The sequence below is a fragment of the Primulina eburnea genome, chromosome 14, assembly GCF_022965805.1.
Source record: "Primulina eburnea isolate SZY01 chromosome 14, ASM2296580v1, whole genome shotgun sequence".
Lineage (NCBI taxonomy): Eukaryota > Viridiplantae > Streptophyta > Magnoliopsida > Lamiales > Gesneriaceae > Primulina > Primulina eburnea.
The window spans coordinates 2,896,599-2,968,318 of NC_133114.1; the positions used below are offsets into that span (position 1 = coordinate 2,896,599).

Below are 71,720 nucleotides of genomic sequence, written 5' to 3' on the forward strand. Positions count from 1 at the left end.
CAGAAGCATGCTCTCACATGCAAAGCTGACTACGGAATTTTGGGGTAAGGCCGTGGTTGATGTTGTATATATATTGAATCGATCACCTTGTGTTCGTCTCAATTACGATGTCCCGAAGTAGGTGTGGCAAGGCAAAGAAGTTTCCTATAATCATTTGCGGGTATTTGGTTGTGTTGCTTATGTTCATATCTCTACTATTTTATTAAATGTGAGAGGCTTATAAAAACTACCCTGCGGACACCAATTTTTCTTCCCCTTTTGCCCTTTTGCTTCAACCCGGTAATATATATATCTCTCAAAATATTTCCAAATCTCCAGCAAAACCGTTCCATAAAATTACTCCGCACGATTCTCTCATCCTCAACGATTCTCTCTGCATCATCTTCATAAATTAACCTTCCCTCACACCGACTCTGCACAATTCTCTCAGATATTGTTGCTTCACCTTCGTAGAATCCGCTTTCGTCTGCACTATCTCCTTCAACAGATAAATTGTTTTCCTATCTGCCGGGTCAATATCAATTTTATGGACAAGAAAACATAGGTTCCCTCTGGTAAGTTCGCAAATATCTTCCTCCCTTCATCCTCTTCAGATTATAGGGCGTAAAATGTCTTTATCCTAGGTTGCGCTTTGTTGTCTTTGTTAGTTTTTACGTTATTATTTCTCTGATTTTGGTTTTTTTGTGAATTGTTATTTGGTTTTTGATATCTGTAATAAAATGCTCCTTTATTGTGTTGTATGAATCTCGGCTGTGAAACAGGCCTCGAGGCATAGGCACTACATTTGGGGATGAGGGTTGTCCTCATCTTTCATGTTTGTTGTTAATGTTTCGTCGATCACAAGGGTCTAAAATGTGCGTCTAAATTTTGTGTTTGGTGAGATTTATCTTTATCGGATCCAGTACTTGAACTTCAGTTGGCTTGAATCATGTTTTTTTAAATAATTACTTTGAATGAGGCTTGCGAATTATGGCATAGTTTCATCAGATGTTGTTTTATTACTGTTATTGAAAGTTTCACTTATGTTGTTGCTTCAAACTATCTTTGAATTATGTATGAGCCACCAAAAGTTATTTTTATCAAGACGTCCTGTGTGCCTCTTTAATTGATGGTTCTGTTGGATATTGTGAATTGAAGGCTCTGGATCATGGCTTTTAATGAATAATTTTGGGTTGATGAAACATGTATAGGAAAAGCGAGGCAAATATTGGTGTAGTTGCTTAATTAGTTAAAGCATTTGCATATAACTCTTTGAAATAATTCGTTGGAAATCTCTTAAAAGTTCTACGATTTTGTGAATCTTATTAGTATCGAGTACTGGCCACACCCACAGCTTGGAATCAAGGAGGCTTACAGAGTTCTTCGACTCGGTGAGACAGCTTGCATAATTGGTCCTGTGAATCCTACATTTTGGTTGTCTCGCTTCTTTGCAGATGTTTGGTTGCTTTTTCGAAAAGAGGAAGAATACATTGAGTTGTTCAAAAAATCAGGATTTAAGGATGTCCCACTGAAGAGGATTGGTCCAAAATGGTATCGTGGGGTTCGCAGACATGGGCTTATCATGGGATGTTATGTTGCATTCAACATTAAATTAAGGTTTGCCTTATTATTTCTTTATTCTATCCACCGAGTTACTCATCCGGAAGGCCAACAATCCAGGTAATAATCGGCTATACATGTTTGATTTTATTATCGTTTGCTTCTATGTGCGTGATATTCGGTTTCTTTGTTGTGCTCGAAACATTTAACGAAATACACTGGTTCGATATTCGGTTATTTTGCAATGGATTTAATTTTGGGTTTTCTCCATTTCAGACGTACTGTTCTTTCCATGTTTCAGAAACCATCTTCACAGCCTATTTTCAAATGAAACCTTTTCAAATTTCAATTGTATTCATTACCTACTATTCCATGGGTTATTTAGTCTGAGTATAATTGTCGTGTATCCTTTGCACTTTGCTTCTATGTGAGTCAAACACTTTATAGTTGTACAATATTTGTATTCTTTTGGTAATCAATTGTCTAATTTATGTTATGCTCCATCACATTCACAGTCGATGCCTTAACCTTGGCTCCCGGTACAAGCCCCGGCCAGTTTGTATTCTATGATGTCCGTGGAAAGCCACAACCAATAACTATTATTTTTGCATATGGGAGTTCTGAGGTATTTCTCATTTTATAACACATGTTTGAAATTTGTCTTTTTCATGCATCTGTTTAGTACCTTTATGTATGCATTCACTAAATTAATCATCATCATGTTGTGTTAGGAGCAGTCGCTACAATGAATATGGTCTATATTGAAAGCTGGAGGTTGGAAAAGGATTGATTTAATGTTGACTTTATATTTGGGCAGGCCTGAGGAGATCTATCATGTTACTGTTATGCCATGTTATGACAAAAAATTCGAGGCTTCTCGTGATGGTTTTGTGTTACAATTGGACTCCAATGGTGAAAGAATTGCGGAATTTGATTTCGTATTGGCTACCAGAAAAGTTTTATATTTAATTATGGTTTGCTTTTGGTTGTTGCATTATGATTTATTCATTCTATCTACTCTATATGTTCATTGAATAATTTATTGTGTCATTGTTGCAGTTGGGATCTATTAATTTAACATATTTATTTAAGCTTTGAAATTCATTGTCTTTCATGAATATATGCATGATAACTAAGAAATGATGAATGACAAAAGTTGGATGTCAAAACAAGAAATCTCGAAAAGCCTATAAGAAGTCCTACTAACTGACGGGGGAGAACTAGAGAGCTTCGAGGAAGTTATTACCAGTGAACACAAGGATAAGTAGATGGAGGCTATGCAAGAATAAATGTAATCATTTCATGAAAATGAGACATTTGAGTTGCCGAAATGCAAGAAAGCTTTGAAGAATAATGGGTATTCAGATTGAAGCACGAAGAACGCAGTAGTCAACCAAGATTCAAAGCTAAGATTGTCGTCAAAGATTTAGACATAATCATGAGGTCGAATTTGACGAAATATTTTCACATGTGGTGAAGATCATATCCATCCGGATTGTGTTAGGGTTAGAAGCAGAGCTTGATCTGGAGGTGGAACAAATGGATGTCAAGCACCAAGACAGGTACAAGAAGTTTGAATCGGTGATAACTCAACCGAGATTCAAGAAAACCACTACAGACCATTATATGTTTGTCGAAGATACATCTGATTATGATTTGATGGTGCTTCTGCTCTATGTAGATGAAATGTTGATTGTTGGCAAAGATGTTTCTGAAATCAAAAGCCAAGAAGCAACTAAGCAATATTTTTCTATGAAAAACTTGGGGTAAGCAAAAAAGAATTATTGGTATGAAAATCCATCGAGACAGGTATGCCAAGAACACCTGGTTGTCGCATGAGAAGTATATTGAGAAGGTACTTCAGAGCTACTTCAGAGCTTCAACATGGACCAAACCAAAGCGGTTGGATGTCCTTTTGCCAATCACTTCAAGTTGAACCCAAAGTAGAGTCCTATTACAGAGGATGAGGAAGAAGAAATGGAAAGTGTTCCATATGCTTCAGCTGTTGGAAGTCTGATGTATGCCATGGTATGTACTCGACCGGATTTAGCTCATTCTGTAGAAGTAGTGAGTAGATTCCTTTCAAAACCGAGAAATGAACATGGGGCTGCAGTAAAATGGATATTCAAATATCTACGGGAAACCTCTAAACATAGATTGAGTTTTGGAGGATCTAGACTTGAGCTTGTAGGCTACACAGATACAGATATGGCAGGAGATGTTGACTACCGAAAATCTACATCAGAATACCTGATTACATTTGTAAGGAGAGTTGTGTCATGGTAGTCAAAGTTGCAAAAGTGTGTAGCATTGTCAATCAATGAAGCAAAGTTCATTGCAGCAACTGAGGCCTGCAAGGAGTTGTTATGTATGAAAAAGTTTTTGGAGGAATTAAGTTTTGTGCAAGATTAATACAAGTTGTTCTATAATAGTTAGAGTGCAATTCATTTTGGAAAGAATCATTCAATGCATTCAAGATCAAAGCATATTGATATTCGCTATCATTTGATACGAGATGTATTGGAAAAGAAGTTGTTAAAGTTTGAGAAATTCACACAGATGAAAATGGATCTGATATGATAACCAAAACATTGCCGAAATGGAAGTTGGAATGTTGTAGAACTGTTGCAAGTCTGATTGAATTCACAAAATGTGCTTGAGGAGGATAATTGTTAAACAAATCAAGCAACCTAAATTTGAATTCAAAGAACACCATTTTTGAATAATTAACACATGGTTAGTAAAAAATGGATGGTTTGATTATGTAAACAATGATGTTTTATTTTTTTTCTTCCCTAATCATACCAAAACACAAAATCCTATCATCTATAAGCATAAGTGTAGAAGTGTGATAAATGATTTAGTGTGAGATTTCTTAAGGAAGTGTTTATCCTTGGAAGGATTAGAATTAGTGAAGAAAAAGTGAGTGTTAAAATCAGAATATTTTGAATGAAATACTTCGTATTCGCAATTTCTTTGTTATTAATAAAGAAGTGATCTCCTTGAGAGGTTTAGATAGGACGTAGCCGTAGTCTATTTTTGAGGTGAACTATTATAAATATTAGTGTTGATCTTATTCATTCTTGATATTACTTATGAATGTCTCACTGCGATGTTACCTCATTTATGTCCCTGATATCCCAACATTGAAAATGCCATAAGGATGATCTTGACAAGTAAAGAAGGCGAAGAGATGAGAATTAGAGTGAGAAAAATGAAACAAGAGATGGCAAGGAGGTTCTTTTAACAATTCGCCATGCGACTTGGCAGAGTTCATCAGTACACTACCAGGGAAAATATGACAAGGTCCCTATCTTGCAGATATTAAATTTTACAGCTTCTTGTAAGAAGCGCATTCTTGTCATAAGCGCATGTAAATACAAAAACACACTAAATTACTGATGATAATATACTAATTACCACGTACAAAGCCAAATGATATCTGAAACAATTCAATGGACACAACTTTGTACTCTATTTAGCAGATGCTGCAACAGGTTGATGACTAAAATAAACATTGAGAATGCCATAAGGATGATCTTGACAAGTAAAGAAGGCGAAGAGAAGAGAATTAGAGTGAGAAAAATGAAACAAGAGATGGCAGAGGAGGTTCTTTTAAAAAATCGCCATGCGACTTGGTAGAGTTCATCAGTACACTACCAGGGAAAATATGACAAGGTCCCTATCTTGCAGATATTAAAACACGGTCCAAATATCGCTGTACACAACACAAAATATGATGATTAAATATTATGTAGGAATGTATTTTATATTTTTAAGCCAAATGTAAGTATAAAATGAAACATTATGTTACAGTGTGATGTCTACCACAAGCATTCCTGTCAAACGCACACATAACAGGTTTTTTTTGCTGTTGTAATGATGTCAGATTGCAAATTGCCAGCACTATTCCACGTCAAGCAGGCAATGGTTCCTCCATGGCTGCATGATGAACATAGGTTCAACCATCATAATTCAACCAAATAAATCATGCAGGGACGTAACATGATCTAGTATTTGCATTTGCATTTGCATTTGCTAGTATTATAATATCAGTCGAATATTTCACATCTGGACTCATCTTGCACAAACGATTAACCAAATCAATATAAAAGTTCACTGTATAATTTGTGAGTCCATTCACACTTTTCCACGGTCTGATATGGGAACGGAGCATTATAGTTTCAGTTTGTGATAGTCATGTAAAATAACAAATGGGAAAATCCAAAACCATACATGAATGGGTGGACGACTGCCTATGCTCACGCATACCTTTTAATCGGGATTCTGATGAAGAATCTGTCACTCTTCCGGGGATACCTGGTGCTTTCATTGGCACATCAGGAAGATCGAGCTTCTCTTCTTGTTCTTCAACGGATGGTACTGCAGAAGGAACTTTTGGAAGATCTTGAAGCATAATCTGTAAAACAATAAAATAGGACCCATTGAATTTGATAATGACAGTTTCTTTGAAGTGCATACAGATTGATCAGACACTTGTTTACATGAAAGAATGAGAAGTTCAATAAATGGAAGCAGGGATCATTCACAAGATGAGCAGGTAAAACTAATCAATGTCATGAAAATGAAAGATTACTCGTTCAAAAGTAAATTCCAATCCAAAGTGTGGGTCAATTTCATGCAAATAAAAAAGAAAAAAAAAACCTGTGTCTCTAGATTTTTAAATTCTGCAAAAATTTCCTCTTCATCTTCAGCAGACAGCTTCTCTCCCAAGATCGCGTTCATTTCCTGTAAAAACGACGCAAAAAACACTTAATTGCACTGAGATCATGTTGATAGCATACCCAACGATTAAAAATGTCTCCAGTAGAAGAAAAAAACGTTGATGATAAGCAGTTACGTATACCATAAGACACCATGGAGCAAGCAATATTTTCAAAACCGCTCCAATAAAGAATTGGAGTAGCAAGAGGGAACTTACATCTTGATAAGCTTTTGCCTCAGCAGTATCATCCATCAGCTTTTGAACATCATCCAGGTTTATCTCACTTTGTATTGCTTTCACTGCAGTATTTCCGGCCTTCAGACTCTCAAACACAGCTTTCTGCTTGCTGGCTAGTTCAACGTCTGCCAACTGAAGAACACTTCACACTTACAAACCAGGAAGTTTTGTTTCAAAATCAGGGGGAAAAATCCAAAACAGCGTGAGAAGATAAAGATTTGAACAACATAAAAGCAAATAACTTCAAAAGAAATCTCTGGAAAATAAAAATACTTGCTGCTCAACATTGATCAGCCAAGCATCCACTTGCTTTAATAGCTCTTCTTGGACTTTCTTTTTCTTTAGTGTCAACAACGCTCTATCTTTCTTCTTTTCCCGAAGCAAGTCTTTTGCAGCTTGTTTTTCAGCTTCAATCACATTATCTAGCTGAAAGTATTGAGGATGGAAAAGATTTAAGTGAAAAATACCATGGAACATTGACAAGGTACTCTGTCATTAAAGTACAAGATAATGACAGTTTGTGCGCCTGTTTTGCAAGTCAGTAACAAGAACTTTTAATTATAATAATTATTGTGAGGTAATTCTGTTTCCCCTGTTTATTTTGGGGTGACCACTTGTTATAGAACCAAGTCGTGACCCAATTTATGCGGGCCCAGAAAAACAAGGTAGATAATGAGAAGCCCATAGTAGATGTGTATATTTCCAGGCTCCAGCAGTGGGAATTGGAAAACACGTGAGTTAGAGAATATAATATGAGAGAAGGGGGGGGGGGGGGGGGGGGGGTGTAGATGTGGGATTCATTCACCATCATTTTATCTTGTCCCTTGTAAAGGGAGTAGCTAGCATTCTACAAGGGTGAATATTGTACGGGGACCTTTGCTCTGGGATTTACGTATAAAGTGAATACAAATTATCATTTCTTCTTCTTATATTTTCTTTGGATTCATTTGCATTCATCTTAACTTTTGCGAGACATAACACTACCATCGAAATATCAACAGGGAAGGTGAAGTCGTGGCAGGACCAGATGAGAAATTTTATGAATTCAGGGGAAACATTTTCTTGCTAAATCTGATCAAAGTATGAAAATACAAAACAGGGACTTGACTTGTTCGACAAAAAAATCAAGTAAACAACGAACTGGGTGAGATAATAAACTGAGCATGTTCAATGATCATCAATAAATTCTAGTCTCTCTGAAGAACATTCAAATTTACAGAAAACCGAGGAACATTATTAGTTAAATGATACAAAAGAGTATCAGAGTGATTAAGAAGCTCAGCATAGTTAACTCTGGTTATTCAAATTGTTATGAATGCAATGTAAGGTCGATTGAAAATGTTTTCCTTTAAAATTTCATGCTATGATGATAATTACAATAATCTTGATATCAGTCATTTTAGTTCTAAAACAATTAGAATAACAATGTATACATAAAATCTATAATAAAAAGCCATTTGCAGCAATTTGAATTCCAATCCAACCCATAACCATATCGTAAAACTGTTGCATGATCAATCTCAACTAAATTATCCCTAATTAAGATATCACAGCCCATCATAAGAAAACAGAAAAATATCAGCATTGACTTCAATAATGCCACATACCCAACCCTTTATTCATTTTTTCCAACTGATTGACTGATTTTATATCGTGCTAAACAATAGGAAATTCAATCTGAACAAACAAAATTTACGAATCAAAAATTGGATCAAATCATATCAAAAACAACAAAAATTATGACGAAATAATGATTAAGAAAACAAAGGAGCTAGAAGGGTACCTGTTGCTGGTATAGAGCAAGCTTACGCCTTTGAGTTTTCAGAGAAAGAATGGCTCTATCCACTTCTGTGATCTTAGGTTTCTTCACAAATACGTTTCCCATTTCCCAAAAATCCTCTATTTACCAAAATTCCAAACAAATTATACGACCATATTGTTCAAATTAAATTCAAGCCTCCGAAAGGGAGAAAGGAAGAGGATTTTCTATGGTTTTGGGCAGAAGGGGGAAAAACGATGAACGCTTTGAGAATATTTCGGGTCGGGCCGGTCCCGATGTGGTAAATGAACAAATTATGACGTCATCAACGAGTTTACAATAATAAAATACATCCAGAAGTTAATAAACGCCACATCATCAATGAGTTCCAAAACCGATTCCACCTCCACGTGGGTTTGTTTCAACCTACCTTGCGCAATGAACGGTCCGGATCATTCTATATGAGTGATCCGAGTCCACTTCAATGTAAAAAAAAAAATGCCTCAAAAAAATCCGAGCCGTTTGATCGATCCTTGCAAGCAGTGCCCGCAAGAGTTGGGTCGACTTAACCCTCGACGTGAACGACTCCTCGTAAAATCTAATGAAATATTTTAACATCATGGACCAGGCATGCGAACCGCACCGGAACCGACCCATTAAACCCGGAACTGGAACCGGAACCGGAACCGATTCGACTGTACCAGTTCCAAAACCGCCCCGAACCTATTATTAAATGGATAAAAGTGATTGGAACATGATCGGTTTGAATTAAAAAAATAAAATAACTTTTGGGCCGGTAATCTCTAAGGCCTTCTTTTTTTTCCTTCCAAAATCGGGGGCTAGATTGCAAGTTTTTTCCCCAGTCTCTCTAAATTCAAGTGTAAATATGTAGTTATTTTTTAATATTTTCCACCAACAATTTCATTTTATAATTATAGAGTTCTCTTCACTCAATCTTCTGTTTGCTATTATTTTTTAAAATATTTGCTATTTGTTATTATTTACTAAACATTCACTAAATTTTATTTCAATGACATCTTCTTCAAATTTTAATGTTGATGGTGGTGACAGACGTGCGCGGTGTAGTGTGTCTTTATTGGAATTTGGTGAAGATTTTGGCTACATTCTCGACGTCGACGAAGTTGAACCGGAGCATGAGGGGAAGATACTTTGAAACTTTTCCAACAGAGATGGGCGGGAATTTTCGAACATCGTCGTCCGTCGGAGCAAACAACATGGTAAAGATCACGAAGACGGACCAAACAAAGTGAAACAAAGTTTGGTATCACTTCGAAATTGAAAAACAAAAAACCAGGTACGAATTACTCTTCTGCAAAAATAGATACTCTTACAAAACTGATTGTGATGCCGATAGTATCGGAATTTCGGAAAAAAACGGTCAAGGTACAAAAATTTGACCATGATACTTTATAGTCACTCGAAAAAGAACAAACTCAACAACACATTAATCATTTAAATGTTAAAAGTTTTACATTTAAAGTAGACATTTCTTGAAAAACCATTATTAAATTTGTTACGAAATATTGCCAACATTTTTTAAATAGTTGAACAATAAAGTTTTGTGAATTTACTAGTACCATTCAGCCTGAATTTCACAACATTTCTAGGCACACAATTAAGAAATACTGTTTTAATATGTATAAAGAAAACAAAATGTCATTAATTTCTCATCTTTCAAGTATTACTTGTAGAGTTAGTTTGACACGACTGATATTTGGACTAATATAAAATTGGAATACTATCTTATTGTTACATATCATTGGATTGATTAAACTTGAACTAAAATAATAATAATTTTCTCTTTAGATAAATTGGAATCGTCATACATCGGACATACTATAGCTAGATATGCTTTAAATGTTGCTAACATTTATGACTTACAAAAGAAAAAAATGTCGATAACATTAGATAATGCGAGTGCAATAATATTACAATTAAATATCTTAAAGATTCATTAAGACTAAATTTAGAAGGTAAATTATCTTCAAGTTAGATATGAATATTATTATCAACTTATGTGTTACATATGCATTTGATGAAATCATGACTACTACTATAGTTCGAACTATATTGGAAATTATTACGTGAAAACATATTTCGTTATTGGAAAGCTTAGTCATTGCTAGTGGAATTAGATATAAGAAATTTCCTCTTCATGTCGAAACTCAATTGAATTTTTTTGTATAAATTATTTTGTATTTTTTACGTTTTAAAAATTTATTTACACCAGATTACAACATTGTTGCGGCATAATATTTAATATGGAATTACTCTAATTTAGATATTTTGTATAAATGTGTTTCTTTGTTGAAATTTTTTAAAGAAGCAATAGAAAATTTCATGGCGTTAACAACCTTACTGCAAACATGTTTCTATATCAACTTTTCAATATATTTTAAAAATTTGTTGAATATCATACAAATATTGTTATGAGTGATTTTATTTTAAGTATGAACGATAAATTTTTAAAACATTGGGAGATTATCTCAATTGTGTATGACTTAGAAATCTTGCTTGACCATAATCAAAGTCAAGGAAGACGACATAAAAATATTTTTTGAATATTATGATACATTTCTCAAGAAGAATTTGATGATTACAAGAAGTCGATCATACATTCTCTTCAAAATTGTTCAATATGTACGCTAACGAACAAGGTGGAGCGAATAACAAGCCACTGGAAGATCCGAAAGAAAAAAAAAAACAAAACAGAAGCAATCAAATTCTTTAAAGTTTGAAATGTAAAAAGTAGAAAAAAAAATAGGTTACAACAATAAAGTCCAATGATATACAAATCTATCTAAGCAAGTATTTTTAAACTCAATTTCAATGTTTTAGAATGGTGGAGACTAAATTCACAAATTTATTCAGTCGTTTGGGCAATTGCAAAAGATGTCTTAGCAGCTCAATGTTCAAGCGTTGCTTCCGAATCAACATTTTCAACATGTGGCAAAATCATTGGAGAACAAAGAACTAATTTAAACTCATAAACGCTTAACATACTAACATGTCTACAAGATTGGTTTGTAGCATAAATTTGCAAACTCAACTTCCGAGATAGATTCGGAGTATTCTCAATACATTAGGGCATCCGCATTCGTTACCGTTATAACACCCACCACCTCAGCAAAAATCGTAGTGTCCACATGCCACATACATATTATATTAACACATCTATTCTACCACATTCATTTTAACATTAACATTCATTATTTATAGTTTTCGCTGTCCAGTCATTCATCTTATTCTTATTTTACATTACATAAATTCAATTTCAAATTATTTACAAAATTTAAATTATTATTATTTTATATAAATAATAATATGTTTTTATGATAATATGTTTTTATTAATATTTTTAAAATTACATAATCTTTATTTAATTATTAAAATACATTATTAAATTAAATAATATACATATATATAAAATATTAATACATGTAATTAATGTTTGGCCCACCCCATTCACTCTCTTTAAAAAAGTAATAAAAAATAATATATATAAAGAAGAAGTAACGTGGGCGTTCAAACATTTGAACGTTCACATTACATGGCACAAATGGAACACCCACCCACACTAGTATTAACATTACATTGGGGTTCAAACCCATTGGCTTGAACATCAATGTGGATGCCCATATAGCAATTCGTGAAGATTTTTAAATGTTTGAGGTAGACTTTAATATTTTATTTATATTTATCTTTTTGTATGATGTATTTTTTTCAATTCAAAGTACTTAATAAAAATAATATTTTTCTACCATTTGAAAAAAAATTCCATATTAGACCAGCTCTGATCTCCATTTTTTTGTTCTGTCTCTCGCTGGGATAGCCGAAAAGTATTGTCCTAGTGCGAGATGCTCTTCTTTCATGCTTCAACTTTCACCAATGCATGTTGGGGCTATTGAAAAGCTAGCACGCCTCGTTATGCTCCAACTCTCCAGCATCAATCCGGAACTGGTCAATTCACTATCGGTGTAAGTAGTGGATCGGATTGGTTCCAAGGAAAATACCTTGGAATCGAAACTGCTTCAGAACCGGTTTTGGACCGGTTCTTACTGATTCCGACATTGTTAGATTCGTAACATGTCAGATCTAGACCAGGAACCATAAAAACCTTGGAATCGTTAAGCAAACCTAAACATGAACAGAAAACTAGAACGTTAGTTGATGTCATCGGTTTGGTTATCTGAACCAATGCCTGAAAAGTTGATTATGAAATTTGTACGTACCCGTTATTTAGGATTTATTTTCTTTAATTTACAAATTTTCTGTTTGTACCCAATTCTTGTTTTGATCCTATATCTCAGTCAATAATCATTCAAAGCTTATTTCAGTACCAAGTTTTATATGCAGACGTTGATGAGAAAAGAGTTCATTTAGCTTTGCATTTTCCAGACTGTCCTTGCTTTCAAGAAAAACCACTTTCTTGATTCAAAATACATGGGACGAGTTGTAAAATTTGCCAGCTTGATGGACTACATCTCATCTTCTATGTGCAAGACCTGAATCGTGCAGTAGATAAAGTTTAAGGGGCAAAGCTCTCGAGTTTTTTTATGCACAGCTGAAACAGGGCATCAATTTGGAACTCGACTGCTCACAAACCCTCCCAAGCTTGACTCCCAAGTTCGGTTTGAGCTACCCACAGCCGGAAGTCAGGGTTTCCGGCGACGAAAATGATCGGAAATGGCGCAAATCGGACGAGAAAAGAAGGCCTACGGATTGACCTTGGGGTCGTGATTTTCTTCACAACAATGGTGTCAATAGATAGCTTAGGTCGAGAGTTATCCCATTATATGGTCAACTTAAAATTTCTGGCGACTATGCGACGGTGGTGGCGACTAGAACCAGCCGTGGTCAACGGGTCGGTTAATCCGGTCAAAAGTTTGTCCCAGAAGACAGTTCCGATCACGGTTTACAAAAAATTGTACAAAACTCTTCGAACCGTCAAATCCGATCAAGTGGTCCTTGGACAATTTTTGTTTCTCCAAAAATTAAATGAATTGCTATGATCAATCGATCTATGGTCACTATTAGGTATCTGTATGTTGAATCGACGGATCAACTCGCCAGGTTGACCGTTTTATATTTTTTATATTTATTATTCGATCGGTATTTCACCCTACATCCGATACTGATCATTCTAAAAAAGGCGGCGCTTCTTACCTGTGATATGCAACTCAAATACAGATATTATTCGAAAACTTACAAATTTCAACAAAGAAAGTGGTTATAAAACTTTAATGGGGGCCACGTGGAAAAAATTGTAAAAATTGATATTGATTATTCTCAAGCGCAAAGTCTGACATTCTTTTCTCAATCAGATAAAAATTCTCAACTTTTTAAATTTGACGAAGCTAAATTTAGAGAAAAAAAAAATTAAATTTTGTATGATTGAACAACTTTCTTTTAATTTTAGTAATAACTTATTTTTTGAAAATTGACTTTCTAAAGTGCAAATCTTTCTATTAGATGCATCCCACAAAAATTCTCAAACACAATTAAAAAATTAGCCATTGATAAAAAAGAAAAGAACTAATTAAAGAATTTGTTATTTTAAATAATAAAATATCTTTGTGTTCCAGTATTTGAAATGATCATTGGCAAAATTGTTCATATATGAGTATTATATGTGATTGGATTGATAATTCTTAGAACATTAAAAAAAGATTTCTTTTACATACATGTTTTAGCGAAACACGCTCGACACAAAATATTTCTCAACTTATATTTGTTATTTTAAAAGAATATGGTTTAACTTCTCAAGTTTTTTCAATTTATTTTGATAATGTTCGTACAAATACTTCTAATACTAAGCTTATTGAAATATGTAAATCATCATTAGGTGTTAATTTTTTTCCTATCAAGTGCACATGTCAGATTTTAAATTTGTGTGTTCAATATAGAATAAAAAATTTGGCATCACATATTCCTATTTAGGAACGAAATTCATTATTTATGGACAAATCCTCAAGTTATGAAACAACGGGGAAATTTTGCAAAATAAATTGTATGAGACCTAAATAGTTTGCACGAGATGTTCAATCTCCTTAGAATTCAACATATAAATTGTTATTATTGTATATTCAATATAAAAATTTATTATGCATATTTTTTTAGCAACATTTTCAAGCTCATGATATTATTTATTTTCGAATTAATGTAACATATGCACTAGTATTTGTGAAAATTTTAAAGTTTATAATGATACTAATGACCAATTATCCGCGGTGTATTATTTCACTTCTTATTTGGTTTTAGCACATTGTTGTAACATTGCATGTATTTTTAGTGAATATATTACATCTAATGACGATGCTTTAATTCAATGTATTTATGTTAGAAAAAAATGGAAATAATATTTATTACAAATTCCTGAAATATTTTTATGTGCTTTTTTTAAACCCTAGATTTAAATTAAATGGTTTACAAGAAATGTTAAAATTTTATTATTAATTTTTAGACCCTATTACGGAAACGGTTTCTAATATCTCATCGATAATGTTTAATATTAAAACTCATTTATATGATATTTATAATGAATGTAAAGTCAAATATGGTTGACAAATTATTCTAATGAAACAAAATTCACTATCACTGGTAATATTATTTCTAAACTTACTAAAACACAATTTTTATTAAGGGAACTGACGAAACATTCATAAGAATTCTCAAGTTTTCGGTCAGGAAATTGAGAATTATTTTATCACTACTTTTAATTTAATGACGCGGATGGGAAGGAAACTCCATCGGCAACTTTCATTTTCTGACAGATTAAATGGGCTTTAGTGTTCCTTGAATTTTCAATTTTTTTTCATCCAACTCATCCCAATAAAAAGGTGATGGACACCTTCTTCACCCTCTACCACACATAGATTCGCATTGCTTTTCATGAACTTTCAATTGCATTTCTTGAACTTTCAATTGCATTTCACATAACTCATCCCAACAATGAGGTGATTGACACATTCTACCATACGGAGTTCCGAAAGATATCACACCAATAATCACTTGAAAACTGTTATTATACGAAAATTTCACTAACGGTAATGCTTCATGCCAACTTCTTTGAAATCTATAAGTATAGTTTGAAGCAAATACTCAAGTGTCTGAATAACAGTACTTATAGCAAGTCGTGTACTCATTTTTTTTTGGAAACTCGTCCAAAATTTCAAGGTGAATCGAGGATCGCGATCTGGTACTATTGTCGTGGGAATTCCATGTAGTCTCACCACATTCTCAATGTATACAAACATGTCATTTTCTTATACGGATAAATTCCTTTCATAAGGGATAAAGTAAGCCAATTTATCAACTACTACCCAAGTGACTTCGAATGTCAAGAGATTCAAGACTATGCATTAAGCCTCATGTTCTCATTCTTTCTGCATTGACTTGCTGATAGATAATGCAACGATATACATACTAGGTGACATCTCTTTTCATATTCTTCTACCAAAACTTACGTCTTAAAATATGTTACATCTTTCTGTCACCTGAGCGGGGATATTGTAATGAGTGCATTCAGCCTCATTAGTATGGCTACACACAAATTAGGAATATCTGGAATGACTAATCTCACCTTCAAATGAAGGAGTCACAAGAATGAAACAAGAATCAAAATTGATATTATCGAGCCACTATATTATAAGACTTTTGTTTATGAGAATTAGCGTCTACAGCACTCCGAATCAACTTTGGTTCAACAACAATATGTGACACATTGACAATATCACCATGAATATGAAACTCCAAACCAGAGACGTAATTTTGAAATATAGATAGAGGATAACGTAACATCTATAACTTTACGACTCAGAACATCAACAGTCACATTCATCTTTTCCGGTTGGTACTAGATCTCACAGTCATAATCCTCTAATAGATTCATCCAACATCTCTGCCTACTGACCGAAAGAATAAATATTTCAGATTTTAATGATATAAATATATCACCAATTGTTCATGTCTCATAAGCTGATAATATTATCATTCTTAAAATATAATTACAAGATTATTTTAAAGTGGAAGATATTAGTTTTGATATTGTCGTTTAGTCATCATACAAACGGGTAAATTTTTATACAAAACTTTTTCAATTGATTGTTTTGGACAGGATTTTTCTAGTGTGTGTGTGTGTGTGTGTTTTTCCCCCCTTTTGGTGCGTGTGCATGTGATCAATTTTATTCATTCAGATAATTAAGTTCATGTTCTACAAAGCATCACTTCCTTGAAAAAGATGTGTACTCGCACAAGATTTTAACTAAATATGCAACTAATATTTGCATACACTCGCAATCTTTCATATTCGATCCTCGTCAATAGAAACTTAGAAACAGGACACAAGGGGAACAACGTTGTTCAATAGGGAGATTGGCCAATGACATTGCCTGGAGGATCATAGTTGCAAGAAACAAACCAACCCTCATTCTCACATTGAACCCGAGCACAACCGAGCCGAGCCGATTCATTCCAGACCACTTGCGTATAGTGTCCGCACATTCCTCCGGTGCAAGCGTTGGACGAGTAGTCGTAGTTGGACTTCTCCCCGACCCACAAACTCACCGCATCTGTGCCGGTTAACTCACCGCTCCCCTCAGCAAGATTCTCCCCGTATGGACCCGAGGAGTGCACGAGTTCGCAATCACCACTGTGTTGATTCGCGTAGTCTCGTGCATAAGCCGCAACATTTTCGTCCCATGTCATAGGCTGAACACCGACCTCGGCACGCGCCGTATTGTGAGCGTTTAAGTAATCTTGTGGGGTGTTTTGTGCTTCACCGGAGTAAAGCAACATGGTTAGGATAATGAAAAGACCTGACCGGCTGGCAGTGTTGTTTTTGCTGGACTTCCCATTATGGTTTTGGAGGTAATTAATGTTTGGTGCGAAATGATGCACATGAAGTTGGGCTTTATATAGAGGGAAAAAAGCGAACAGCGCCCCACTTGTATTATGAAAGACAAAGGAATCGTAATTCGATGTTGAAACTCGTTTGTAAACACGGTATGATTTAAATTCGTTATACATGATTCTAAAAGACAATGAGTCGTGGTTGATTTCGTCGCAAACATCTAAATAGAGGTAAATATCAAGAAATAATTAAAGTATAAAAGGCGATTAAAAATGTATACATTTTGTTAAAAATCCGTAAATATTCCAAAAATAGATTTATATGTTAGCCAGAAGCCACATGTCCATCCATATTCAGGTACACAAGTCATGCTTTTGGCTTTTGTTATACGTTGCAAACTCGTGTCTCTCCGAGTGCCCACAGTACTACGTGCTGACAAATTACAGTTAGATGTGTCACAAATTCTTTCTTTTTAAAAATTCAAGATCGCCCTTGTTATAGTTACTTTCGATCATTTGTTTTTCGAACTCGACAAAGCACTATATATCCCAACATTCTGCTGTATATATATCCACGTATACGTATATATGTCATCACTGAATGTAATGGTTATCCAAACTGTCCATGTATGAACATCAATCAGCAAAAAGGCAGCACACTCAGAGAATGGAGGGGTACATGGTTGCCTTTGGTCTGAAAATATCTCACATTTTGTCGTCCCAAGTGTTTTCCTTGTAACCTCGTACATAAATTTTCTCTTGTTCACACCATTTAGCTCGAATCTCCAGGAAAGAAAAGAAATAAGTCGAGAAATTTCATGACCCGTGATTCATGCGTTACATTGGATTTGGTGCCGGAATCAGTTGAATTTCTCGACATATAATGGAAAAGAAAGAATTTATGTGAAAGAAGATACCTCATTCAGCGCCGGGTTATCAAATATTTTATAAAGAGACTATCTTTTCATTACTCTGGAATTAGATAATTTTGGTTCGCAACTATTTTCACTAGGGGTGTCACTGTTGTTGCAGCGTAATGGATGACAATTTCTTCCGAATCCTACCAATTGGATTCGATACCTGACTCGAATGGGGAGGATATAGATGAGATTTTTTATCCAGTTAAATAAATGGACGATCGGGTATGTGGATTTTCATGTCATATTAATTAAAATGGACAGAATATAAAAGCCACATTTGACACACAAAAAAAAGACATAATTGAAGATCTTAAGGAAAAAGATGTTAAATTTAATGCAGCAATTATGCCGCTAAACAAGGGAATTAAGGAATAGCCGTAATTAAGTCCAACACCGTGAATCTGCCTCATCACTTGTAATATAATACACAAGTCCAATCAGGAAACATATATAAATGAAGTGAGATGATTTTAAGCAATTTATATAGGGATCAAAAGATATACATACAGGATAAAAGGAAGCAATTTCTTAGATTTGAGACGAAAATCACATAAATATTTAAAAAAATTTGTTGCCCCTACTGGGTTACTCTGCAGCTCCAAGTTAGTCAGTAAATTTGGAGTACGTGAAGAGAATATTGGAAAAGTGGATTTCATATTTAAAAATCTTGAATTGCACTGTTACCACGAACTACTGATATGATATTTCCTCGTAACTCATAGAATATCGTTCGAAACATAAAAGTTGGAGTGTTTTCTATAGGGTACTTCACTGCAAAGATCTAAGAACTAATACAACATACTTTTTCCTTCCCAGCTGCGAAATTCATTCGTTAAACAGAGCAAACAACACAAGGTCACGACACCGAATGGAACGGCTTGTAGGTCGCGAGGGACTTGAACAGTCCATTGATGGATCCAGCTGCAGCGAGCAGCGATATAATCAGGCAAATAAAACTGAGAAACTGCATACAAACCCAAGCGAAAGAGCCTCGCCTTATCTTCGCTCTCGAGATGTACATCTCTATTGGTAAATAAACAGTCAAAGGCCAAAATGTAATGGCTCCAACAAGCCCCACAAAGTCATTGAAGAATGGAAACAGCATGGCCACAACTGTGGTGGTTATCACATATGTGGTTCTCCAAACCAGCCTGAATAAGTTTAAGCTGAAGGTGTCACATATTGGGAATTCTTTTGTGATGAATTTGCTATTTCCCCACTTGGTTCTGGCCCAGGTCTCCACAAAACCAAAGAGTGGTTGGCTGTATACCTATATATATGTTGAAATCAATCCATTTCAATTGTTTTTAACCACGGAATGATCGAAACTCGAATCAAACGATGACGAAAACGTACCTGATAAGCTCCAATGAGGTGAATGACAATGCATAAGTTAGCTATGTCAATGAGCCAAAAAGGTTCATAGAAGCCAAATCCAGTCAGAAAATTTCCAGGTGCATTGTTGCCAAATGCAGCATATCCCAATATCCCACACAACATGTAGAAAATGGTGGAGATTGAGATTCCAATTAGAGTCGCCTTTTTCATGACAACGTTTTCAGGGCCTCCGGATTTTATGGTATCCTACAAACATGCAGATATGCACTTAACTTCACGAAAACAAATACATATAAACGAAATTTAAGTCGAATAAACCACCTGAATCTCGACAAGAACTTGAGGGAAAGCATAAGCAAATGCAATGTTTCCAAGAGCAGAAAAGGTGTTCCACATCTTCCCCATGCTTGTCATGTTATCTCCAATTGGTATTCCAGTTAGACTAGTCTTAGGATGCCCTCCCTCTACATTACAAACAACATGTAAATGGCCATATTTAACCATGTACTCAAATCAAAATACTGGGAAATTGCTTTATAAAATGGTGATCACCTGCGATTTTCGCCATGGAAAGAGAGAGGCCGATGGAGGAATAGGCGAAAGACATGACAGCAGCCACGATCGAAAGCAGCGAGAGCTTGTGAAAATTCGGTATTTGGCTCAGAAATATTTGTATGAGTCCATTTGTCATAATGTAGACATTGTTTGCTACATGACAACCGGATTTATGCCCTTCTTTGTGGAAGCAATTCGACCTCTTCACCGCCCTAACGTACGACAAAAAACGTTTAGATTAGGCACCATACATTGATTTGGCTTCATGTATGCAATCCAAATTAATGTTCATTTGGACCAATCAAATGTATAATTTTCAGCCTGCGGCGTCGGCGTCGTGTACTTACACCATGCTGATAGAGGTGGTGATGGAGTATCCGATGGATACGCCCACTATAGCGCCATATTGAGCTATCACACAGAGCAAGATCTTGAATCCTCCTGCATATATACATGACCATGCATGGTAAAATCTTGAAAGTCTACAATTTTTTAACTTCGAAAACATTGATGACTAAAAGTGGTTACACATTTTCTTTGAAAAAAAAGAATTAATGGTTTATCCTCATGAATATAAAGTTCTAGCACCAAAAGTCTCGAGTTTGAGACGTGGTTTCGGGTCCGAGATCCGTCACATGACATAATTTTACCTAAATAAGACTTGACAGCAGCCCGATAGGTAGGATTTCTCTTGCCATCAAATGATCGATAGCAATCTGCCATTAAAGTTGATGTAAACCAGGTAATTACAGAAAAGGCCAACAGAGCAATGGGCCCAGCGATCCAGCCCAATTGAGCGATGGTCCAGGCCAGAGATAATACACCCGATCCAATTACAGCGGTTATTATGTGAGCGGTGCAAGTCAGCGTTGTTCCTGCATCATTAGATAAAATATAATATATTAAAAGCCGTCATTCTCTTCGTCAATGATCGTGATTTCAATTATTTCCAATATTTTTTCTGATGAGTCTGTCATTTAGATTTTGTTTAATATTTTTTACCTGATTAACATAGTTTTCAAGATACATTAGAAGTTTACCAAGTGCGCTTCAAAAAGTATCGATTCCTGGGTTCATAATATTGATAGAATTTATTTTATATTGTGTTAGTACATAGAATGTTAAGTTTAACATCATTTTATATTAGACAGTGTGTATGATCGAGCGCTTTCCGCTTTGTCAAAAGCTATAGCTGGTGGTAATGATGCAACTCAAATCTTTAAACCGCGCAGCAAATCAAGCACCACTGTTCGATCGATCTACCAAGCAAGGACAATTATTGCACACAACAATCTCTCTCTCAATAATTGCACTACTTACCATCAATGAAAATCGAACTCGTGACCTTGGCTCTGATACCAATTATAGGACCGAGCGCTTGCCGCTTTACCAAAAGTTATAGTTGGTGGTAATGGTACACAATGCAACTCAAATATTTTAAACCGCACAACAACTCCTGTATCATGGTTCGATCGTTCTACCAAGCAGGGACAATTATTGCACCCAACACATTGCAAATTTATATCATCAATATTATTATATCTATTAGTACTATTAATTAAAATATATTAGAGTATCTAATCTCAGTGTAATAGTGAGTCTTTTTTGGCTTTGTCTAAAAAGCTAGTTTAGTTTTTAAACTTCATCTCGTAAAGATTAATAATTATTTTAAAATAACTAAAAATGAACCAATATATTTTTATTTATTATTTTTTAAAAAAAACTTACTTTATATTAGACAAAAACTAAAATATTTATGTAATTTATATTGTATCCACTATTTTACACAAGCTATGAAAAAATATTTATTAAATATGAAATTATTTTATCCAGTGGTTCCATCAGAAGCGGATATTGAAAATTGTGAGTGAATGTAGAATTTTGTTAATAGTTTCGGGAAAAAAATCATAATTCGTCGACAAGAAAATAAAATTTAAAGAATGTAGAATCTCAGAACTTCAATTTCTAATTAATTATATATATATATATTAGAGAATTGATTTAAAACTTAAACTGAACGTAAGAAAATCCAAAAAAAAAATTTGCATTAAAATTTCTCAGAAGGCGAGAATGATAAAAAAAAAATGGATACATATCATAAAAAGTAATTAAAAAAAAAAAAAACTATATTTGTTCTAAAGATGGGCAGTCGCTCACCGCTCCTATTTTTAGAAGTCGCCTCACATAACGTATAGAATTTTTTATCTTTGATTTTTTTTAAAAAAAATAGTTTGAAATATTTTCAATCAATTTATATCATATAAAGAGGAAAACTATGTCATTTTACGTTTGAATTCGATAAATTCTTAGAGAAATACTAAAATAAACAAAAGCAATTATATATATATATATATATATATATATATGATCGAAAGAAAAAAAATACCTGTTCTTTTGATGCGACCATCGTCATCGAACTTAGAAAAATCATCTCCCACTTCAGTGCTGAAACTTGCCTCCTTCGTCATATTTGCTCAATCGGACTGAAATCTTTTATACGGAATCGGACGAATATGCGACGATTTTTTTCCAAGAAATTGTGCACCACAAAGGAGAACTAATAAAGTTGTACCCTAAATTTTTCTACACATCCCTCCAGCTAATGCATTGAAAAAATTCAAGAAATGTAGTCATGGCGTGTGTATATGTGTGTGTGTGTCGATATATGTATACACACGAGTGTGTGTATGTATATACGCATATATTAAGAAGACCAAAGGCATTGAATACTTTGGCTATATTTACATAACAATGCAAAAAATATGCATGATATATTATATACATATATATATATATGTATGTATATATATATATATATGTGTGTGTGTATATATATATATGTGTATGTATGTAATAAAAAGACCAACGAAATTGAATGTTAGGCTATATTTAGGTAACGTTACGTTAATTTTTAGGCAAAAACTTGTGTGGAACGGTCTCACAAATCGTATTTTGTGGTACGGATCTCTTATTTGGCTCATCTATAAAAAATTATTATTTTTTATGCTAAAAATATTACTTTTTATTGTGAATATCGGTAGGATTGACTCGTCTCACAGATAAAAAATCTCACAAGAGACCTACTCTAATTTCTATTTGAAATTAGAATTTTATTTGTATTTTACGAATAGTTTCTAATAAAGTCCCACGACGATTACTATAAGATCGAGGGTTGGGAGTCGCAACAGATTCGGAAGAATCCAAAAGGTTTCCAATATAATGGATAAATTGGATCATTGATTATATATGGATTTTATCAAAATCAATAACATGGATTTTATCCATAAATGAATATTGATTTAATGGGGTTTTCGAAGATTTCAACAATAGTAAATTTTTTTTTGAGTATGTTTTTTGTGAGACGGTTTTACGAATCTTTATCTATGAGATGAGTCAACTATACCGATATTCACAATAAAAAGTATTATTCTTAACATAAAAAGTAACAATTTTTCATGAATGACCTAAATAATCTGTCTCACAAAATACGATATGTGAGACCGTCTCACACAAGTTTTGCTCTTTTTTTAAGCTATTTTGAGATTGATTCTTTGTTTCACAAATTTGGTCAGTCAAATCGGATTTTTGTATGTGTGGTAAAATTTTAGCTCTTGAATCATCAATGCATGACATCAACTTCCACTAAATGTTGGCAAATACTTGTGTGAGACGGTCTCACGGGTCGTATTTGTGAGACGGATATCATATTTGGGTCATCCATGAAAAAATATTATTTTTTATACTACAAATACTACTTTTTATTGTGAATATGGGTAGGGTTGACCTGTCCCATAGATTAAGATCCGTGAGACGGTCTCACATGAGACCCACTCTTAAACGTTAGTGACTCATATGATCTAATGTTGTTGAGATATGAGAAAAATCCTTTCGATAGAGGATATAGTAACTCTGTCGAATTCAGTTGAATGCTTGCTATTTCGATTTTAAATGGTATAACTTTTTTAGAATATAGAATTGAATACAGTAGAAACTTGTGTCACTTGATTTTTTACTACACAAATATAATTTTTGAAACAACTTTTTTTAAATTATTTTATATGTATATTAAAATTTTCATGTACTGAATCATTTTTGAATAATGGATATTTTCCTATCATAAATGATGAGATGTGGCTTTCAACGTACCTGGATTAATCCCAAGGATTTATCCATTTATTCACATGATAGTCACATTTTTTCCAAAACATTAAATAAAAGAGTAGGTCTTTTGTGAGGTCGGGCTCACATATTTGTTTCTGTTAGATCAGTCAATCATATTTATATTTACAATAAAAAGTGACATTTTTTATATAATAAAATAATATTTTTAAATGGTGATCCAAATAGAATATTATTTTAACAAACCTAATGGGTGATGTCATTTCAAAGGAGTTTTTACGTAAATTCAATTACAACTTTGAATTGAATAGAAATATGAATGAAATGATAGTTATATTTTATTCAAATGATTGATATTAGAAAAATAATAGAATGGAATTATTTTTAATTAAAAATTCAAAAAATATCTTGCTCTAAAATTATTATTATTATTAAAATAAGAAATAATTATTAACACTATTAATTTATTTTAAAATTAACGTTATTATATAATTATATTATTATTTTACTTGATAAAATACTATCATTATATAAAATATTACTAAATAAATATTTATTTTATATTATTTTGTATATGTTTATATATTAATATTATTATCATCATTACTGACTTATTATTTTATTTATTTTAATTATTAACATAAGTATTATTATTAAATTATAATCATTTTATTTTTTATTATTAATATAAGTATATATTGTTTTATTATTCTCATATTCTCATTAGAAAGAACATTCTCATTCTAATGCCTTACTAGATATGAGTATAAGAAATGAGATGAAAATGTTCATTCTATTCTTACCTAATTCCTTCTACCAAACATGACCTTGACGTAATGATCTAAAAATAACATCTCATTAACTAAAAATTAGTTATATGTCCAAATTACATAAGACAACTGAAAGTGGTACTCATTAGTGCCTTTGCCTGACAAGAAGGTCCGTAGGGACACCTTGTTATTTTCTTCGTCTTTAAGCTCTATGTTTTTGTTTAATTTTGGTTTTAATTGAATCAGATACGGGACTAGCCTTTGCATATAATAAATATTCTTGAAATTTTGTTAACATCTCTTAGTCACATTCTCCGGTGTACCGAGCATTGAAAACTGCTGTTATTGCCAGGTTCCAAGAGAAGACAAAACTGCTGTTACTTTGCTTACATAGTTACATTACGAATCAAGACAAGTACAAAGATTTGTGGTTTTGACTTCTACTAATCTTTATGGACCAGCAAGCTTGATGAGGGTGAGATCTGAGTCGACGACGAACCAGAAACTTTGCATACAGTCTTACAATGGAACTGTAGACTATGTTTATCTTTGTCTCAGGTGTCCACTTAAGCATGAGTCTTGTGAATTTTTCTTCTTGGTGCAAATGATCAATTCAAATGGCAGGTTGGGTGCCAGTCCAAGCTTCAGGTTCATCATCCTCTGCTCTATAACTACGGCTTTCTTGGAAGTAGGAAATCCCAGTCCATATTCCACGAACCAACAGAATACTTGTAAAGACGACACTGCCAAGGGTGCATATTACCTAAAATGATACACAAAGGAGAAGGGAATGTTGGAAGTTTGGAACCGAAACAATCCGGTGTAACATTGATCTTCAAATTGGAGATCCCAAGTATCAAAATTAGCATGATTTATAGATTATCATACTCGAACAAAAAAACTGAAGGAGAACATACACATTCTGTTCGCATGGATACACGATAAGGAAACAATAAATCTGAAGCAGATAACGAGGTTCAATGCATTATAATGAATTGATTTTTATAGACTCTTTAATGTTTCGCAACGAGAGGTTGCTGAATCCCTTTTGTAACCTGCATGACAGAAGCTTGATATACTATGAACCCATATTTATTATCTAATAATTAACAGGAAAACCACCTGCAACTCAATTTTTTCCATCCAGCTATTTTAAGCCTCAGGAAAGTCCACAAAACTATTTTGTATATAGTTGACAGCAAAGACAACTCAAATATTTTAAATAGTAGTGGATCAAGACACTAGGGGCAATGGTTGATAAAAAATATAAATCAACCTCTGGTTTAAGTTTAACGCAGCAGTTGCACCTGTGCACCTGTCAACGAGAGGGTTATAGAAAAAAGATTCCCCAGATGCTCCGATGAGTGTGAGAAATTCCAACTTTGTTATGGCCAACAAAAGCATAACTCCCATGTTGAACATCCTTGCTACTACCCAACATTTGAATATATTAAGGTTGCACTTGGATTGAAGGATTTTTAATTGGTACGAGAGATTTGATTTGAGGAGAGATTTAAAGAACGAATTTGAAATCACACCCAAAAATGGTGGATTTGAAATTCATCCACCATAAATTCATCCAAGCAATCGAATGGATTTGAAATCCGTCCGAGCGAACCATAAAAGCATTTGTTTCAAACTATCTTTGATATTGACATCCTCAATCAATCAAAAATAGGTCTACAAAGGTAACAAAAGGTTTCAAAAATTAAGCCAAAAGGCCATAGAAAGCTTTGCTCTAACAGGTACCACAAAACCCCCAGAAGCAAGGAACGAACATACATGCTGTTAAATGATCAAAGCTAATGACGAATAACAGAAAAGTTTTGTTTCCTGCTAAGGATTGGTAGATGTAGAGGACGATAAAACCAACAGATAGAACGCGTAACATTCCCTTTGTATAAAACAAATTTGAAAGTAAGAGAAGAATTCATTACCTCCAAGAATGCCTTCAGAACCCACAAAAAGGTTAGAATTATGATCCCATTGACAGCAAATCCCACCTACATCCCAAAAGAAATAAAAACCACTTTCAAGAACAAAAACAATCTCTTCAAAGAAAACTTGAAAGCTGCTGTTTTAAACAAATAAAACAAACCATATAGTAAGTTTCACAGCTCTATACAACCTTGATCAATACCTGCTGTTTCCTTTTTCCATCAGGTTTTGGTTTCTTTGCAAACAACCTATTGTATAAGTTCATATGACTTGCTTAAAACAGCTCTCTAAACGAACAATTGGACAAATAACCATCTCACGATGTCATGAATCTAAAAAAAAAACCTTCCAGCCATAATGGAAACTAGTTTGTTGGGAAGTCGCATCAAGCTTGACAAAACATATTCATTGACTAAGCTCCAAACGTGTAAAAAGAGATTAAGATTTGGATGTCAGCTTCTTGATTCAATTTCTATGCTTTTTTTTAAAGGCTTGATTCAATTTCTTGGATACAGTACTCGCAGTCTAAATGCTTGATGGCGTGTTCAAACATCAAGATTGAGACAAAAAAAAGCACCAATATCATGCATCTCTAACAATCGAAAAATCATCAAAATTCTGTTCAAAAATCAATTATGCACTCTCTTAGATGGCTCTCAGAATAACAAATACCAAAAAAAGTCGAATTTACTCTCAATCATTCAAGTCAGGATAAATCAAATCTGAAATGGGAATTCAGCACCTTTATGGCAAATATAACAACTCCTTAACTAAGCCACCTTTCTGAGGGATGAGAACTAGATTAAACAGACCTAAAAAAGAAATTACTAGATAAATTACTCCTACCAATTTGGTGGAGATAGGAACGGGAAGAACAGATTTAACTGCCTTGCGTGCTTTCCTCGACACCTTTTTGAACACATTCTCCACAAACCTGACCAGAAGATCCAAGCTCCTGTCTTCCTCTTCATCTTCATCATCATCCTCGTCATCTTCGTCAAAATCACCTCCATAGTCACCCATCACCATACCGCTTCGCGAGTTCACTCCCCAAAAGCCAGTATCGCGAATTGGATTCCGACCTTTCTGTTCATTTCGAGAAATTCAGGTACTAATAGAATTGAATTATAATATGTTAAGTTGTTATTGCACACTTCGAGCAAGGGTGTAACCTGGAGGAGAAGAAGAGTAGAGGCGGGGCGGCAGCTCTGTAATGGCAGGAAGGTGGTGATTGGAAGATGGGAGTCGGTGGAGAAAGAGTGCGATGGTGATTGAAATTTAGCGGACCAAGGCCGAGGTTGGACAGAGACGGTGGCCGCCGACATGAGACCGCCGACTGGAACTTTCTCTACGGCTCTTCAATGCAATGAAACCTGGAAGGAACTAATTTGGTTGTGTTTATGTGAGGGCTTATCTGAACGTTTGTGGAAAGTTGGAGGACCAATCGCTAATTATTCAGATTTTATTTCCGCTTACTCTTTTCCATATAAGAAGTTTAATAGGTTGGATCGTTAGACTCGTGTTATTTTCTAGCAACAACACGATAGAAGTAGGCAATCACTATAGATCTATAAAAAAAATATATTTATATTATATTTTGTGAACATATTTGTTCACAATACGACGACAATACTTGAATTAATATTTTACAATTTCTTTGTTTTTTTAAATTTTATGCAAGTGTGATTTATTTTTGTATGTTGTACTCTTTCATTTAAAATTTAAAAATGAATATTCTACTTATTTGATGGGTTGGTTAAGAAGATATTTATGGTTAAACTCTTCATCTCACACGGCTCTTAAGTGATAAAAGAAAGAAATATTAATAAAAAATAAAAATATAATTCTGTTTCGATATGATTCGTTCAAAAAGAATCATATCCTTTGGTTATTAGTGGCATCTCGAAAACATCTAGGCCCGTATTTCTTATAAAGAATCTCCCAATTCTTCCATAGACGATATTGATCGTGACCTTGATACGGAGCTGGAACTGCTAATTTTATTCTTAGATCTTGTTTGTGATATTGAGCAAAAGAAATTTCGAATTGTTTGTTGACAAGGACAAAATCAAGGAAAAACTTCAGAAAAGAAAAATTAATAATTCATATTTTAAATACACGACACTCATAAAATAATATAAAATAATTTTACATACTAAATAAATAAATATATATATATATATATATTATCTATATAAAATAATAATAATTTAAATCGTGTACATAATTTTATCAAGAATTTTATAAAATATATCTTTGGTCACATTGTCAAGATTGACGTCTTTTTTATTTTTAGCGGTCCACTTGGACCGGTGCTTCTCCATCATTTGTGGATCACCTCTAGAAGCTGCAACGACTGTGTTTGCCTTTGCGATCTTCGTATGGCCATCAATGATGACATACCACATGTCATCGTCATGTGCATATAATGTGAGCGCATAAGAATTTTCCAGTCGTCATAATCTTCTTCAGAATATATTGGGATCTTGTTGAAAGATGTCATTTGAGTATATGTATATAAGAAGTCTAAGAAAAACCCGTTCTGATAGCACTTGTTAGAATGCTGTTATATTTTAAAGATGATGAATAAAATATTTTTAAAAATTTCTCTATAATACTATTAAATAGTGCGACCATTAGTATTATTTATACAAGATCTGATTTTCTCGACACTTGTCGGACCACAGATTGTGTAGAAACGATCTGATGATTCTTAAGATGATTATATACTCTAGAAAGTAAACGATATATGTAAATGCAATAAAGAAAATAACAAAATGATTTTATAGATGTTCGGAAACTTGAGCCCTTGTGTCACATCTTCTTTCACTTGAGAATGATTTCATTACAAGACTTTTGTTTTACTATTCTATTTAACAACTCACTTCAACCTTAAGACTTATCCAATGCCTAAGTCGAAACTCCTAGTTAAATCAAACGGTTGAGACACTCAGTCTAACAACCAATACAACACCAATAAAATAAAAAGATGAACCCTCATATTCAAACTGTCAAACAACTCTTCGATCTGACAGAAGCAGTTGATGATTTTGAAAGATCTAATGAATGTTCTTGATGCGAGGACTATTGAGAAGTGAAGATTGTATGAAGATTAAGAGTTCTTAGAATATTCTTAGAGAATGCAAGCTTGAATGTGTGTTCTCGTTAATTTTTTGTTTCTTCAACTCTTCTTGACATACTCTATTTATGTATTTTTTGAAATTGTTCGTTAACTATAACTTGTACTCTTTTGCGGATAACATGGACATGTCACCATCAGTTGCTGCAACTATCAATTAATGTTCATTAATATCCTTTCTGTTTTTGTCACTTTAAGTCCATAATTTATCAAAAAGCCACCATTCTACAGATTTTCTGTAATTCGAGAGTAGGTAGGAACTTTTCGCAATCTTTCTATTTTAAGTTTTTTGCTTGTAATGTTACTTTGCAACATCCATATGGAAAATTTAAAATTAGACCGTTTTTAGTGCGGTTGGGAATCAAAAATTGGAACTTTACAACTGATTTGAATGCTTTTGACCGATCAATTGGAATAATCAATAAATCTAACGATTGGATGACTTTGTGGTATGAGGACGATTGAATGAGGCCTTGAGACCGGTTGAAAGAGTATCTTCTGAATATTTGTCATCAGTTTCATGCTTCCTCCTAGCCTGCCACTTCCTTATATTTCACGTATATTGATAAAAGAAATTGAAATTTTAACATGATGCTAAAAACTGAATAATTTTCCAAACTTGAACTCTTGTAGGAAAGTAAACAAGAAAAGAAGAGCCGCAAATTAAACTAACTAAAGATATTACAAAAATTTAATGTGAGTTGGACCGTGTTATGTGTCAATTTTGTGAGATATATGTCAATATTCGACTAAACTCATTAAATAATATTAATTTTTATGATAAAATATTATTTTTTAATATAAATATGAACAAACATTGATCTGCCATACTATCAAAATAAAAACATATTAATGTTATTATTGTATGAAAAGAAAATAAGAAGTACTTTTTTGAATCGTGGAAGAAAAGGGGAAGAAAACCCACAAAAGCTACACCCAAAACCGCGAGAAGGGAATGTCCCGTTTGTCAGGGCGTATATAAATAAGAAGACCGCGTTCAGTTTCATACCACCAAACCTACTGACCCGTGTTTTTTTTTTGGATTCAAAATTTTGCGCAAAACAACTCAGAAATTATTCAGAATCACCCTTTTGCTTTTGTTTTAACCCAATCCTACTCATCTTTCCATTAATTATTCATTCTCCCCCTGCCGTGATATATTTGACGCTGGGCGACCTGGTGCATTCACAAAACGGAGTCTCTTCTCTTCAATTCCAATGTAATTTCATCGCCTAGTAAGCCCACCCATGATTTGTCCTTGCAATGGGTTCTTGGTTTTGAAGTTGGGTTATGGGGCTTTTGCATTGTTGATTGATTTTTGGTACCTTTTTCCGCAGAGGATTTCTTGTTCTTCTTTGCAAAAAAAGAGAAAAAAAAAGATCTTTTTTTATTGGGCTAGAAACTACTTGAAAAGCAACCTTTTTCTGGTAGTTTATATCGTGTATTGGTTGTTTCTTTAGGGTTTACCTTAAAAACAGGTGTGTTTGTGTATGTTTTTTAGAATTCAGTTCTCCTGTGGCTGCTGAGTGATGAACTGTGGCAGCATCAGTCATGATTAACTTGATTGAATTCTTGTTTTACGAAGACAAATTCTTGACTTCTTTAGGTACTTATGGTTAAAAGCGTGTGGTTTTGTATGAAAACGAAGATTTTTGAATTAAAAAAATGACAAAAAGAAGAGGTGAAATGAAAAAGAAAAAAGGTGGAGAATTTCATGAAGATCTTATTTCCATTATAAGATGTATGTTTCTTGTAGGGTAAAGATAACCTTTTTTTTAGTTTGATCCTCTGATCTGTAGGGTGGATCTGAATTTCTGTACTTTATGTTAGATCAATTTGCACTTCTGTAAAATAAAATCCTTATTGTATATCTCAGTCATTGATTTTCCTTTTACAAATTATGAAAATATAAAGTTTTAGATGAAAATAATCTCCCCATGCTGATAATACCTGATGATATTAGTAGAGGAATTGAGAAAATGCTATTGCTCTGAAATCTTTTATTATCTCTTGGTTGATCAATCACAAGATTCAGAATCTTTTTGTTGTCGGTCTGAATCATGTGTGGAGTGGACATGATTTTCTATTTATATGTTTTTCGGTGTTGGCCACGAGGAAAATTAGCAATGATTGTTATCGCAACTAAATTAACGGTTATGTCCAGAATTAGTTACTATTAATTTTTTCGAGCGTGGTCCACTAACTGTGTCACTTTATGGATCATCTTCCTTATATTCTTTCTCCTTTCACATTTTATTCTGTGATACTAGGTTTTTATGGTCGTTATCCATTTCATTTATTGATAAAATTTTATTTTCATATGGCCGTGAGCTTGTTCAAATATATAAACTGACATTTGGTGCGTTTGCATTATTGTTTCAGAAATTGGCCATTATCTTAAAATGGCCAACAATCCTCAGTTCACTGGCATGCAGGTATGGATTTTAGATGGTCTCATAAACATTTCAATTTTAGATTTTTTTTATAATTATCGAAGAAATTTGAATATTCTGTTTGTGGCTTTGTGCATGTAGGCCCTTGTGCTTTTATATTATTTTCTATGTAGTATGTTAGTCTTATGTTGGCTATTTAGCTTACGGTATTAAACATCTCATAATCCTAAAGCAGAAAGGAATCTCCAGGCAAGTAACTCAAACAACTAAAAGAGAAACATGTATCTATCCTACTAATTATAATTTCTTGAGAAGTCTGCCGTTAATTTCTTGAGAAGCTTCTACACTTTCAGTCTGTCACGTTATCATGCGCCGAAAACTATAAAGTTCAAAGTTATCTTAAAAGAAAGTTTCAAATTTTTAGCAATATGAATGATGGTTAACTAAATTTTGGGGATGGACACTTGTAGCCTTGCAATGTGTTCTAATCAGATACACGTCAAAAACCGTAACTGCCTTGTTATTTTGGAACCATTCATGGCATCTCTGAATGCACTTGGATTTGCTTCTATAACTTTGATGATATGTCACCACTTATGCGTTGCTTTCAGTTTGTAATGGTAAATATCTTTTAGCACAATTATTTTCCAGCTTTTTTTATGAATAATTATACACGCAATGAGCCTTATTCCTTTTTTTTGTTAACATGATATTGTGGGAAATAGCCTCTCCGGCCTCGCATAGTTGGTGGTCATGTGGGTCCTCCTCCTAGCCCTCTTCCTCCCATGTTGATGCAAGTAAGGTTTTCTTGGATCTTATTTCAAATGAGGTATTTGTAAAGGTCTTCCTTGTAATTTTTGCCCTAGAAGAACTATTAATTATTACTTCATTTCAGTTTCGATCAGCAGTTCCACCCCCGCCGCCGCCACAGCCACCTCGACCATACATTCCTGTGACTCCTCAGCAATTTCAGCCTGTTGGACATTCAAACATGGGGATGCCTCCTCATCCCATGCCAATTCAGTATCCTCAAGGAGCGCCACTGCCTCCCCCACTGCCCCCGGCTCAAAGAACTGGTCTTGTTTTGCCGCAAGGACCACCTCCGCCTCTGACAGATTTCCAGCCTAATAGACCTGTGATGCCTGCTTCTGTTCAGCCTCAAATCTCGAATAATTTCATGCCTAGTTTTTCTGGTCCTGTTATTTCTCCAGCGGCATACACTGTAAATATCCTCAGAAGTCCTCCATAGTTGTGAAGTTGTGTCTTTCAGGTTATTATTTATTAACATTTATGGCCATGCTTTTTCAGGTATCCTCGTCATCTAGTGGCCTACAGCAAATGAATGTAGGCGCAATATCTCAGAATCAGTCGATGCCCCAGACTAATGTTCCCAATTTTTCTATCAGTGGACACCCATGGTATCCTATGGGGAATCAGAACTTGCAATCGACCATCCAACCACAACAAGAGGTGGAACTAAGTGCTGGAGGACAACCATGGTTTGCAACTGGGAACCAGAATTTAAAACCTCTCACCCCTTTTCAGCAGACCGGGGAGCAAAATACTGGTGCACAACAATTGTTTCCAAGTACAAATCAGAATGTACAACCAGGAATACCTTCTCGGCAGACTGAGGAACTCTCTGACACGGTCAGTCCGGTGAAAATTTTATGAAGTAGTTGTGATATTCCTTTTCTGCAGTGTAAAAAATAGTTGGCCACGCCACTTTCTTTTTGCTAGGACTATGATTCTTGATGTTTTTTGATTTCAGGAGAAACTTACCAAGCCTGCCGTCATTGAAAAGGCTTTATCAGAATGGAAAGAATACACCTCTCGTGATGGAAAAAAGTATTTTATTTATTAAGCAACTTATATCATGCTATTCATATTGATTGAAATGCTTTCTCTGTTTTATGGTATTTGAGCTTGTGAACATCTATGCTATATGTATTTGTTGATTAATACATTAACTAATGATACATTCTAACAATTGATATAGTTACATCTGCAAGAGTGACTTGAAAGTTTATTCCGTTCGAGCTATGCTTTTATTTTCAGTTGTCAAATCATGATGTATCTCAACTGCAGATATTATTATAACAAACGGACAGGGATATCTCTGTGGGAGAAGCCTTTAGAATTGATGACCCTCACTGAGGTCAGACATACTTCAACCTCTGCTTTAGATTCGATTTATTTCTTATAATTTTCCATTTTGTGTGAGATCATGAGTTGTCCCTGACTAAATTTTCGTAAATGTCTTGCCTTTGTGTCATTTTCCCAAGTATTTTCGATTGAGTCTTTTGGTGCATCCTTGGAATCTGATTCCTCGAAATGAAAAATTCCTTATATACGGACTTCCATATACTCCAGTTCTTTTCCCATGCACGACCGATTCATTTAGTATCATTGTAATATTACAGAGGGCAGATGCATCAACTGACTGGAGAGAGTTCACTACTCCCGAAGGAAGAAAGTATGCAGCTTGATAGTTTTATGGTGTTTGCTTCTATTGTGGTAGAAGTAAAAGAAAATCACTCATCCATTTTGTCTTCAACCCAATTATGTTTATTCTATATTTTTTAACAGGTATTACTTCAATAAAGTTACGAAACAATCGAAATGGGCCATTCCAGATGAAGTCAAGGTATTCTTATCCGGTTCACCAAATATTGAACTTGGTAAAGTAGTAAAATAACTATGCTACTTATTAATGGTGTTTTTTGTCTGATGTCTACATGACTGTATAGTTGGCTCGTGAAAGGGTGACAATGATTTCATGTGAAGGAACACCATTAATGAAACATGTTACTTCCCTTGCCTCAGCTGGTGTTCATACTTCTGAGATCCCGGCTTCTTTTCCCAATGCAAATAATTCATCTTCTCAAGGTGGTAAAACAATTGTGTCAAGCCCAGTTTCAGTGGAACCTGCTGTTAATCCAGAACCTGCAGCCACTTCTGGATTATCAGGCAAACTAGAGGAGGCTGCTTATACACAACTAGATGTTACAGGGTCACATGATCCTGTAGAAACTGCTTCTTCAATTGTTGCGGCAGATACATCAGTCCCTATTGAGCTTGACAGCTCTATAACTACACCAATGTATTCCATGTTTTCTTTAGTTATCCATCGAATATTCTCTTGATTCCTCAACATCTAATATTAAATGCAATGATGTTGCAGAAGAACTGCTAATAGCATATCACCTCGGGAAGCTGCACCACCATCTGTTGATGAAACTTCAAATGGAGGTCTGGAGGTATTACTTCTTTACTCATTCAATTAGTTTTTATTAAATTTTTTTGGTACATAAAAGATGCATTTTGTTTTCCCATTTTTCTTAAAACATGACGTTGCTTGTTTATCTTTCTGCAGGAAACCAATGCAATATTTGTGATTTCTGCAAGCGGCAGCATCATTGCACCTGAAGAGAAAAAAGTAGAGCATGGACATGTAGTCTATGAGAGTAAAGAGGTATTGTGAATTGGTTATGTTCCTTTTCTATAGCTATTTCACTTTGCTTGAGGTATTAGCTGTATGAGGGAAAGATCACTTAGAAATTTACTCGTTAATCATTTATTTAGCTTAATGACATCATTCTTTCCCTCTTTGTCTCTCTTTTGCTGTTCTGGCTTTAGGAGGCGAAGAATGCTTTCAAAGTTCTCTTGGCAACAGCAAATGTTGGCTCTGATTGGAATTGGGACCAGGTCGGTTGCTTTTTTTTAACACTTTTTGAAGATTTTGTGGGAAAATATTTGACATGGATATTGTATCTAAGCAGGCCATGAGAGTGATAATAAATGACCGGAGATATGGTGCACTAAGAACTCTTGGTGAAAGAAAGCAAGCTTTTAACGAGGTGATTTTGCGTTCACTACAATAATTTGTTTTGATGGTTATAACCTCAGTTTAAATTCCTCTAGCTGTTGTTTTCCATTTTCTGCCAATGACTTTTTTGAGCATGTTTGTGATCTGTGGTTCAGTTTGTGGGACAAAAGAAAAAACAGGAAGTTGAAGAGAGGCGTGCCAGACAGAAGAAAGCGCGGGAAGATTTCAAGAAAATGTTAGATGTAAGTAGATTGTTCTGACTTTACTAAAGATTGCCATTAATTATTATTTTTTTAAAATAACTATTTTTTTTTTTTATCATCAGTGAATGTTATGAATCCCTAATCAAGTCACTCACCCCAGTCATATTTTATGCAGGAATCTGAAGATTTGACTTCATCAACAAGATGGGGGTTTGTATTTGTTTTTCGGTTTCGGTGTTAAGAATCTTAAGATATTATTAATTCTCTTCGAACATGTTGAAGTTTGGTCTAGCCTACTTTTCTTACGTTGCTGATTGATGTTTCGTAGTAACATTGGACTAATGTTGCAGCAAAGCGATATCTATGCTTGAACATGATGAACGTTTTCAAGCTGTTGAACGAGCTAAAGATCGTGAGGACCTCTTTGAAGACCATTTAGAGGATCTCAAGAAAAAGGTATGGTCGATAGTTTGCTGTTAGCATGTAAGAAAAATGAGGTGGTCGCGAATAGCGTAAACAAGCTTTTAAAGGAGGTTTTGGAAGTGGGGGGTGATCCTGTCCATCATTGGCAATTGAATAACTTGATGAGGAATTTACATGTTTACACAAGGATTTACATATCTGTAAATTTTTTCTTGCATATTTTTTTTTCTCGGTTAGGAACGAGCAAAGGCTTTGGAGGAGCGCAAACGTCACAAGACAGAGTATTTGGAGTTTCTAAAATCTTGTGATTTTATCAAGGTATTTTTCTCTCTACATTCATTGTATTAGTCCTTAAATCTGTGCAGCTGGCTAACATGTTACTTCTTTGTTTTATTGAAAAGGCGAGTAGCCAATGGCGGAAAATTCAACACCGTTTGGAAACTGATCAGAGATGCTCACGCCTAGAAAAAATTGAGCGCTTGGAAATCTTCCAAGTAAATATTAGATCCTATATTCCTGTGAAATTGCCATTAAATCATTTTGTGCATGAGATTTGTAGTCATTATTGTCTGGATGTGTTTTAGGAATATATACGAGATCTAGAGCTGGTAGAAGAGGAACAAAGAAAATTGAGAATGGTAATATGACCAGTTTTTTTCTGGTATTTATTTGCACCAACTTCTCTCCCTCCCCACCTCCCCTCCCTTCTCTCATGTATAAACCATTTGTAATTGCTGAAATAGGAGGACATGAGGAAAGCAGAACGTAAAAACCGTGATGAATTTCGAAAGCTGATGGAGGAACATGTTGTTAATGGCATACTTACTGCCAATACTCATTGGCGTGACTATTGTACAAAGGTTGGTTGTATTATACATATAGACACGATTTGACCAATAACATCTCGATTATTATGCTTTAACTTCAACTTTGTTTTAGGTTAAAGACATGCCCGCGTATCTCGCAGTATCTTCAAACACCTCAGGGTCTAAAGCAAAAGATCTGTTTGAGGATGTCGTAGACGACCTCGAAAAACAGGTGGTCCGTCCTTTCTTTTCTGAAAAATGTTGTGAATCAAAAAAATTATTTTCTGCCAACACTCTGTCTTATGTATGACTAATATCTGGTTTTGATCATTGGTGACTTGAAACTTAATCTGTATCTTTGACACCATTACATATGTCTTTGTGCTCCTGGATGTGTTTTTCAAAATGGGAATTGAGATCCTGATGTGATAAAACTGCTGAAAAATATTCTACCTCCATTCGTTTGGTTGTAAAAGAAGTTTTCATCCTTTGCTTAAAAATGATCCAAGTAACGGGAATGATGACCGAGGGTGTTGTATTTTTATTCAACATCTCACTGATTTTACATATTTAATTGCTTTTAATACTTTCTAAAACTTTGAAGCACTATGTTCCGATTCTATGTGAGGTTCTATGTGAGGTAAAACTTTGTAGATTATGGAATTTGAGAATCATTACATTCCTATATGCCTTTCAAAATACGAGGATTTTCACTACCTATGCACTTGACGATCTCTCATGTATAATGTGTATTATTTCTTCATGTGGAAAATAAAGAAAGACGAGGAAAAATGATTGTGAACTTGAATTGTTGATGAAGTATCTGGATAATGTGGTAGAGCATTGTTAAATCTTGACTTGCTATAATCCACCTGTATCAGTAAACAATCATATTGTGGTTTTTACTCCTAATATTTCTTATTCATCATAAGAGTTGTCATGGATCAATTTACAAGTTGTAGGAGGCAAGTTAATATATCCGCCGCTTACTTTCCTCCTTTCATTTGCCATGGTGCTTATATATTATGTGTTTGTTTGATAACTCAATTGCAGTATTTGGAGGACAAGGAGAAAATTGAAGGTGCGATAAAGAATGAAAAGGTATTGTATTGGCGGTCCCTTTTAGCATTTTTTTGGGATTCTTAATTTATCAATCTACCAACTTAGGTTGTGGTTGCAGATATCCTTGTCTACATCTTGTACTCTTGAAGACTTCAAGGCTGCACTTCAGAAAGCAATTACATCAGCAAAAATATCTGACATCAATTTAACGGTATGTTGGCAAATTATGATTCCATACTAATACACTGTCAGAAGATTCAGTTAAATGTTATTGTGAACCTTTTTCTCGTAATAGACCTTTTTGGTAGTTTTTTTTATTGTTGGCAGCCTGGCGTACTATTATGAAAATGGCACCAATTAAATGTCTATTTAGCAGAAAATCTCGTGTCACTCGCTAAATTTGCATGGAGTTATTTACCTACACGTTTTAGGTCATTTCACCTTCTATATGGTAGCATGGAAGTTGTCTATACTTTTACTACTGGGTCTCTGAAATTGAATGACAGTTTTCAATAAATCTTGATTGACAAGATTTAATCAAACAAATTGAAAGTTCTTCTTCACTGTTTAACCAAAGCCAAAAGAGAATTTTGAAATCTGATGTCTGGATCGTCCAAATTACAATCTCCCCACACCGAACTTTTTTATGCGAGCTGTAATTTCTATCACAGATTGTTTCTGCTCTTTTCATTACTTCTCATCTGGTAATCTGGCTCAGTGTTGCCGGATTTTTTCTTTCCACGTATGATATATCTGTTGGTCAGCATATTTTATCTATTAACTATAAGTACTTGAACCTGGTTGCTAGTTCTGTTTTCTTTCCTTTTCTGTCATTGCTTGTATATTGTCTAAGTTTGCAAATATATGTACTAAATAATTTCCAAATATTGCAGCTTGTATATAATGAGTTGTTGGAAATAACTAAAGAGAAAGAAGAAAAAGAAGCTAAGAAGCGTAAACGTCTAGCTGAAGATTTCTATGACTTCCTATTCACTTTAAAGGTACACTAACCTATGCTGAATTAGCAATGCAAGTTCATTAAGTTCAAGATTTACTTTATAGTTGTCCTATAACACTGTTTGATGTATTAAACAGGAAATAACAGCATCCTCGAAGTGGGAGGATTGCAAACCACTTGTTGGAGATCGGTACACCTCTAATTTACTGAACTATTATAACTTCTGTTGTATTCAATAGAGAAAATTAGCCTGTTGTAGCTTTTGAAGATTTAGCTTCAAACCATTTTTCTTTTCCTGCTCAAATCTTGTAAAACATGAATAACTTTGGTGGCGCAAATTTTTTTCAGCTATGTAAATGTAGATTTAATGTTTATGCTTTCTACTTTATCCTCTGATGCTTCCCCTTTATACCCAACCTTCTGTCAATCAGTTTGTATGATTATGCCCTTGGACAGGTTTCTTGGAGATGAAAGCTTTTTCCAGGAAATCTTTGACAACTTCATTATTGAACTAAAAGAAAAGGCAAAAGAGAAGGAGCGAAGGAGAAGAGAAGAAAAGGTATTAAAAGTTCTCATCACTTGTGTTTTGTTACATAATTTGTGGGATTTGTTTAATTCAGTGAAGAATTGTGCTCTAGTTTCCGAGAATAAGACGATCTTTATTTTCTTTTTTATATGCAATTCCACACTATTTTCAACCTTTTTATGAATGGGTCGAGCCAGTCTTGATGATTTACTTAATTATTGCTTCTTCGTCTTTCCTTGGGCGGATCAATTTAATCTATATATTATGTTTACCGTGCAATATGTGGACTGAACTATGTTCTTCACAGGCAAAGAAGGAAAAAAGGAGAGAGGATAAGGAGAGAAGGAATAAAGATCGGAGAGTCGAAAGCAAAAAGGGTAGAGAGAGACGTAAGAAAGGTGAAACCGATAGTGACGACTCTAATTCTCACAGTATTGAAGAGAATAGAAGGTCGCGAGACAGGAGCAAGAAACATCGGAAGCGGCGCATGGACTATTTCGATGATACCAATTTTGATGGTGACGATAAAGATAGGTCTAGGTCTCATAGACACATCACCCATACCAAAAAGTCGAAACAGGTATCTCTCGGTGCTATTCATTAAATATTATGAGACAACTGCGAATCATAAGCTTGAACAACTAGCAGTGATAATCATGTAAATTTGATAGATTGAGAAGCAATCTTGGTCTGCGGATGTGGATACGGAAAACGAGAGTAAGAAACGCAAAAGGGATAATCGGGATGGCAGGAACGAGGACGTTGATGTCGAGGAGCGTAATGAAGAGCCGTGCGAGGATGGAGAGGTTCGATAGCATCCAATCCATGCATATCTTCACCCTCTTACTAGCATCTTGTGTGTAATATGCGTCTGTTAGGGATCTCAGTTTTTTTGTTTAGAACTACAAAAATTTTGCGTACTACCTATATTGGTCCTTTAGACTAATAGTAACTTATTCTCATCCAACTTCTTTTATAATATGCTGTTGTTCAAAGCTTGACATAGTTAGTAATTTGGAACTTGAGTCATTTCCAAACTTGGATATATGTCGATTTTTTAAAAGGAGGATATACGTCGATTTCATGCATTTTTACGGTCTGCGTAGATTTCTCTCATTTCGGTGTCTATAGTTTCTGGTGATATTTTCTGCCTGGTTAGCCCCCTTTTTTTGAGTTTCTATTGGTTCTTTCTTGTGAAGCTGTGTTCTTCTTGTGTTGTGTTATGGTCTTATATGAAGCATTCTCGTATCTAAAAGATTATCTATAATAAATTATCGGTGACATAAATATAATAAAATGCACCTCAAATAATGAAGTTTCCTCCAACATTAAATACACTATATCAAACGCTATACAAGGATTGAGATGTCTAAACTGTTGGGTACGTAGATAGTGAAGTTGGGTCCCCTGCACGAGTGGATGCATGCATGGACGATGGGATGATTGATTGACCACATTCATTGAACCCCAACTTGCATGATTCAACCCCCCTCCCTCTTGCTTGTACTTTGTAGTACAGTCGTCATCGTATTGATTTGTGGTCCTCTGCACTCATGTTACATAGCCTGTAATCTACTCCTATCCTCAATCCACTCTCGCATATACATCTCTATACCGCTGTTAATATTTCGATTGAGTTCTCGATATACTGAATTCGACCTGAGTTCTTGCTATATCCTGAAAGGTAATCCTAAAACACAGGTTCGATAATGTATTCTAATCTTGAAATGACATATTCCCTATGTTCAGAACCGTATGTAATCCACGTTACATCAGTAAATACCTTAACTTCAAGAAACGGGGAATTAGACCAATTCTGCACTGTCACTGATCCACAGCACATGCCCCCCTGGAGGCCTGCAAACAAAATGCTTTCAAGTAATCATGATAACATTTACAATGTACATACATATACATACATAAATACATACATATACATACACACAGAGGGTGGTCTGAAAAGTGATTAAAAAAAAGAGAGAGATGCAGAGATGAGGAGTAAAATGCCATGAAAGTATGCAGTGGGTGTAATGTAGGATTGTCAAGTGGATTGGGAACAGTCGTAGGTGAAAAATTAATTTGGGCACATACCAAAATTGGCCTAATGTTTGAATCATCTCTTACAAACTGTGACAGAGGATTGGAGAGTTTGTCTTGGTTGCGACAAAAATGTTGTCCTCCATGCTCAGCTTCGATCATCAACCCAACATTATCAATTATTAATTTATTGCAGAGAATGAATTGTCCAATCATCCTTTCCTTTCCCTTTTTTTGGTTCGGGTACAACGCAAGGGACATTTGTAGGATATTTTGTTTCTTGCTTTTTATATTATAAAATAAAATAATTTTTTTTTGGGTTATAATTTTCTTTTGATTGGGTTTGCAGTGCACACACACTAATTCATCTTTAATTCTTTTTTTTTTCCTTTTCTTGTCGCATAATATATGCATATATGTATGTATGTTTCACTGTCAAGGCATGAGGAGAGTTATATAAATGTTTAATCATTTGAAAATGATGATATATATAATGAAAAACTCGCTTTTTCGGAAAATAATTATCATTAAACATCGGAGATGTATCAGATAAAAAAAATTCAAGGTCGAATAATTGTCGATTTACAAAAAACTATAACATGTTACAACAATGTAACTTTAGAGTAGGTCTCTTGTGAGACGGTATCACGAATCTTTAAATGTGAGACGGGTCAACCCTACCGATATTCACAAAAAAAAAAGTAATACTCTTAGCATAAAAAGTAATACTTTTTCATAGATCACCCAAATAAGATATCTGTCTCACAAAATACGATCCGTGAGACCGTCTCACACAAGTTTTTGCTAATAATTTAAATCGTACAACAGCTTAAACCCTATCTTACGATACCAAATAAATGATCGATCAAATTCTGTCATCGAGATTCACTGTCTGTTTATTTGTTTTTCCTTTCGGGATGACATTGAGTGCTTATCTTTGTTGCATTCAGCATATTTTTACAACACATTCGAACCCACAAAAGGGCCATGAAATGAAATATTTTAATTTTGATTTTTAATTTTAATTTTATTTATTTGGTTAACACCATGCTACTTCCACTTGCAAAATTAAATGAGGAAAAATAATTGACAATATAAAACTGGGGGCATGTTGCATTAGGTCAGGAAGATATGAGGCAGGATCTCTGCACTTTAAAAATATGAATTATGAAATATTCCAACATATTATTTTGTCATTTCCCCTCTTCTCTGACTGCCCATAACCTAGGATTAATTGCTCAATCATCCTCAAAATATATTGCAGCCTACAACATGTAAAAAGTCCACTCCTTATTTATCTCAAAAGAGATGCAAGTTTTTGTCTAGAATATTAATATCATTTGTTTAATACGAATTAAAATTTTAAAATTCCAATGCAAAGTTTTTTTTTTTTTGAGAAAAAAATTAAATTTTATTTTTTGAAACAGATTAAATAAATAACCCATTCTAATTAAAAAAAAAAAGTGGAAAAAGAATTGGAGAGTCGGCCCTTGAAATTACCCATTTTCTAGAAAGTTTAAAATTCTAAATTATTTTATTTGATATAGTTTTATTACAAAGAATTGATTTTTCATCTTGAAAAATATTCATAGAGTGTGATACCATGTCATTAGCTCATGTCATATTACTATAATTTAGAGAAACATTATTTTCATTATAAAATTACACTTTAATAGCTAGTCTGAAAAAATTACAATTTTTGTCCTAGTTTTTTGCGATTTTGGTAATTTATGATATCAATTTCATTCTTAATTTTGTATGTATCTTTTGAATTTTGATAATTTAATTAATTCATTTTTCATTGGGAGTGTTGACGTAATATTACACATATGAGCTCAGTATCAACGTCCCACTGATGTACATCAGCGACATGTCTGGAAAAAAAAGACAAATTGTCAGGAAAAAGATAACATATTAATTAAGATTGAAATTTGACAAGGTAAAAGACGAAAATCGCAATACGACAAACATATAAGATAACATAAATATATACGATCTACGAGAAACCTAGTGAATGTCAACTGCTCGATTTCTATCTGACATATACAGGATTTTTCCATCTCCGAGTGCTTGACATCTAATATGGAGAATGTGAAAGTATTTACTATTATAGAGTTACACGAACATTGGACAGGGGAAGCATGTTATTTTTTTATTTTATTTTAATTTGTTTTTTGGTTTGAGTAACAGCATGTGATAATTTTGATTTATAGGAATGTGTATTTGCTGTCACATGTGATTATAACAATACTATTGAAGGTTAAAGTTGTCTCCCTTTGAAAATTATTGCAATTAATTACGAATTTATTTATTTATTTATTATTATTAATATTTAAAGAATTAGTTGGGGAGTACACTACAATTTAATGAGCTGAAAATCAACACAATTCATGCATGCATCTTCACAAATCACAATCACAAGAGATAAATATTCAATTCCTCACAAATGGAATTCTAATTCGAACTTATATTTTATTTTGTATATCTAAATATTGATTATCATTTATTTTAAAATTTTCTTTAAAATATGCATGTATATTTTTATTGCATTAATTATAATGGACAAGAAGATCTTTATATTTCTTTCTCTTTTTTATAGACAAGATGATCTTTCCCTTGTTAAATATGTATAGGGAACATGGGGGCTCCTTAAAAAAGACAAAAAAAAAATCAAGAATATTGAAATAAATTGCTCAAATATTTCATTATTAATTTGTAGACAAGAAACAAAATGGTAAATCTTTAAACAAAATGAAATTCAACTGCCACGAATTTTTGCTTTCACCTCTTTTAATTTTTTCCCCTTTTCCAAGCTTAAGCCCACTAAAATATTCAATCAAAGCTACAAATGAAGAGAAAAAGAAAATAAGAAAGGGAAACATCTCTTCATGAATTATCTTTGACTTAGGATCAGACAACCAAAAGTGCTGATATTCAATGTTCTTTGGAATCACCATTGCTTCCCTTCAAACCACCTGCAAGAATTAAATATAAGATAAGACAAGATTGTAAGAAACTTATATATTTAACATCCAAATAATTATAATTAATTAATTTAAGGTTAGGTTAAAATATATATTTGAAGAATCTTATACGTAACTGGTCTTGGTAAAGCTGATTTCCAGGAACTGGAGACTGGAAAAAATCAAAAGTCTCGTGGTAATTAGGAGCTCTCCCCTGAAAAATAGTGAATAGTAAATCACTGATTAGCAACAATAAAAACCCATAAAATAAAATAAATTTATTTTTTGAAAATAAAAAGAAAATGAATGTATAAGAATAATATATATCATACTTCAAATTCAAAATGAGTCGTGGAGTATCCTTGTGAATATTCCAACTCATTCTCCATGGAAGCCTGCCTCGATCTTGTGTGAGTGAATCTTTCCTGTAAATTCACATTTATGTTTAAACATTAAGTAAACCATTCACTACAAAGAATTAACAACGTAAAGGGGAACAAGAATCAAGAATCAAGAAAACAAACTTACGTTGGAGAAGCCAAAGAAAGGAGAACTAGCAGTGTCATCAAGCAAATTAGAAGAAGACTGATCTTTATTAATATCCTTGATCCGACGTCGATTTTCTTCTATTTTCTGTCTCTTGAGATTCTTTCCAGACAATGCAGATTCATTAATATTCTCATAAGGATAAAAGCATCCTCCATTGTTGTATTTTCCAGTTGAACCATAGCTATCTTCTTCATTCAAGTGTGGAGGTCCCGACGAAGCGTCGGAGACCATGGATAAATCTTCATCTTCTTCTACCTCATGGTAAACACGATTTCTTCCTGCGCCGAAGAAATTGTGTTCTTGGTTGCTGAGAGCCTGTGGAGAGGCTGACGAGTGCCCGAGGTAAAGCGTCCAGCCTGACTCACACCCACTACTGCTGCTGATTTCTTGATTATCTTCAAACGGGCAAATGTAATCCATTCTTGCAAGTTTGATTCTTGAATTTGCCGTGCCTTTTATATATAAATATATATATAGTATACGTGTGGGGATGGGGTAGGGTGAGGGGCAAAAGACGAAAGAGAATGAGGATGAAATCTTACAAGGGTTTTGTCTCCGAGTTAGACTATTGAGGGTCTCACGAATGCCAGTTGGATTTGTAATTTGTAGCGTGTAATATGGATGGTGGATGTGCGATATTTATATATGAAAATTTTGAGGGTTTTTTTTTTTATTTTAATATATATTATTAGCATGTAGGGTGTGTATATATTAAAGTATAAAAGATAGAAGATTTATGTATAAGATTTCGTGTCGTTTATTTGTTTCTTACAGAAATAAGAGTATACCGAGGGGAATTTGTGAAAATATCGATGAATTTAATGTTGGATCAGTTTTATTTATATGCGAATAATTATGTGTTGTGAGTTGTCTATTAAGTTAAGTCCAAAACGATCGGTTAAAGTTTTTGCTATTGGACTTTAATGTATGTATCTGATATGTAGTGGGATTTTAATGTATAGAGACATAATTGTGATTTTTGTTTTTATTATGGGCTAAAACAGAAATATAAGAAGATAATTATAAAAATTATCTATATTGGGGTCATGGTCCCCAGATCGTGTGGCATCACGTTCTCTATTCTAGTCTTCATTAAGAAATAATTCAGAAGAGAAAGCTAAAGAATTCTCTCAAGAAAAAGAGCGAGTAGATCTGGAAGATCAAGACACGTTCTAAATAATTCACGATTTTGGCTTCAGGAACGCTTCCGCTTAAATTTTCGGTCAAATTCTTAATGATTTAGCACGATAGATTCTGCGATTTATAGTATTTCCGCAACATTTAAGATACCAAAGTTAGTTACTACTTACTAGTATCGGAATAGCTAACGTTAACAATGTGCATAAATATAAATGAATATACGACTTATAGCTCCTCCTAACATGTTTACGCTTGTCTATAGCGGTAGATATTTAAATAAGGAGGCGACCGACGAGACTTGATCGATCGATCGACGCCCGACGGTCGTAAAAAAATCCATATTGCATGCATGTTTTTTTTTTAAGAAAATATAACTCCATAATGTTCACCTTGGTCTCTAATTATATGTATGAGAAAAGGGGTGGTGGGATACGGATGTCTTAAACTATTAGATGAAATTCACTTACAAATTATTGGTTAAATTAAAATTGTTGATTTCGTGCCTTTTCGATAAAATTGATTGTAGAAAAAGGGGATGTATCTTGTTTATATATATATATATATATATATATATATATATATATATATAGAGGAGGGTGAGGGGTTCACATGCAGGACAGCGAGGCTAATAACAAAAGGGGGTCACACCTCCTCCTCCTCCTCACTGTTTGGACAACTATACCTTTTAATTATTATTATTATTATTTTTTTGTTTTTGAAATCGAAACATATATATAATTTTTGAAAAAATATATATTTAAATGGTAATATAACACTATATTATATATAGGGAAAAAACTCATACTAACATAAATTCATATATATTATTTTCGTTTGACACACTATATTCACTACTCGTTATAAGTTGGAGATTTCAGAAGAAAAAAATGACGTCATTACTAGAATTTTATGTTATTTTAGAACACTCTTCTTTGCTTTCTGTTTAAACCAAAAATAAATTATTGATCAAGAAATGGTGAATGAAAGTCCAACAAGTTTGAAAATATTGGAAAATTGTGGGAAATAAGTGCAGGGAGTTGGAAACTGCGGACTGGACAAAAAGAAATGATCGTCGGAAGGTGACATGAAGAAGAGATCTCTCGCACAAATTCTATTCTAGCAAACTCCATGCAAAATTTTCATTGTATTAGTCGAGCGTTTTCATTCCAGAGTTCAATATATAGTTCAAGTCATTTTTTCTTTCAGATTTCAGCAACGTTCTTTTTGATTATACGTTAATGTTTTGTAAATTCCTAAATTTTATTAAAAATATAAATCATGTCATGAGTTTATCTCTCAATTTTCTGTAATTTTTCTTTATTTTTCTTCGTTTAATGCGTTATATTTGCTTAGGAGATTAGAACGAACGATCGAGTTAGGAATTCATTTTCATTTGAATGTTAGAAGTTAGATATTTTATCATTTTCACATAAATTGTTGCATTATTGCACCTGACACGCTCGCATCATCACAAATATTGTGTAAGCACTTTCAAATTTTTCAAGGGAAAATAATATTTTGTCTTGCAACTTGTATATTTTTCATTATTGTCATATTATATGTCAATTAACGAGTTTATTAATCTTCTGTTCGATTTTAGTTATTTATCATCGGAGTGTTGATATGACATCGAGTGTAAAATGACTAAATTTGAAGAAAAAAAACAAGCTAATGTATTAAAATTATGAATGACCGAAAACATGACCAAAATAGAAAATGTGTGTTGTCAGACAACTCGATATTTTAAATGAAAACTAAAAGTGCGACTACAATGGTTCATCACACATATTTATTTTATTTATACTCTAAAATGTGGGAGAGAGATGTGATTCTTATCCATTAAAAAATAAATCTCAAAGCACACAAACAAAACCTAAAATATAGTATTAATTAATCCAACTATATACTGTTCTATAATTTAACAAATATATATATTCTTACAAGTGTGAGTTCCAAAAATAGATCATTATTTAATGTGATATTAAATTAAATTAATGCTGTCCTATATCGAACACTGATCGTACGTAAGAAGAAAATTTAAAAAATTAAGGATAAAAAAACACAGTATAAAGTATAAAATATGTAACCAGTTAAGAACTAAGTCAGTTTGACTGTGAAATACGTTGAAAAAATATGTTTATTTTATCCACTAAGGAACACAACAATGTACTTGCTAGAAGTGCAAGTGTACTCACTTAAGAATACGACAATAATTTATTATATATGTAAATACAAAAATCGACTACATTCACAAGAATAATATATTAATTTTTTTAAAAGCCATATAGTAATAATTTAAAAATTACTCCAAATAGTATTGGAACATCTGATTTTTTTTTATTATAATTTGGATTGTGATATTTTAATGAAAAAAATAACTTAGAAAGAATATATGGGAGAATTGGAGTGTGACAACATCTAAATTCTTACTCACCATCACAAGTAAGTGAAAGGATGACTCAAATAAGAGATCTGTCTCATGAATCTTTATCTGTGAGACATGTTAAATCTACCGATATTCACAATAAAAAGTAATACTCTTAGCATAAAAAAGTATTATTTTCTCACACATGACCCAAATAAGAGATATGTATCACAAAATACGATCGATGAGACCGTTTCACACAAATTTTTGTCATATATATAACAACAAGTATTAAAATTAAAATTGTTGAAAGGGGTGATTCATCACATAAGCTGGCCACTTCCTCTCCACTCCAGATTACACGCACTCACACACACATGTATGCACGTGTGCATATATGGCATTTAGAATTTCCAAGAGATATACACACACATGTTTGCACGTGCGCACACATCTCCATCTAGAGAATAATTTTTTTTCTTGGGTAAATTAATTTAATTTGGGTTAATTATTCGAATTAAGGCCTTAATTTATTTCTAATTGTCTTTTTTTTTTTTTATTACTGAATGACTGGACAGGACAGTTGGATTGCATTGAGCATAATGCATATGCTTCGATGGGGCATTGGTTCTTTCGTTGGGTCAAATGTTAAAAAGAAACATCATGTGCTCCTTTGGATCACTCGTTAAATATAATTTTTATTGGTCATTCTTCACATACCAATCCAATTTTCAATTGGGATTATTCAATATGTTTTAAATTTAAAATTTTAAAAAAATAATTGTCGAAAATAAAGACACAAAAAATAAACAACATTTAGATCGTGCAAGCGTGGTTATCCAATGAGCTTATATAGTAACTTACTCATATTGCGAGAAGAATCCAGTATAACTTATTATAAACCATTTCACATGTTGTTAATAACCGAACGTGGGATTGAGATACAGTAGATATATATTTTTAGTTTCGACGGTGGGAAAACGTAAGATGTTTATAATAAAATGAAGTTTGTCACCTTTCAATAATTTATAGAAAAAATCATTTTTCTATGATTTGTTTGTTTTCAAATAATCTATATATATATATATATATATATAATTAATGGAGCCATTTAAATGGTCTGCATCACATCCAGCTCACACATTGGATAATATATCGACAATGCTGATAATGGTTTGCTAACTTGTCTGCTTGAACCGGCCGGTTTAATCAAGTAATTAGATGAATTTAGTACATGTAATAATATAGAGACAAACCAATCCTTTATAGAGTGTTGGATTATCTTGCATACACCCATATTTTATCGTATCATAAATATAAAGCAAAAACATATGTGAGACGGTCTCACAGGTCGTATTTTGTGATACAGATCTCTTATTTTGGTCATCCATGAAAAAAATTACTTTTTATTGTGAATATCGGTATAGTTGACTCATTTCACAGATAAAGATTCGTGAGACCTGTCTCACAAGAGACTTACTCTAAAATTAAATAGTTCTTCGATCTCTAAAATTGATCTAATTTTAGATCCTACTATACACGTGGTCGATATTGTAAGACGTGACGATAGTCGACAATTTTTGTAAAAATATCGGTTCCCTAAAACTTAATTTGAATTCTGTCACGTCCTCGTCTCTAATAAAAAGAAATACATTCATAGACAACGTATACAAAACATGGACTGCACAATTAGGGACATCATGTGCCCACATGGTGGAATTAAATATTTTGTTGGGAAATTGAAAAACCGAATATATATATATATATATATATATATATATATATTGGTGGTTTATTTAATAATATGATTTCCCTTAAAAAGGAAAATACATATCGGGTGGCAGTTGTACACGTGGGAGGTGGTCTCTGCTTGGGTCCCACCATGTTTGTTAATATAATCGTACGGATTCCTATGTACCAAACAATGTGTGTGTTATATAAATAAAAGGTTTAAAAATGAGACTCTCTCCCATTAGTAATTGGACCTAATTGAGCCCAATCAATGTTTCCCTCCTTGGCCCAATTGATTACAGCTTTTGGGCTTATTCTAGGCCTATTTTGGCTCGAATCCCAGCTTGATACTTAGTTGTCGGATAGTTACACAATTTTTTTTAAGAACGTTTTATCAGTCAATTTTGTTAAACGGATCTCTAATTCGAGTCAACTCATAAAAGTATATTACTTTTTATACTAAAAATATTATATTTTCAAAATAGATATATGTCAAGTCGATTCGTCTAATGAATATAGACTAGTGAGACGATAATTATGTTTATAGCATAATTAAGTGTTGATTTGCTCATAAATTTCATTTGACAAAACTCATTTACAAGTTATCCTTAGTATTGAGAGTTGTTCATGGTTATAAATATGTATTACAACTTCAGTAAATTAATAAGGTCGAAATTATGGAACTTTTGTTAATTTAAAGGGTATTGTGATTAATTGATAAATTAATAATGTATTATTTTAAGATTTTTTTCGATTCATGCTGGACATAATTTAATGTCGGCAAAAAACCATTATTTTCGCTAATAATATGTATCACGTTCTTTTAATTAAATATAAAGATGAATAATTGGATATGTTTGTAACACTAATCAAATAATTTCTGTCATTCAACTGTTATTTTGAACACTCAACCATATATACACAATAAAAAGTAACACTATGATAAAAAAATAATATTTTTTCATTATACCTAAAATAAGAAAGCATCTTACAATACGACCCGTGAGAGCACAATTTTAACATCAAATTTCCGATTAAAAAAAAGCATGATGGATTAAAAAAGCCTTATTTAGAATTGCTAGTTAGGTTATATTTAAGTTATTACGTATATAATGACATATATTTATATAGAAAAAAATTTGTGCGAGACTCTCACGGTATTATTTGTGAGACGGATCTTTTATTTGGGTCACCCATAAAAAGTATTACTTTTTATGCTAAGAGTATTACTTTTTATTGTGAATATGGGTATGGTTGACCCGTCTCACAGATTATGATCCGTGAGACGGTCTCACATGAGACTCACTCATTTATATAAGAGCCTTCCGAAAAATTAAAAAATTATTTTAGAGATTATATAATAATAAGACAAAAACTTGTGTGAGACGGTTTTACGAGTCGTTTTTTGTGAGATAAATCTCTTATTTAGGTCATCTATGGAAAAATATTACTTTTATACTAAGAATGTTACTTTTTATTGTAAACATCAGTAGGATTGACCCGTCTCACAGATAAAAATTCATGAGAATATATCACAAAAGACCTACTCCAATAATAATAGTAAAAAGATGGTCATTTTCAATATATTTTTTGAAACTTACGAAGGCGCATGCATCCTACTTGTTCCATTGGCTACCAGATTAAAACAGCATAACCAACCAAAAAAAACTCGTCCCTCTCGCCTTCAGATTTCTATCTCGCTGGCGATCATATTTCCAAATCCAAATCTCCCTTTTCCCATCAAAATAAAAGAAATATTAGCGAAGAGGGAGGAATCAAGAACAGATCATGAGTTACTACAACCAGAATCAACCCCCTGTTGGTGTTCCTCCTCCTACAAGGCGAGTTCTTTGATTCGATTTCTGTATAGCTTTTTCTTGATTGTCATTGATTTGAACTTTTTGGGTGGTGACGATTTGGCCTTTGTTTTATTTATTTTATTTTTATTTACAGGATATCCACCGGAGGGGTATGGAAAGGATGCGTATCCGCCGCCGGGCTACCCGCCGCAAGGCTACCCACCACAGGGCTACCCACCACAGGGATACCCACACCAAGGATATCCTCCGCAGTACGCCCCACAATACGCACCGCCGCCTCCTCAGAAGCAATCCGGTTCTGGCTTTATGGAAGGATGGTAAGCTACCGATCCGATCAAAGTAGTTTTATTCTGTCTATTTGTTGCAGGATGCGTGTACATTATTACGTTTACGTGTTATAAAATTACGGTAGCTAATCTACATCCATGCAGATCTGAGGATCATCTGCGATCTGCGATTTTATATGTAAATTTTTAAATTTTGGGGGTTTTTTTTGTTGAATTGATCCCTATGAATTTCTTCCCCTCGTCAGTGTGTTTTTCCGGGCAAGAATTGGGTTCCGGGAGACCTTTTTTACGTGAAATGTTGGCCCCTTCACACACAAACACATGTGTGTGTGTGTGTGTATATATATATATATATATATATATATATATATATATATATGTGTCCAAAATACTGTTTTCAAGCACGTTGTCCTTTTCTGTGAGGCTTGATAAACAATGTTCGTCTTTTCCTCTCTTTTTTTTAGGTTATATTCTTCGAACGTTTTTCTTCTTTTTCAAGAGCTTTTTCTTCCTTTCTTAATACTTAAATTAAAATGTTGCTGCCCCTTTTTAGGCTCTTCAGGTTAGATACGTGCATATATGGATTGATGATAGTTCGAAACAATATTCGACGTCGTCAATCAACTAATATTTTATCCTTCGAAATAATTTAGAAGTATTAGCATTTTTAACGTCATGGCACGTAAAAACTATCACGGTTATTACATGAGCTTTACTTGAATTTAAGAACACAGCCATGGCAAACACACTTATTGATTATTACAAGTCTTGTTTTCGAGTAATACCGCGTACTCGTCATTGTTTCTACTAATTTTGCTCGCTTTGATCTCTGAGCAACTGGTGGCTCCTACAGTATTTGTAGCCAAAAAAATTGTCTTCATATCTTTAGCAAAGTGAAAACAAAATCTGATATTCTTGCTCTTATTTGTACAGTTTGGCTGCACTATGCTGCTGTTGCCTCCTTGATGCATGCTTCTGATCATGAAGAAACACTGGAGGAGAACTTCTTTGGTTGGTTGTTCATCCAGAAAAATAACTAAAAAAAAATCGACGTCCTCCTATTTTTACATTCATTCAAGGGATCTTGATTCTTGTTAACGATGTCTATGGTTTGCCCATCAAGAATTAGTTTTATATATATGTTTATATTCATTCTCATGTGGTGTGAGTATGACAATGCTTTAATTTCTTGGATGGTTTCTTCTCTTATGTATATATATTGAGTAGAAACATTGTCAGGTGTTTGAGCTGGTTGGTGTTGTAATGATTTATTGAAAACTTCATATGAAATGCAGATTAATAAATAAATGTGAAAAACATATTATAAAAAGTAACATATAAAATTTAGTTTTTTTTTCCCTTCTAATTAATGAGTGGATCTCATGTGAGACCGTCTCACGGATCTTAATATGTAAGATGGGTCAATCCTACTCATATTCACAATAAAAAGTAATACTCTTAGCATAAAAAGTAATACCTTTTCATAGATAACCCAAATAAGAGATCCGTCTCACAAATACGACCCGTGAGACCATCTCACACAAATTTTTACTCTAATTTAGGTAAAAAAATCTGTTGTAAACTGAGTTGGTATAGACAAATCAATATATTTGTCGTCATGAATTTGAATTCTTTAATTTCATATCAACCAATTTAAACGTCGCAGAAATTAAACTGAAATGGTCTAAACAAATCAATATATTTTTTATAATAGATTTGAAATCTTTTGTTTCATATCAACCAATCCGAACATTACCGAAGTAGTGAACTTGTTTCATAATTTCATGAAACAATTAATGCATAAAGCAAAGTCAAACATATATTATATGTAAAAACATAGCAACACCAAACGGTTTGAAGTAATTATATTGATGTAAAAGGGTCACCAAAGTCTAATCAAAACGTATATTTAGCTACATGGAATAAAAATAATATTTTTCACATAAAAAATAATTTAATAAATAATCTAATTTTTTTTTAAAAAATTAGATTATTAAATATATTTTTATTATGATCATATATCTAAAATTTAAATTATTTATAAAAAAATTAGATATATATTCTTCTATTAAATATATTTTTATTATGATCATATATCTAATTTTTTTTTAAAAAAATATTTCCCAACTATGCTATTAATATGTAATACTAACTGAAAATTTAGGGTTCGATTTCAGTAGGTATTACTAGTTCGAATACAGAACTAGAATTTACTTTAGGCCTGAAATTATGAAGGAGACCATTAGAAAGGGGCCAAGAGGCTGTTCCGACGTAGCCTCTCCGATGCTGAAGCCAGATACTACGAATAGGGTGAGAGAGCAGCTAAGGGTGCTGCTACAAATCAATATAGTGAATGCATGAATTAGAAACTCGAACCTGGTATGTATAGGAGGATTCATGGGCCTGTAATGGGCCTTCTACCGTGGCTCGGGATGGGCCAGGAGTCCGAAATCTGGTTTGGGCCAAATCTTAATGGGCTCATTCATGGGGTATCACCAATCTCCTCCTCCCAAGTCGAACTGAATCATAGGTTCGAAGTTCAATTAATTGCGTTGTCCTCGATTTACAACGTGTGAGTTGTGTGTTCTTTCCTTGCTGCTCATTAGTCTCCAAAAATTTGGAAACAAATTGAATCACTTTCCCATTCGGAAGGGCCAGATCTGCGTTGGGCTACCCTACACCCACGCATGTGCCCACATCCACACTTAATGCGCCGCGCTTCGCCCCTCGCCCGTGCTTCCTCCGCTTGCTCGCCCTTCTCCCTTGCCAACAACCTTCTCTCGCCATCACCTCTCCTAGCCCATGCCCACACACTTCCGCATGCAGCCTCGCCTACTCGCCCCTCAGCCACAGCCCCTAGCCCAACCCCTCGCCTTTGCTCACGTCTCCCTTCGCATGCTCGCCTTCCGTAGTCTCGCCCGTCAGCTTCCTCCTGAGCGCTCGCCCCGCCTAGCCTCCACCGCATCCCCTCGCCCAGATCTCCCCTGGCCCCCTCGCCAACATCTCATCTTGCCCCACATCTCTCTCTCTCTCGCACCGCGTAGCCTCGCCTGTCAGCCCCTCCCCTCCACGTTGCGTTTACCCCTTCGCCTCGTCAGTCGCCCTAGACAAGAATCTCATCCTCGCCCTATCTTCTACCTCGCCACTCGTCCTCGTGCTCTTCTCCTAACCCGCATCCTACTCTCCATTCCTCGACTATATCCTAATCGCAGCCTCCTTGCCCGTAGCTCTTCTCCCTGGCCAGATCTGCGTTAGGTTCAAAGATGTCCATGAGCACTTCTTATCATCCCCAAACAGATGGCCAGTCAGAAAGAACCATCCAGACTCTAGAGGATATGTTACGAGCAGTTGTAATGGATTTCAGGGTTGGTTGGCAAGAATCACTGTCTCTGGTCGAATTCTCTTACAATAATAGTTTTCAGACAACGATCGGTATGGCACCATTTGAAGCTTTATATGGCAGAAAGTACAGATATCCGATTTGTTGGAAAGATATAGGAGAACGACATAAGTCTAAACCAGAGTTTGTACAAGAAATTAAAGTTAAAGTTATATTGATCAGAAAAAGAATGAAAGCAGCCCAGGATCGTCAAGCAAGTTGTGCTAATAAAAGGCGTCGATCTTTAGAGTTCCGGGTTGGCGATTATGTTTTCTTGAAAGTATCACTGTTTCGTGGTACTATGAGATTTGGATTAAAGGGGAAGTTAGTTCCACGTTAAATTGGTCTGTATGCGATTGTTGAGAGGATTGACATTTTGGCTTATCGTTTGGACTTGCCACAGAGTTTGTCTGCGATACACGATGTGTTTCATGTATCGATGTTGCGAAAGAACGAGCTAGATCCATCTCATGTATTGAGTACCGAGAATGTGGAGTTAGATAGTTCCCTAAGTTATGTTGAGCATCCAGTTCAAATTCTTGATCGCAAGGAGAAGAAACTCGGGAACAAAACGATTATTTTATTATCAGTGGTAAATGTTTTAACCACTTTGAGTATAAGTGTTGTGTATGTTAGATTTCGAGGACGAAATCTTTTATTAGAAGAGGAGAATGTGAGAACCCGAATTTAATTATTTAACATTTGGCAAGAATTCGAAATAATTATTTTAAAACGATAAATTAAATACTTAAGCCAAATAATTATACTTGTGTGTTAAACATATGTATCAGTAAATATCGGCATTATAGATGATGTTAAAATACATATTGGAGTTTAATAGCACGAGAGCTGTAAATATTTAGATCGGATCACAATCTAGCATTTTGGCTAAATCATTGGATACATGTATATATATGTGTGTGTGTGTGTGTGTGTTAATAGGAGTCCATTTGAAACGACCACTACTTTTTTTTTTAAATCATAAACTCTAAAATATTAACTAGAAACTTAACATATCATAAATCATGATAATTTTAACATTTGAAATATCCAGTGCATAAAATAAAATTCTAAATTATCAACTAACCAAAACTTCCTAAATTGACATTTGAAATGATCAACTAACAATAAAAATAAAGCATAATAAATATCTCTAATAAAAATCATTAACATAATTTTTAAATCATTTAATCTAATAAGTTAGTGCGGAAACATAAAAGCCCTCGGGTGTGTACTGCTACACTCGATCGACTCAATCGTCACCGCCTCCCAAAAATCATCAAATCCTGCATCATACAAACCTAGTAAGTCTAAAGACTCAACACGTTCTAAACATAAATAACAAATAATACATATACATCCACATGTATTTAAAAATCATATTTTTATTTAAAATAATCTTTTGAATATAAATAAACCATTTAAAAATCATTTGTGCATAAATAAATCATAAATAGTAAAATCATTTTGGAAATAAATTTAAGCATAAATAATCTTTTAAAAATAATTTAAAATAAGCTTTGAGCATAAATAAATTATTTTAAAAATAACTTTAATCATCATCATAAATCATATATAATAAAAATCATTTTTAATCATAAGCTTTGAGCATAAATAAAATTATTTTAAAAATAACTTTAATCATCATCATAAATCATATATAATAAAAATCATTTTTAATCATAAGCTTTCAATCATATATCATTTGAGGTGAAGTTTGATCCTTGAAAATGACCAACTTTTATCATTTGGTCGACTGCAATCTTAGCTCCACATAGACCATGGGGGTGTGCACTAGGCTCCACCGTGGAAATACGATCGTCGGGGTCCCTCTGGGGCCTTGTCCCATACACGGGGTCCCTCTGGAGCCTTGTCCCTTACGTCATCTCCACAAAATCATATATCATATATCATATCTTTTGTCACAATCAATTCACATCCATCAAAATATTTTTCATTTTCTTTAAAAATCATAAAATAAGACAGCTTTCCAAAAATAGTATTTTAAACAGTATAAATTGTACAACTTTACCATAAATCACGAAAATACATATTATCATCAAAATCATCATAATAAATCATAAAATATCATTTTACATGCATTATGATCCTTCGGAACGCTGCCAAGCATTTTAGTATTTTCCTAAGTGCAAAAAGACAGTTTTGCCCCTGGATGTAAAAATTCTCAAATTGATCTTTTTCTCACTTTTAATGACATGAGATTATTCTAAATAATTATTTAAGTGTACATGAATTTTTTTCATATTTTTTTATTTGGCTTAAATCGATGACTTTTAAATTAATCTTTAAATAAGATATATTAACGCGTTTTAATCACGAATTAAACCAAACTTTAATATAAAATTCTCAAATTAAAAACTTGGACTTTTAATAATTTGTTTAGCTTAAACCTAATTTTTCATAATTTTATGAAGCTTAAAACTAGGCGTTTCAATTAATTCGTTAATTAACGTTTCGTGAGACGATTAAATCCCAGAAATTCCGAAACTCGTTATTTTGATCCAAAATTTTAAACATAGTATTTTTATTATTTATTCTATCCTTCCAAGTCATGAGCCACACCTGTGGACCCATTGATACGATTTTTGTTCTAAAATTTGAAATATTGACACCTAATCAAAACCACCGAGCCATCTCCCAATTTACTCGAGCCACGCCCGAGCCACTGATAGGACTCGTTTTTACGTGTTTTTAGTGTTAGTTTTGAGTCGCATTCATGCATCATATTAGTTTGTTTTAGTTTAATTTAGCATTCATTTAGCATTATTTAGCATTTGGCTGATCTCGTGTATTTTGTGGTTGTTTTGTAGGAATTGGACCAAAAAGGGGGATTTTATATGCAGAGCAGCGAGAATGCCTCGCTAGGGCGGTCAAAAGTGACCGCCCCAGCGAGCATTTTAATCCAGCCGAGGAGTATTTGCGCGAACCTCTCGCTAGGGCGGTCAAAAGTGACCGCCCCAGCGAGACCAAAGACGCGGTCAAGGATTTTTATTCGAGAACCACTCGCCCCAGCGGTCAAAAGTGGCCGCCCTAGCGAGCGACGAAATCCGAGAAGATTTGTTTCCAAATTTTATGGACTCTATAAAACCACCTAACCTAATACACGAGAGGGCGCGCCGCGATTTGGAAGGGAGAGCACTGTAGCAGGCGATAGCTCAACGGAACCGGAACAAGAACTCAACAACGTTTTCTCTTTACTCTTTTATTGTAGTTAGGATTTAGGGGATCCGACCCCGAACCGTTGTTTGATTATTTAATTCTCGACTTTTGATTCATTCTTGATTGTGCTATTATTTTACATTGAATTGTTAAAGCCTAGCTAACTTTAATAATATCTAATATTGTGGGTGAGTTCGAGAGAATAACTTGCGATAGGAACAAGTAGCATAATCCGTGGATCTACAATTTACATAGAGATATGAAGTTGGATACACGTTGGTAGTCATAGTCCAGTAGAGCGAAAACTAAGGGATTTCATAGATCGACATGCAATTCACTGTTAGTAAATAATAAAAGAGATTTTATTATTCTTTCGTGTAGAATTAGTTTAGCATAGCTCGAGAGAGTATGTTAATTGCTTAGGAAATCCTGTCAAAAGCGTAAATCAGTGTCGATATTAATTAATTAAATTAACGACGGGTAGGTGAACCGAGATCCTAACACTCGCTTATTTATTATTTTAGTTTATATTATTTTTAATGTGTTTGTTTCAATTTAGTGTTTTAGTATTAATTTAGTTAATAAGTAATTCAATTGTCGTTTTAATTAATTAAAGAATTTAATTTAAAGTAAATTTGTCTAATCAATCTCTGTGGGATCGATACTCGTACTCTTATACGTTTTACTATAACTTGACATCGTGCACTTGCGATTATTTCGAGCCTGAATTTTTATTTATTTTTATTGGAGATTTTACTGTGCAAGTTTTGCTCGATCAGCCACCTTGAGCCAAACCCTAGCTAACCCTCCTAGGCACTCTCCTGACCAAGCTCGGCCCAAAGAACAAGCCCCTAAGTCGCTCAAACACCCCTGGAACCCAACTACACAATCTGCACAAACTGAACTAATGCTACAAAACTCCTAGTTAGCTTAGGTCTCCTCCAGCCGAGTCACCACCGAGCCCACATGACCCTCACCATCCCCGTACCATGCCCAGACCCAACCCAAGCCTAGCCCAGCTCGTGACCGCGTGCACGAGCTGCCTGAAGTAAGCACAGCCTGCACGCGAGTTGCTTTCACTGTCCCATGCTTCCTCGAGCCAACCACTAGCCCAGCCGCTCCAGCCCTTGGTCCGACCCCTGCCCATGACCCTTGGACCCTGATGGACCTACCCTGAGCCACCTAGCCCCAGCAGCGAACCCCCTTGGCTGCTGTTATATTCATAGATCGCGCGAGAGGAGTCCCTGCTGCATGGGACTCCTCCAAAGCTGCGCACCAGGGGTCTTAGCCATGCTAGGACCTTTCCTGACCCCGACCCACGTCCAGAACGAGCCCCCCTCGAGACCTGGTCGAACCCCTAAGCCCCATGCATAGTGATCGAACCACTTGAAGTTTGCACAAACCATGAACCTACATTACTAATTCTGAATTTCTTTTCTCTTCTTTCCAGCCTTGTTAACTCAATTATTTTGTCATGTTTTGGCTATAAATCATTCATAATTTATCATGTATTGGCAACGTGTCCGTTGGATTCAAAACGATTTTCAAATAAACATAAAATCGTTGAAACTTTGAAAAATACGTATCCCGCCGTAAAATAATCGAACAACAATATTTTTATGCATAAACAATTAAATCAAGCATATTATGATTTGTATGATCTTAAAAGAGTTTAGGAAACGTGCCTTTGCGTTTATAACGCTCGAATTTTCAATCGTCGGCGAGGAAGTACGAACGGGCGATGAAGAACACAAGCTTTCTCTTCTCCCAAAATTTCGAAATTGTGGTGTGTGCTTGGTGTGTGTTTTACGGCTGATTGTAGGTGTATTGTGAGGTTTAAAAGACCTAGGACACCTATTTATAATTAATTAACAAGTTAAATGGGCCTTGATTTTGAGCTTGAAACTTAAGGGTAATTGGGCCTACTTAAATTAATTAAATTGGGCTCAATAACACTTAATCAATTAAATAATAAAAGTTTATAAAATTAGTTTCCATAAAATAATATTTTTTTTAAAACTCATTGTTTGCCAAAAACCGGCTTCTCGGGAAAAATCGAGCTCGACTCGTAAAACAATTCGAACTCCAACATTTTTAGAAAAATTAAATCATTTTTAATCATATTAGGAAGTCTTGCCATTATTTAATGAAAAATAAATATTCTTGTCTTGGTCGTCCCGGTCTCCTTTCCACTGCCTATTATCGAATATTCGTGTAAAATCCTTAATTGTAAACATGTCATATTATCATTTAATCATGCAATTATACATTTAATCATATAATAAAATATCATGCAAGCATCTAAAACAATTAAGCATTTAAAAAAATTTTGCATGCATGTGGTTTACGTGGACTGATTTTTCGGACGTTACACCATTAGCCCAATTCTTTCTCTCCAAGCTTCACGTCTTTTCTCATACGCCTTGTACTTCTCCAGTGTTATCAGCTTCTCTCCCAGCGATACTTAGCTCATTGCCTCTGGTAACCACCGCATCGCCTTCCTTGAAGCTAGTCTAGTAGCTCAATAGCTTTTGGCAATAGATTCTAGATGAAACCGAGCTCATTTGTGCAGCTCCATCTCTGCTAGCTGCTGCTCCAGACATATGCTCAACTTCCGGCCTTTATTCTTGCTTCTTTGTGTACTTTAAGGCTTGAAGATCTCATTTCCAACTCTATTTCAATCCATAGAAGGTTTTGAAGGTAATCCCTAAGCCTAGGGTTTAAAATTTTGTTCATGGTAGTCGAGTTGAAGGTTTTGGCTTCTGATTTTCGGGTTTGTGTGTGATTTGCACTAAGAATCTTGACTTGTGTTCAAATAGAACTTATAGATCTATGTGTAAGATTTTTGCAGCCGCTAACAAAATGGAATTCCAATTAAAAAAGAATTGATATGATTTTTCTACCAAAATATGTCAAAATAGAATTCTGTGTTGGAGCTGCGTGGAATATGTATTGTAATTCGAGTTTATCATATATATTCATTCTGATTCTGGACTTATGATTCAAATAAAAGTTGTAAATCTATGTGTTGTCTTCGTAATGATATACGAATCATTAAATACCATTAAGTATTGAAATAATTATGATCATTTTTCCGAAACTGCTCAGTTACATATTTCTGCCGCGAATTGCGTATGTAGTAGCGTCTTCTTGATAATTCTGGGATTTATCTGTTGAGATTCTGGAAATGGTTTCTTCTAGAAAAACTCTTTCATTTCTAATTGACGGATATCGATTTGAGTCAATGATGAGTTATATATGAATTTTATACTCATGAGTGTCGAACCTGAATATGTCACAGAACTTAGTTATCATGGTTTCTGGTTTTGGTCGTTTTTCAGTGTCAAGATGGTAGAGTTTATTTATGATGTCTTCTGATGAAATATGGGATTTTGGGATTTTGATTAAGTTTTGGTTGAGCTATGTAGTTGCCCGAATTCCAAATTGGGTAATTAACGGATTAATGGTGATTAAGAAGGTTTAATGTGTAATTTTGACCGTGGTCGTGATCGGACGGACCGAAGATGGTTCGGTAGCACCGAAGAGTTCGGACGATCCGAAGTAAGTTCGGTGGATCCGATCATGAGGTGTCAAGAGTCGATCGACACGTCGGTTTACATGCAAGTTCGGATGATCCGAAGTGTAAGTTCGGTGGATCCGATCATGAGGTGTCAAGAGCCGATGGACACGTAGGAGTTCGGACGTTCCGAAGTGGGTTCGGTGGATCCGAACATAGCCTATAAATAGTGCTCGGATTTCCTCATTTTGCATTGCAAATTCTTGAGTTATGTCTCATATTTGAGAAGTTTGGAAGGTTTCTAGGGTTAGTTGTCGGTCGAGCGATAGCCAAGAGCTGCCAGGATTGGTAGCGTAGCGACGCCTGAGTTACGAGGCAATCGACATCAAAGGGCTGTCGACGGACGAAGGTAAACCCTAAACCTTTGGTAGTACTGGAGAGTACTGGTTTTGCTAGTCGAGCATGGTAGTATTGTTCATTGGGTATGCTTTTGATGCGTAGGCTTGTTCTAGACCTGATTAGCGGTGTTGCGTAAGGCTAGGCTTGCTGTGATAGAGGTACGAAAGTACTATCCGAGATATCCTGGTCGAGTATACATTCTTATATGTGTTGCATGATTATGTGGTGCATTGATATATGTCATATGATGCATGCTATTATGTCACGCTTTATGATGCATGCTGCATTTCATGTTGAGCCGTATCTCCTTCGAGATAGCCTTTACTGTTGAGCTGTATCTCTTTAGAGATAAGCTATATCTTGTGGGGTCGCTCAGCCCTGTCTTGTCTTGTGGACGCATGGACACCGAGAGTACACAGTGGCCGACGGGTCGGGAGGGCTTCGGTGATCCGGGACATTTTTGGTCCACGTCTGTTCTTGTAGTGGATGCAGTGACCCAGAGGAGTACCGCGCGGCACTATCCACTTGGCGCCTCTAGACTGAGCATATTGAGATCCTTTGTTACTCCTGTTTCTTGACCTACCCTGGTATCATATCATAGCATGTGCATTTCATATAGGTTTGTATACTCATGCTTTTGTACTGGGCGTTCTTATCGCTCACGTCCTCGGTTTTGTTTATCTTGGACACCCCATTCTTCTATTCGATATGGTTGTACCGAATATTTTTGAGTTGTTCTTATTTCGATTGGGTTGTATAACTATTTGTCGTTGGCCATATTTCCGCTGTTATCTCTGATTATTATTAATTAAGTTAATTGCATGCTTAGTTCTTGATTAGTAGGTGATTCTGGAACGGGTCACTACAAGCTATGACCTTAAAACCGAGCTTAGGTCCAAGCTGGAATTAGCAACTTATATTTGGAAAAATTTTGAATATTTATTTGATGGTAATAAATTTTTTGCCACATGTTTTAGTAGTCAGGAAGCACCCATGAGTTCATAAGTTATTGTGTTAATTTGATTTGAAGGTTAAGGTACAGATTGATCGATTCTTTACAGCATCTATAACGATTTGTAATTTAATTGATGTGATTTTACGAGAATTATGTGTTTATGTGATCTTTGTGCTGTTGGGTGTATTTTTAATATTATTCCTCATTTATTGAAATAAATATGATTTTTTAAAATATATTAGAATAATATGTGGATTTATATGCATTTTGAGCATGCATTCATATCGAGCCATGACTCCGTTATTTCCGAGATCTTTGTTTACTCTTAGATGATCTTATTTAGACATCAGAGCCGAGGGCGTTTAAACGTCACGCCTCTGATGACTAGCGGAAGGACCGATCAGTTCTACAGACTGACACCCCTGACACAGATGTGCATGGACGAGGGCGTATTTGACACGTCACACCCCTGGCACATGTGGCCACAATTGTTGCTATCGTTTTTTGGATCCAGTTTGATACCCGAGATTATTGGTACCCTACATACATTGCATTGCATTAATTTCATTGCATGTCATTTATTTATGTTGTAATTTATTTGATCTTCGTAATGGGGTTTGACCACTGTCTCTTGGGGCTGCTGTGGTTTATTTTGTGATTCCATAGCAGGCTATACAGGTTACAGCTGGCGGAGCATCTGCCAGTGGATTCCAGTGAGTCGATTTGAGTTGGAAGTCCCCAGATATTTATACTATATATATTGAGTCATTTGCTGATGAGATGCCTCGTGTATTTGTATGGTTGTATTGTTGAGTGTTGGATCTTATTTGGTGTGATCGAGCCACACGCTTCTCTCTATTTTCGAGTATAAATGTTTTGTTGTGCTGTTTTGGAATTTTTGATATGCCCTATTTACGGGGAGGTCATGCCGAAATTTCTGTAGGCCCAAAATAGAAATTTTTTACCCGTTTTCGCTGTTTATGCAAATAAATCTTGGTTGTTTGATAATTAAAATTTAATCAGGAGTACGGTCAGACCAGGGCCTCTTTAAAGCCTTGTCCTGCGCAATCTCCAAGTAACAGGCTCCAGAATTAAGCTTTTCGATCATTTTGAGAGGGCCTTCACACTTTGGGTCCAACTTTCCTCTCTACTCCTCTTGTACCTCCCCCAAGACCAAGTTACTTACTTAGAAGCTTCTCTGAATGACTTTATGATTGTAAGAATGAGCTATATGATTTTTATAAGTTTCCATGCGAATGCTCATGGGCTTTCTTTTCTCTTCCAACAGCTCAAGGTCAGGGGCTATCTTGAGTGTCTTTTTCTCGGATCTCGACTCTATAATCTCAGATTCTTCATCCGTTATCTTCTGAACCTACTTCTTCACTACGGGTAACCCACTTGTTTCCTTCCTAATCATGTTGACTTCTACACATGCTCTTTTTCCATCTTCCTTTACTACCCCTTCTTAACACCAACGCACGACTTTTTGGTCCCCGCACAAGACTCCAACTCTTTTTCTCACGGGAAACTTAAGCTTCTGATGATAAGTGGAAGCTACGGCTTTAAAATCCTTTAGGGCTGACCGTCCCAAGATTTCATTATACAATGATGGAATATCTACCACCATAAAGGTTATCATCTTTGTTACCCAAGATGTTACCCGCCGAGGATCACTCCGCACGGATAAAGGAAAAACAATTTGACCCAATGATTGAATGGCCTATCCCGCGAACCCATACAGAGGGGTAGAGACCGGCTCAATCCTTTCTCTCTCATCTGACCCAACTTTCTCTTGAACAAAATATTCACGGATCTTCCATTATTAATAAAGATCATTGTCACGTTGTAATTGGAAATGGCGGCCGTCACCACCAAGGCATCATCATGTGGAACCACAACGCCTTGGAGGTCTTTCGGCCCAAAACTGATGGTGGGATCTTGTGGTAAGTTTGCATCCCTGGATATCTCAAAGTTCTCCAACTTTCTTCTGTGTGCTCTCCGAGCTCGCCCGAATTCTCCATCGGTAGCACCTCCTTAGACCATATGAATCATTCATTTCATAGGAGGGTTTTCCTCGTTCATTCTCCTCATTGGATCGACAGGCTCTCGAGGGACATCTTAACCCCGCCACTCCTTTCTCAGCTCTATTATCTAGGGATGGCTCTGACCTCGCTTAGGGGACGGGCGAGACCTTGGCCAAATCTCGAATGAGAATCCCTCTCGTCTATCAGGCAGAGGAAATCTAGCATCATTTTCGACCTTCTACGATTTTTCCCACCTCCCTTCTGTCTCCCTCACATCCATCACTTTATCTCGATTCCTATTCAAAATCATAGGATAAGAATTTTCCTTTACCTCTAGCTTTATCATCTTCTCTCTTACATGCACCTCTCTTCCTACCTCCTCCCTCATCTCCCTCGACCCTACTTCCCACATGTCGCTGCTCCATCCTCTTTTGCATCCTCTAGATTCACGTACTTTTTTGCCCAAGTTAAAATATCATCATAGCTCAAACTGAGGTTTCTTGACCAACAATTTGAAGAATTCTCATCCTCTCATTCCTTGGGTTAAGAAACTTATCATGATGTCAGGGGTAGCTGCTAGTATCTCCAGAACTGCATAGTTGAAACGTGTAGTGACCCGTTCCAGAATCACCTACTAGTTGAGAACTAAGCATGCAACTAACTTAATTAATAATAATCAGAGATAACAGCGGAAAATACCAACAAATGATAGTTATACAACCCCATCGAAAATCCATAACAACTCAGAATATATTCGGTACAACCATATCGAAATAGAATAGTACTGAAAACTAAACCAACCAGATACTCACTGTCCTCCTCCTGCTCTTCCCGAGCTGTCCAACCTGAGGCCTGCCCCGTGGGAATGGGGTGTCCAAGATAAACAAAACCGAGGACGTGAGCGATAAGAACGCCCAGTACAAAAGCATGAGTATTCAAACCTATATGAAATGCACATGCTATGATATGATACCAGGGTAGTCAAGAAACAGGAGTCACAAAAGATCTCAAAATGCTCAGTCTAGAGGCGCCAAGTGGATAGTGCCGCGCGGTCCTACCTCTGGGTCACTGCATCCACTGCAAGAACAGACGTGGACCTAAAATGTCCCGGATCACCGAAGCCCTCCCGACCCGTCGGCCACTGTGTACTCTCGGTGTCCATGCGTCCATAAGACAAGACAGGGCTGAGCGGCCCCACAAGATATAGCTTATCTCGAAAGAGATACAGCTCAACAGTAAAGGCTATCTCGAAGAAGATACGGCTCAACATGAAATGCAACATGCATCATACAACGTGACATAATAACATGCATCATATGACATATAACAATGCAGCAAATAATCATGCAACACATATATGAATGTATACTCAACCAGGATATCTCGGATAGTACTTTCGTACCTCTATCACAGCAAGCCTAGCCTTACGCAACACCGCTAATCAGGTCTAGAACAAGCCTATGCATCAAAAGCACCCAATGAACAATACTACCATGCTATACTAGCAAAACCAGTACTACCAAAGGTTTAGGGTTTACCTTCGTCCGTCGACAGCCCTTTGATGTCGATTGCCTCGTAACTCAGGCGTCGCTACACTACCAATCCTGGCAGCTCTTGGTTATCGCTCGACCGGCAACTAACCCTAGAAACCTTTCAAATCTCTCAAATATGAGACACAACTCAAGGATTGTCAATACAAAATGAGGAAATCCGAGCACTATTTATAGGCTATGTTCGGATCCACCGAACCCACTTCGGAACGTCCGAACTCCCACGTGTCCATCAGCTCTTGACACCTCACGATCGGATCCACCGAACCTACACTTCGGAACGTCCGAACTCCCACGTGTCCATCGGCTCTTGACACCTCATGATCGGATCCACCGAACCTACACTTCGGAACGTCCGAACTCCCATGTGTCGATCAACTCTTGACACCTCATGATCGGATCCACCGAACCCACTTCGGATCGTCCGAACCCTTCGGTGCTACCGAACCATCTTCGGTCCGTCCGATTATGACCACGGTCAAAATTACACATTAAACCTTCTTAATCACCATTAATCCGTTAATTACCCAATCTGGAATTCGGGCTACTACATTCTCCCCCCCTAAAAAAAAAAAATTTCGTCCTCGAAATCAGGCTTAGAGGATGAACAAAACGAAATAACAACATCGTTACCCTCAAAATCTAAGGGACAACCCATCACTAGACGCTTGGCTAAAACCGAATGACCCATCGGAGTAGAAACGGAAAGAATGACATCAAGAGAAACATACAGTAACTTATGACGCTTAACAAATCGTGCAGAAATGAATGAATGCGATGCTCCGGTATCAATAAGAACAAAAGCAGGAATACCGCATAAACGAAAAGTACCTGCTATGACTCTCTCAGTCATCTGCAGCCTGATCCTGGTTCAGCGCAAATACCTGACCTTGGGCACGAGGTCGAAGATTCGAACTACCCACTGCCTGACCCTGCCTCCTCTGCTGAACAGTCGTCTGTGATCCGGAACCAGATCCTGCTCCACCTCGCAACTGAGGACAATACTTCTTAATATGCCCCATCTCTCCGCACTGAAAACAAGCTCCCGCGACTGATCGGCATTGCTCCGAGGGATGGTTCTTTCCACAATGCACACAAGCATCCTTCTTATCACCAAAGCGGAAAACACCGCTAGACCGTGATCCAGATCCAGAAGAAGAAGAACCAGATTTCTTGAACGACTGAGACCTAGGGCTCAAAGTACTCGGAGGTCTAGAAGAAAAAATAGCCCTACCACGCTGGAGACTGATCTCTGCCTGGCGACACCGGTTCACTAACCCATCGTAAGAAGTAGGATTATCACAGACAGTGACTCAATCAAAGATCTCCTGGTTAAGACCCTGGAGGAAATGGTCATACTTGGCCTCAGAACTGCCACTGATATGAGGAGCGAAGGGTAACAACTCGAAGAATTTCTGCTGATACTCATCAACAGACATACTCCCCTGCTTAAGGTTCAGGAGCTCAATCGTCTTCGCCTGGCGAAGGGCTGGAGGAAAATACAGCTGCATGAAAGCTGCACGGAAATCGGCCCAAGTCACCCTACCCTGGGACTGGACTATCGGCGCAGAAGTCGATCGCCACCACTTGCGCGCACGGCCCTCGAGAAGAAAACTAAGGGTCTCCATCTTTTGCTCCTCGGTACACTGGAATGCTCGGAAACAACTCTCCATGCGCTCTAACCAATCCTCAGCATCATCGGGAGTCTCACCACCAACTAAAGTCTTAGGCCCCATCTGAATAAAACGATGCAAATCAAAACGCCTAGGACCATCCCGACGATGACGATGTTCACGGTAACGCCTACGATCGTCCTGATTACCCCAACGACCTACACTCCCCTGACTACTCTCATCACCAAAGTGGTCAGCCATCGCTACAAGATAGAATAGGGAAAATGGTCAACGAAAATCCCAAAACAGAAATCTATATCCCAAAATCGTAAGCATGCTCTGATACCATAAATGTAGTGACCCGTTCCAGAATCACCTACTAGTTGAGAACTAAGCATGCAACTAACTTAATTAATAATAATCAGAGATAACAGCGGAAAATACCAACAAATGATAGTTATACAACCCCATCGAAAATCCATAACAACTCAGAATATATTCGGTACAACCATATCGAAATAGAATAGTACTGAAAACTAAACCAACCAGATACTCACTGTCCTCCTCCTGCTCTTCCCGAGCTGTCCAACCTGAGGCCTGCCCCGTGGGAATGGGGTGTCCAAGATAAACAAAACCGAGGACGTGAGCGATAAGAACGCCCAGTACAAAAGCATGAGTATACAAACCTATATGAAATGCACATGCTATGATATGATACCAGGGTAGTCAAGAAACAGGAGTCACAAAAGATCTCAAAATGCTCAGTCTAGAGGCGCCAAGTGGATAGTGCCGCGCGGTCCTACCTCTGGGTCACTGCATCCACTGCAAGAACAGACGTGGACCTAAAATGTCCCGGATCACCGAAGCCCTCCCGACCCGTCGGCCACTGTGTACTCTCGGTGTCCATGCGTCCATAAGACAAGACAGGGCTGAGCGGCCCCACAAGATATAGCTTATCTCGAAAGAGATACAGCTCAACAGTAAAGGCTATCTCGAAGAAGATACGGCTCAACATGAAATGCAACATGCATCATACAACGTGACATAATAACATGCATCATATGACATATAACAATGCAGCAAATAATCATGCAACACATATATGAATGTATACTCAACCAGGATATCTCGGATAGTACTTTCGTACCTCTATCACAGCAAGCCTAGCCTTACGCAACACCGCTAATCAGGTCTAGAACAAGCCTATGCATCAAAAGCACCCAATGAACAATACTACCATGCTATACTAGCAAAACCAGTACTACCAAAGGTTTAGGGTTTACCTTCGTCCGTCGACAGCCCTTTGATGTCGATTGCCTCGTAACTCAGGCGTCGCTACACTACCAATCCTGGCAGCTCTTGGTTATCGCTCGACCGGCAACTAACCCTAGAAACCTTTCAAATCTCTCAAATATGAGACACAACTCAAGGATTGTCAATACAAAATGAGGAAATCCGAGCACTATTTATAGGCTATGTTCGGATCCACCGAACCCACTTCGGAACGTCCGAACTCCCACGTGTCCATCAGCTCTTGACACCTCACGATCGGATCCACCGAACCTACACTTCGGAACGTCCGAACTCCCACGTGTCCATCGGCTCTTGACACCTCATGATCGGATCCACCGAACCTACACTTCGGAACGTCCGAACTCCCACGTGTCGATCAACTCTTGACACCTCATGATCGGATCCACCGAACCCACTTCGGATCGTCCGAACCCTTCGGTGCTACCGAACCATCTTCGGTCCGTCCGATTATGACCACGGTCAAAATTACACATTAAACCTTCTTAATCACCATTAATCCGTTAATTACCCAATCTGGAATTCGGGCTACTACAAAACGCTAGATAAATTATCACAATGTTTCAGCTTCTTGTTGTTTCATCACAAACATGCTCAGGTAATTTTTCTGGTGCCTCTTGCTGCTAGCAAATCAGTGCAAGAAATCTGTGAAAAAATCATCAAAAGACCGTATAGAATTGGGTTGCAACGTATTAAATCACTGCTGGGCTGATATCACCAACGTGCCTAGGAACACCTTGAACCTAACACCTTCTGAGTACTGATGTAACAAAGCCACATTTTCAAATC

General features: G+C 35.3%; 6 protein-coding genes and 2 long non-coding RNA genes across 10 annotated transcripts; 3 read left to right on the forward strand and 5 right to left on the reverse strand.

Annotated features, from left to right (window-relative positions):
* The first annotated feature begins 305 nt into the window (after window positions 1-305).
* On the forward strand, window positions 306-2,590 carry LOC140812695 (uncharacterized). 2 transcript variants are annotated; one of them, XR_012113736.1, is made up of 4 exons: window positions 306-554; window positions 1,309-1,966; window positions 2,055-2,164; window positions 2,357-2,590. It is a non-coding gene; the product is annotated as an uncharacterized lncRNA (long non-coding RNA). The 2 variants fall into 2 exon arrangements; XR_012113735.1 differs by having other exon boundaries at window positions 1,309-2,164.
* Window positions 2,591-4,764: 2,174 nt separating this feature from the next.
* On the reverse strand, window positions 4,765-8,562 carry LOC140811895 (vacuolar protein sorting-associated protein 20 homolog 2-like). The gene is made up of 6 exons (XM_073170017.1): window positions 8,286-8,562; window positions 6,776-6,928; window positions 6,482-6,634; window positions 6,205-6,288; window positions 5,812-5,959; window positions 4,765-5,481 (listed from the first exon to the last, which is right to left on the reverse strand). Exons 1-6 carry the CDS (start codon window positions 8,385-8,387, stop codon window positions 5,456-5,458), a joined length of 666 nt encoding a protein of 221 aa, XP_073026118.1. The 5' UTR covers window positions 8,388-8,562; the 3' UTR covers window positions 4,765-5,455.
* A 7,876-nt stretch (window positions 8,563-16,438) lies between these two features.
* On the reverse strand, window positions 16,439-17,309 carry LOC140812478 (pathogenesis-related protein 1-like). Its single transcript, XM_073170746.1, has one exon. It carries the CDS (start codon window positions 17,307-17,309, stop codon window positions 16,644-16,646), a length of 666 nt encoding a protein of 221 aa, XP_073026847.1. The 3' UTR covers window positions 16,439-16,643.
* A 1,523-nt stretch (window positions 17,310-18,832) lies between these two features.
* On the reverse strand, window positions 18,833-22,658 carry LOC140812527 (amino acid permease 6-like). Its single transcript, XM_073170817.1, has 7 exons — window positions 22,332-22,658; window positions 20,596-20,820; window positions 20,293-20,386; window positions 19,943-20,157; window positions 19,712-19,854; window positions 19,409-19,636; window positions 18,833-19,322 (listed from the first exon to the last, which is right to left on the reverse strand). The coding sequence occupies exons 1-7, from the start codon at window positions 22,411-22,413 to the stop codon at window positions 18,909-18,911; spliced, it is 1,401 nt and encodes a 466-aa protein (XP_073026918.1). The 5' UTR covers window positions 22,414-22,658; the 3' UTR covers window positions 18,833-18,908.
* A 2,503-nt stretch (window positions 22,659-25,161) lies between these two features.
* Window positions 25,162-28,185, reverse strand: LOC140812713 (uncharacterized). Its single transcript, XM_073171060.1, has 4 exons — window positions 27,945-28,185; window positions 27,619-27,858; window positions 26,772-26,837; window positions 25,162-25,597 (listed from the first exon to the last, which is right to left on the reverse strand). The coding sequence occupies exons 1-4, from the start codon at window positions 28,095-28,097 to the stop codon at window positions 25,448-25,450; spliced, it is 609 nt and encodes a 202-aa protein (XP_073027161.1). The 5' UTR covers window positions 28,098-28,185; the 3' UTR covers window positions 25,162-25,447.
* A 2,661-nt stretch (window positions 28,186-30,846) lies between these two features.
* LOC140811638 (pre-mRNA-processing protein 40A-like) lies at window positions 30,847-41,199 on the forward strand. 2 transcript variants are annotated; one of them, XM_073169655.1, is made up of 29 exons: window positions 30,847-31,146; window positions 32,294-32,346; window positions 33,030-33,101; window positions 33,200-33,526; window positions 33,613-33,954; window positions 34,076-34,152; window positions 34,393-34,462; window positions 34,728-34,780; window positions 34,894-34,951; window positions 35,055-35,407; window positions 35,489-35,564; window positions 35,681-35,779; window positions 35,944-36,012; window positions 36,087-36,164; window positions 36,289-36,375; window positions 36,512-36,546; window positions 36,687-36,792; window positions 36,997-37,077; window positions 37,161-37,253; window positions 37,344-37,397; window positions 37,503-37,619; window positions 37,699-37,797; window positions 38,619-38,666; window positions 38,746-38,838; window positions 39,521-39,628; window positions 39,723-39,775; window positions 40,042-40,144; window positions 40,419-40,691; window positions 40,783-41,199. In XM_073169655.1, the coding sequence occupies exons 2-29, from the start codon at window positions 32,314-32,316 to the stop codon at window positions 40,924-40,926; spliced, it is 3,201 nt and encodes a 1,066-aa protein (XP_073025756.1). In that variant the 5' UTR covers window positions 30,847-31,146; window positions 32,294-32,313; the 3' UTR covers window positions 40,927-41,199. The 2 variants fall into 2 exon arrangements, with proteins under 2 accessions (XP_073025756.1, XP_073025755.1); XM_073169654.1 differs by having other exon boundaries at window positions 30,848-31,130.
* A 3,728-nt stretch (window positions 41,200-44,927) lies between these two features.
* LOC140812928 (protein SOB FIVE-LIKE 5-like) lies at window positions 44,928-46,252 on the reverse strand. The gene is made up of 3 exons (XM_073171314.1): window positions 45,640-46,252; window positions 45,249-45,536; window positions 44,928-45,123 (listed from the first exon to the last, which is right to left on the reverse strand). The coding sequence occupies exons 1-2, from the start codon at window positions 46,078-46,080 to the stop codon at window positions 45,438-45,440; spliced, it is 540 nt and encodes a 179-aa protein (XP_073027415.1). The 5' UTR covers window positions 46,081-46,252; the 3' UTR covers window positions 44,928-45,123; window positions 45,249-45,437.
* A 6,256-nt stretch (window positions 46,253-52,508) lies between these two features.
* On the forward strand, window positions 52,509-54,036 carry LOC140812699 (uncharacterized). The gene is made up of 2 exons (XR_012113737.1): window positions 52,509-53,033; window positions 53,937-54,036. It is a non-coding gene; the product is annotated as an uncharacterized lncRNA (long non-coding RNA).
* Window positions 54,037-71,720: the final 17,684 nt, after the last annotated feature.

Bases quoted from the DNA above. Each gene is read 5' to 3' on its own strand.
- LOC140811895 (XM_073170017.1), bottom strand. From the start codon at position 8,387: ATGGGAAACGTATTTGTGAAGAAACCTAAGATCACAGAAGTGGATAGA. The intron at 5,960-6,204 runs GTTTTTTTTTTC...ATTGTTTTACAG, and splicing joins TTAAAAATCTAGAGACACAG to ATTATGCTTCAAGATCTTCC. The intron at 5,482-5,811 runs GTATGCGTGAGC...TTCATCATGCAG, and splicing joins ATCAGAATCCCGATTAAAAG to CCATGGAGGAACCATTGCCT.
- LOC140812478 (XM_073170746.1), bottom strand. From the start codon at position 17,309: ATGTATAACGAATTTAAATCATACCGTGTTTACAAACGAGTTTCAACA.
- LOC140812527 (XM_073170817.1), bottom strand. From the start codon at position 22,413: ATGACGAAGGAGGCAAGTTTCAGCACTGAAGTGGGAGATGATTTTTCT. The intron at 19,637-19,711 runs GTGGTTTATTCG...GCATGTTTGTAG, and splicing joins AAGTTCTTGTCGAGATTCAG to GATACCATAAAATCCGGAGG. The intron at 19,323-19,408 runs GTACGTTTTCGT...ACATATATATAG, and splicing joins ACCTCATTGGAGCTTATCAG to GTATACAGCCAACCACTCTT.
- LOC140812713 (XM_073171060.1), bottom strand. From the start codon at position 28,097: ATGTCGGCGGCCACCGTCTCTGTCCAACCTCGGCCTTGGTCCGCTAAA. The intron at 26,838-27,618 runs GTAGGAGTAATT...TTTGGGATGTAG, and splicing joins TTCCTATCTCCACCAAATTG to GTGGGATTTGCTGTCAATGG. The intron at 25,598-26,771 runs GTAATGAATTCT...GTATCATTTTAG, and splicing joins TTCTGAAGGCATTCTTGGAG to GTAATATGCACCCTTGGCAG.
- LOC140811638 (XM_073169655.1), top strand. From the start codon at position 32,314: ATGGCCAACAATCCTCAGTTCACTGGCATGCAG. The intron at 33,527-33,612 runs GTAAATATCCTC...ATGCTTTTTCAG, and splicing joins TTTCTCCAGCGGCATACACT to GTATCCTCGTCATCTAGTGG. The intron at 39,629-39,722 runs GTACACTAACCT...TGTATTAAACAG, and splicing joins ACTTCCTATTCACTTTAAAG to GAAATAACAGCATCCTCGAA.
- LOC140812928 (XM_073171314.1), bottom strand. From the start codon at position 46,080: ATGGATTACATTTGCCCGTTTGAAGATAATCAAGAAATCAGCAGCAGT. The intron at 45,537-45,639 runs GTAAGTTTGTTT...GTGAATTTACAG, and splicing joins CTTTCTTTGGCTTCTCCAAC to GAAAGATTCACTCACACAAG.